This window comes from Falco biarmicus, chromosome 1 (genome assembly GCF_023638135.1).
Source record: "Falco biarmicus isolate bFalBia1 chromosome 1, bFalBia1.pri, whole genome shotgun sequence".
In the NCBI taxonomy this organism is placed as follows: Eukaryota; Metazoa; Chordata; class Aves; order Falconiformes; family Falconidae; genus Falco; species Falco biarmicus.
In genome coordinates this window covers 58,520,157-58,592,245 of record NC_079288.1, presented here as the reverse complement: position 1 = coordinate 58,592,245, position 72,089 = coordinate 58,520,157, and the positions used below count along the sequence as shown (strand labels likewise).

Below are 72,089 nucleotides of genomic sequence, written 5' to 3'. Positions count from 1 at the left end.
TCTTATCTACTCAAAATTCATTACGTGCAACAAGCAGCTGTGCCTTCATACAGTGTGTGTTGGAGCATATACTACAGTATATTTTGATATAAGATATGTCTGGAGTACGTTTCGATAGATGAGACGAATATTGTCTTCATGTGGTTTGAGCACTATTACTTTCCTTTAAAGAGTTAAAAAGTGTTCAGTAATTTTTATTATTATTTTCTCAATATTGGAAAGCCACTGAGGAATCCACAAAGTCAAAAGCCTGCTTGTAAAGGTCTCTAGTTCCTTTACCCATGTCTTTGTAACTCAGAAATCCTGTGCGTTTTTAGAACAACTGCTGTTCATGAGCAGGATTTTCCAATCAATTATGAACAGAATGTTGAAACATGAAAGATACACTGTAGTTGCATCAACTTTATTAATTCTTGTATTATTATTTTTTTTTATACTGCACTTTTCAAGTAGTTTTCTGTTTCTGTGTTTTCCAGGAAACAGATTACATTCTATGAAGAAAAGGCTGTTACTGCAGTCTAGAATAAACTTTTCTTACATGAAAAGGGAAAGAAGCCTGAGGTGTCTGATGTGGGAACCTCTAATACTCTTACCTGGAAATATAAATGGAAAGTCAGTGTGATCCAGCAGTTACTACCAAAGAAACTAGAGAGACAGGAAAGAAAGAATCCCTCTGACCACTGCCAGATGCAGTCTTGGGACCTAACATGTATTGCAGGAATTAAAAACATCCACAGGTGTTGTAGAAAATCCCCTCATTTGAGTTCAGATCCTATTTGTATGGTGTTCAATAGCAAGACTCCAACAGATTTTGAAGGTGCCATATCGGAGCCTTATTTCATAGCCTGTGGGGGTGAATCCTCTTCCTTAAACCAGTTTTTATGCATATCTGGGTATGACCTCAAACCTTCCCACACGACTTTATGGAACAGCAAAATCTTGCACAAATGGCAATGTAAAGCCACACACTGCAGTTTTATTTTGCTAGGATATGCAGTTCTGTTTGGTGTTAAAAGAGTCATACAACAATTCAGCAGATTTATGGCTTCACTGAAAACCGCGATGACATACCCTTGTACTGCATAGCTCTTGGTCCAACATCTGGGCCTGTGTCCAGTACTTGATAACCAAGTTATCTGCAAAATTATACAAACCTCATTTTGATTTAATGCAAGAGGACATTCTTCTGTCAATTAGTATAAGTTAAAGGTCCATAGGTGCCTGATCCAGCCAGACGCTTAGGCGTGCTTATATCTCTGGGCGTGCAGCCTGGGCAAGCCCCTTGCTTGCAGTCCCACTGACATCCATAGGACTCAGCACTGGTGCATATCTCCAGAGCTTATTGGTGCTTTCAGAAGGTGTAAATCAAAAACAGACATTCAGACAAACCATGCTCAATTCCAGTTTCATGAGCCACACCTTATCTTTATTCCTTGTTAATAGGTTTCTTCCTAGGTATTGGCTGTATCTCCTGATAGCAAAGGACCATATTTCACTTTGAGAGAGTTGGGACTGTAACTGCGTCTCTTGGCCATACTTTTTCCCCCGAATGCCACGCTAGGAATGTATTAATATCTCTTTGATAGTCCAGAGGAATGTGGAATGTGCATACTGACAGGGAGTTTAGAGCCTGGGGAGGGCAAGTGAGGAGAGAGGCTGGGCCGATGGAAATCCTCTTCCTCGCGGGAGGTAGGAGCGGTGGAATTTGCTGTGCCACGCTTTCATACCGAGACTCTTCTCCGTTTTGCTGGTGGCATCCCTACATAATGTTATATCATCTGTTCCCAACCCTTTGCCAACATCACCTTTTGTGTGACCTTGGGGCAATCCTGGGTGAAATGTAACTGGAACTGGGTGATACGGTTTCCTCCTGAGCTTGCAAGATATAAAACCAAGCTTAAAAACAAAGAAGCAAGAAAGAAAACACAGATATCTGTTTTATGCCCGTTTTCTTTATATAAATTTAGCTGTGATTTATACTTTTATGTTTGCGTTTCTCTAGTCCTGCTTGAAGAGCCATGGGTTGTTACACGTTCTCACTGATTTAAAATGTGATGTATTTTTCTGACAACTCTTTTTAGGCTCCTTACACTTTGTGGTCTAACTGTGGGTGGACTCTTATCAGCTGTATGTTCCTTCACGTGCCTTCTATTTCTGCTAAATGAAACAAAGGTATATTGATATGTATCTTGTACTCTTTAGTCACAACCCCACGTGGCTGTTGGTTTTTTTTTAAACATGGATTATTTCTCAATGTTATCAGTATTGTTATGAAAAATAATTGCTGTCTTCGTTGTCCTTGTAGCTCTTTTCCACTTAGAGCATTTATTCAATTCCATGGACAGTGTTACAATTCAAGCCATTATTAATACTGGAAACACCTAACTGAGGACAGGCTCCTTCAAAATGTCTGTATATATATACACATACATATATATGTATTTCCAATTAGTGAGCCATTAATAAGAACTCCTTGAATACGGTGTTTCATCTAGTCTGTGTCTCCCTTGGTGGCTTATGAAAATGTCAAGGGAGACAGTACTAAAAGGCTTGCTCTGCTCACACTGTACAACATTTATTACATCTCTACTATTCACTAGGCATGTATCTTGTTACAGGAGAGCAGTTTGGTTTGATGTGACTTGTACTTATCTTTTTGTCTAATTTAATTTATTTCTGTAAAATACCAACATTTCCATTTAGTATCATTGCATCCCTCCTTTCTCCAGTTCATGTTAAGCCTTCTACTTCAAACTCTCAAAATTTAAAGCTATACATGTGATATTTGATCATGCTGGAGAGTATCCCTGTTATTTTTCAAATGTCTTTATCAGTAATAATCAGCAGTAACTCAAAGCCTGAAGTCCTTGCTAACATAGACAGAATCTCACTAGTGTCCTTGGGTATTTTGTCTTCAAAAATGATCAAGCAATAAATGTCAGGATTTCTATCTTTAGACAGTAGTTGAATGAGTACTGGGGCAGAGTACTATTTAGGTTGTCAACTCTTAAGTTTCTCTCCCCGCCCAAGTCAGAGAACTGTTTGCAATTGCTGCTACATAAAGGGCTTGGCCAACTGTGGGATGCTGAACACTCAAAAATCCCATTAATTTGAGAGGGAATTGTCGCGCTCAGCCTTTCTCTGGACTAGGCTGTATATGTTTCTAGCTGGATTGCTCCAGAGACCTGGCAGAGTCTGGAGGGTATTTTCCTAGGCGGTTACACAACATTTTGCTCACAAATATGCAGAATATTCCCAAAGAACGAAATGTTGTTGGTAAGATGACACACCCTCCCACCCACCCCCAAAGAATAATTTCTATTAAACCCTTTTTAATTTGTTATGGTATTATAGATCCTGAACAGTGCATATTCACAAAACAGTTGTGAAGCCACTGTCCTATCCCATTCGTCCCTCAGAGGGCTTTGATGCTCTTGGTCCTATTCCGTGGCTCACTAGTGTTATTCAAGTCATTATTTAGGCTTTGCAAAACCTGCCCTCAGGCTCTCAACTTCTTTGAACATGCCTCAGCTTTTCCAGTCTCCAAGTCCTTTCTTCATACTCTGTACCATGGAAGACTGTTGTGAAACACATTTTCTGCATTCTTGCCCCTTCAAGGGCTTCCATATTGAAATGTTCTCCAAACTGCTTTATTTGAGTGTAAAGCTCAAAAGTTCTGAAAACTCTTCGAGGGGAAAACCAAGTAGGACCTTAAAGGGGATCATCCTTTGCAGAGTTTTTGAAACAGCAGGTTTTGGGGGTGGTTTAGTCAAAAAACAGGTTTTTCAGTTAAATGGCTGTTTTAAATGAAGTGGATAACTCTTGTGACATTTGCAATAATTCATTGAAAAATAGTATGTTTCTAGTGCCGTCTTATTTGGGGCTTTTAGACAAATACATGAAGATATTTTTCTGAACAACTGTCATTCAGCTTCTACATATTTGATCAGCCCTAGTATTGTTGTCTTGGCAAGAGTGAGAAAAGGAGAGTGGCATTTTAGAGAGGGAGGGAAAATTGAGTAGCTGAAACTATTTTTTTAGTGGAAAAGAAGGTGAGGCAATGGATGGTTAGAAGAAGAGTTGTTGAAATTGTCAAAACAATTTGACTTGTTTCAGCTACAGAAGGCTGAAAATTGAGGGAATCATCTTCAGCTGGAACAGCTGTTAAAAAGACTGGGGTTCAGAGTAATTGGAAGCAAGACTTGAGGACTACATTAGCTCTTCATTGGTGAAAATAAAGTACATTTAGTGTTTATCCTTAGTGTTTATTTTGTCCTCTGGATTTCCCTCCCTTCACACAACAAAGTTAAATACAGTAGATGGAAGCAGAATTTACCTTTAAAATCTGGTTTGATGGAAGGATCTTCTGACTGAAGAACGTTTAGGCTGTTGATCCCTTTCTCTGTACGTATTTAGTGGTACAGGATGCATAAGTATAAATGTTGGGCAGCTGGGAGCTGTTTGGTTTTGGAGAACTGGAAGCTCTTTGAAAACTGCAGAAGTAGATATGTTTCTGAAGTTTTATTTCATTGTTTGGCTTTCTGTCATCCAGAAGTGCAGTGTTTACTTAAATGTTATACAAGCTCAGTGTTGTAAATTAATAAGTACTGTTGTAAATTAGGAGTCTTGGCTTTAAGCTGTTGGACTAAATGTTATAATTGAAAACAGTTCTACAAATGTTCAGCTGTTGAGTCCTAACTTTATAGAAATACCTTGATTTCAGAATGTGACATTCCCAGGCAGTTCTAATTGTGTGTTAGGCTAAACCTGAGCTTTATATTTGAATTTTTGTGATCAAATGAAACCTGCCACATAAATCTGAGATATCCACACAATCCAGCAAAGTATGCCTTCCTTTTGGGGCATAGCTCCTGTGTAGCTGCTGTGTAAGATCTTGTTATTAAATGTGTGTACAGTCCCAAGAAATAGATTTTAATCTACATGGCATAATTAAGACTAGTTTTTCTTTCTGAAGGAAAATTTGTCACATTGACCTTTGAATTTCAGGTCATGTTTCTCTATCATGCCCCATGAAAACACAGTCACAGTAAAAGATGGAAGCTCAGAGCAAGAGAGAGGAAAATGTTGGGGGTAAGGTAGCTCTATGAGTGCCCTAAATGAGTTAAGTTCTCCCAAAGAAGTGTGATATGCAGTTGAGATGTGATGGAGTAGAAGGAACACGAACAAGTCAGTATACTAACACTGTTTCAAAGAGTACAGCTGCAGGCAGAATCAAATAGGTAAAAACTATAAATAAATAAATAAATAAAATCCAGGAAGATCTTAATAGGTAGGAAAGACATCAGTGTGCACTCTTCATACAATGATCTCTGTTCTCACTTCCCTTTAAAAAAGGATGTATACATTTTATCCATAGCTGATGGAGGTATTTATTCGAGAGGACAGCAGAGCATGAACAATGGTAGTGGAAATGATTGAGCAGTAATAAGACAGACATTTACCATATGGAGTATGGAGATCCTTACAGCAGAGGAGGCTACATGTTTTCTGTGAAGAAAGGAGATTTCAAATAAGGGGTGTAAATCAGAGGTTGCTTTAGATAATGTAGCCTTTGTGATGGTTTTCCATGCTGAACTCATCACCAAAGAAGCAGGAAAAAAACAAGTGAGTTAAAAAAGCAAACCCCCTCTCCTAAAAGGTCTCCAAGGTAGGCAGAAAGTGTTCATTGGTGGACCCTGCCAGAAAGAGAGAGCTCCTGTAGTCATCAGATTTGGTGAGGGATGGTAGTCAACAGTTAATAAGTTTTTAATTCATCACTTTAGTAAATGGAATTCAAATTTTGCCTTGTCAGTTCTCCAGTGTACAGCTGAGAGTAATACTCTCATCAGAGGCATTAAGTGTGAGGCATCACTTGATACCCAAGATGTTTCAAAAAGTAAACAAATGTGTTCCTTGTTTCTTTCCCCATTATGCTAGAGTGTTAGATTTTGAGGTTACTGAGTTTGGGAAGGGATGTTAGGAGGGGAACATGCCATGTGTTGCTTTGGTTAAAGAGAATGGCTCATGCATTTTACCTCCAATTCCTGAAGAGATGAGTTCCCACAGTTGCGTACATCCTGTAATAAGCTGGGGCTAAGCTCCAGGCAAAATTGCTGGTATTGCTAGTGTTGCAATTTCACAAATCATGAGACAAATATAATTCATTTTTGGGGTTTTATTCTGATATTTGAAATCACAGAGACAGTTTCTGTGCTGTTTTTCTGTTTGTACATTAAAAAACAACCAGTTTACACACATGCATGGTAGAACATGCAATGTGGTGTTACTTCTGGGTTTTTTCCTCCCTTGTAGGAAAGATGGTATGTTCCCCAGCTGGCTCCTGCTTTCCTCTCTACAGGAGCTCTCAGCTCCCATCCCTCCCATCCTATACCTTGGAGCAGGATGTGGCTGAGGCCAAAACCACCAAGGGTGATTTTGCAGCTTGGAATTTCCTCGTGGCTGTTGTGTCCATCTCCGAAGTATAGCAGGAAAAAAAGTGTTTGTCTCAGCAATTGCTTTTGTTAAGGGATGATTATAAATGGTGAACACTGCTGCTGTGGACTCAGCTTCATGACATTAAAATGATGCACCACGATTTGATTAATGAGCAACTGCTCACTTTGTTGGCTTATGCAGAGAATTTTTTGTGTCACATGTATCTTCAGGAGACAAAAACACTCTGTGTGAGCTGCCGTGCGCTATCCTTCAATTTTTCATAGCAAATAAAATGCTTGTTAAACCACAAGTACCTCTTACAATGAAGTTACATGTGGAGTTAAAGGGCAGTATTTACATGACTTCTTAATGTGAATGGATCTGTTGGTGACTTTATTCCAACACCAAATAGTCAAGTGTTAGTCTTCACATAGAAACAGGCCTTTTTACATTAGATTGTAGAAGCTTCAGTGTTGAATTCTTGCAAGTAAGGAGGCAAACACATTTTAAAGAAGGTTAGAAGAAATCTGCACTTTTTTAAAGCCTCTGTTTAAGTAGGCTTCTTACTAAGAGAAATTATGTAATTCTTGGCCTCATTAGAGGGAAGTCTAGTCAAGTAATTCTACTTTAGTAGCCAAGTAAAAAAAAAAAAAAAAGAAAAAAATATTTAAATAATGCGATTACTGTTGGTGAAGTTGTTCAGGTTCCAGAATTGTTCATAATGCCAGCCTGGCAAATGACAGCGCTCGGGTATGGTCAGTTCTGGTGCAAGTTTAATACACCTTAAGAAATGCATTTAAATATTTTTCCTGCCTCTATTTTTTTTTTTTCTGTAATAGACCATTGGTCTGCATGTGCAGCTATGACTGGGATCTGATATAGCAAAGCATGTGATAGGGTGTAATCAGAATTGCTATCAGGGTGAGGAACCATCACTGACCATCACCTCTTCAAATTAGAGCTCTGATTTTTCATCTTTCAAGGTGTCTTTTTTCCTGAGCAATGCTAAACATCAGATCTTCACAGCAGTCCCAGCTCTGCTTTCAGTGATGCTCATGGGACTTGATTTATCAATAGGGAAACTAGTGTTAACCTTCCCTGCCCCATCCGTGCCTTGTCCTGACTCCAGCAGTTTGTTCCAGTCCCATGCTGGCCCACAGTACTGCTGATGCTGCTGTCGTGTGGCATGGCAAATAAGACCATTGGCCAGCTCTGGGTTAAAATAACCTTTTTTTCTCTCATTTATGTAAAATTATTTTTGTAAACACTTGTGCATGTTTAAGTTTGTGTAAGATTAATTTCTTCTGCTCGTTTCCTATGTGGCCCTATGGACAGCTGAACCAGCTCAGCCGAGAGGTGGCATGGGCAAGCGGGAGCAAGAGGCAAGTTGCTTGAGCTGGCCCCAGTGCTAGCAGATGAAAGGTTGGAACTGGAGCTTCGGTGTGTAGGTCTATAGCATGTTGGCTTTAGTGACAAACTGATTTCCTTGTCCCTGCTTTGTCCCACCAGCGTTCAGTGACTTTCCTATCTCATATGCAATCTGAGCTTATTTCCTAGTGTTAGTAGTAACTTTGCTACTGTGCTTGTGGACTTTAAAGTAGAGCATATAAAACATCTAAAATTGGTCTACGTTCTTATAGCTTTTTATATGTGAATTCCCTGTGTCTAGCATTGGAATTCAAGGGGGAAAATACTAGAGCTTCCTGGGTATTATGTGTCTAACAGTCGTCTTTCCTGCTGTATTTATTTTACATATCAATGATTTTATGCAAGAAACTGGAAAACAAATGTATGCTTTGTCTGCACTAAGGAGAGGAGCAGGACGTACCTGAGCCATACATGAGAGCCTGGGGCACTGCAGGGGCTGACACACTGCACACTGCCCGGGGACATGTCCGCTCTCCTGCCTGCACCCCGTGCTCAGCTCATGCCGCAGGACTAAACGCTGACCGTATCCACTTCCACCCTTTGTCAGGCTTGCTTCATGGCTCAGAAGCAGCACGTGGAGGGTGGAGGGGCTTACATTTCTTCATGCTTGTATTAGCCATTGGCTCTGGATCAAGAAACATGTGAGCAACGTTTATTACATATGATCAACTGCAGACCTGTAGGGTCGTGTCACTTTCGCTAACATTTTTCCGTTTAAACTCTTAATTCTCCCTCCTGTGACCTCAAAATGGTAATTTATCACAATTTGCTAGCCTTTGAACTTTTCTGATGTTTTAGACGGAGATCTGTGAATGTTCCGGGCCCAGATGATCTCAAGCCAGGGCGGCAGATCCTGGTTTCCCAGATTCTTGAATGTGAACTTTAGGGATGAGTCTTACAAAAGGGACCATTCAGTTCAGTGGAAGCCAGCTCCATTTTCAGGGTCACGGGCTGGGGCCTGTGCCTGTACTGAGCTGTGTAGCAGGCGGAGGGGACACCCCCACCGAACGGGCCGGAGTGGGGGTTGAGGGAGGCCTCTGCTCCCGCACACGGGATACCAATCCCGCACCGGCCGTTCTCTCTCCTGTGCTTATTTTATAATAACCTCAACCATATTATACCTGGTGATTTGTTAAATATGCATTCACATTTGAGTCCAAAGCTGAAACTGTGGCCAGGCTAAAGTCATTTGGAGTTTTGCCTTTGCCTTCAAAGGGCCACACTTTTTATCCGGGTCTACAATTGCATGAGTGATTTGAAGGAGCACTTTTTCAGCTCCTTGGCAGAGACAGGTCTATTTGATGTACAGCTTTCTGCCACAGCAGCAGAATCTTTTCTCTAAGACGTTTCTGTGCTCCTCTCGCTTATTCCTTCTCCTGAAGTCATAAATCTCTGTTTAGGGCACCAAAACCCTTCTCCACAACAGCTGGTATTGATTTTAAAGATGCTCCAGGTAGAAAAAAAAGAAAAAGTCAGTGGAAGAAGTATAATTCCTGTTGGCAGGCATTTTCCACTAGATATTAAAAAAGAGAAATGGATCTTTTCTCTCTGTCATGCTCGCTTGTTAGAAGAAAAAGCATGCAAGAATTCTCACCCCCATCCCTCGAGCAGTGACCATCACTGCTCCATCCTGCAATGCAAAACCTTTCCGGGGGATGTAAGGGAGGTCAGAGGACTGAAGAAAAAGGTAGTGGGAGGGATGCTGGACTCCCCCAAGGAGAGATAGTGTAGATTCCTTTTAATGTAAATTTTAAAAGTCACTTACAATAACTTTTAGAACAATGTGGTCCCCCTGCAATCTCTGTGACTGGTATACCTAACTGCAAATAGGCAGGATACTCAACAACTTTCCTTCCTCCTTCCTCCACTTCCAAATTGTTCTGGAGGCCCTGGCTGTTCTCTTAGCTCAAATAATGTTTGACAGTTCAGTAATAAGACAAAAGACAACCTTCTTTTTTTGTCTTTTTAAATCCAGATAATTTAATACAATAAGCAGAGACATCAAAGCAAAGAAACTATATACATTGTACAAAGCATTGTGAATCTGTTCTCTTTTCAGAATTTTGACATGTGCTATGTAGTGTGGTTAAAGCTATTAAGAAAATACAGACATCTTTCCATGCAGTCTTCTTGCTATTTAAAACAATCATGTGAAATCTGTTTTGATGCTGCACAGAGACACACAGAGCTTTATTTCTGTCTTTCAGTGGAGGTGGGTAGAATATGTTGGCCTTGTACTTCATTAGAGCAAGAGCATGGCAGTTAATTCTGAATGAGATTAGATTAGATTTATGACACAGTACAAGTTTTGTGTATGTAGACTGCTTTCTTGTTCCATCTTCAGAGCTCTGCTTAACTTCTTTTGAAGCACATTTGATTATCGTTTATTGCCTGGGGAGGGTGTTTTCAGAGGCTTTCCTGTCCTACACCATAAGGCTTACGTAGGACCGCTATTAGACCCAATATGGAGATGCACAGGATCTGCCCTTATGATCTCTCTTATCTACAGGGCAGCATATGACCCTGTGCCAACATTGTCTCTGATCAGCACAACACTTTCTGAAAGAGTTGATGGAGAGGACAAAGGCTCTAACATTGCTTTTAATTTTAGAAAATATCTCTTTTATGGACTGGGTGATGGTCCATAAGACTCCCAAACCCCTGTCTGCCTTCAAGCAGTTAAAATATACACAGACTTGAACACAGCGGGTAATGTAATTTAGTCATCTCAGGAGGAGAGGTTGAGCTGTAAGTTATGTTCTCTACTGGGGCTCCAAATATAACCTTAAGCCAGGTATGCTATTATTATTGCTCTCCTCCAACATGTTTATGTCAGAGCTATGGAAAGACCTTCTTGAAGGCAGGGTGAGCTGCAGGAGCTCAGTAGCTTTGTAACCTACATGCACAATTCTTTAGGCTGGGGCATGGACAAACAAACAGAATGAGAAAATTGCCAAAATCATTCAGAGAAAGCTGGGTGGCTTGCTTTTTTTGAAAGTTGAGTTCAAGTTACTTTAGACCACTATGATTATGCTTACTGGGCTCAGGGTATTTTGATAATTATCACCCCTAAAACTGTTTTAGAACAGCGGGGAAGTGGTGCTAGCAAATTACTAAACAAATTAATGAAAAGGGCGGGAATACAAGGTTTTAGATAGGGGAGAGATGAATGGTAGTTGCTGTGCTGTTTTATTTAGCAGTTTATAAATTGATTATTTTGCCATATTATATTACCTGTTTGCAGGTTTAGGTGATGTTATTGTCCCAAATAAAGCCTGAAGAACATTGTCACACAGAGTTAATAAGGAGACACTGACAAATTCCAAAGCTCTGCTTCTCGCTTAAGTGAGAAGGTGAGACAGCAAGACTGATACTAAAAATAAATACGTATTTGTAAAAATGATGCGCACATACACCAGGTCAAGGTGCTTTTTGGCAAGATTTCCAAATGCACTGAGTTATCTTAGGATCCTGAACTTTCTAGTTTGGTAGAGATACCTGGTAGGTAGGGAAATTCAGCAGACTGTTGTCAATACAGAAGAGTCTTCCTTCTCGAATCTAAATGCGCTTTCCCCCTAACTTGTTCTGATTTCTGCTTCTGGGTGGAAGTTTGGGAAATAAACATTTATCCATTATGAAGGCTTCTAATGTGAATAGTAAAACTTTGTGGGGTTTTTCCTTTGGCTATGACCCGTGGTGGGCTACGCAAAGAAAGGAGACCATATTTGGTAAGAATTGGACTTGTTGCTAAGAAATACATTTTGTTCATATAAATAATGTATTTTATTGCTATAAAATATTGGTTAGAGAGCCAGGCTAGACGTTGGCTAAAGAGATAGGCATCCAACAACAACAAAACTGTGAAACAGACCAAGAGGATATAAGCAAAGGAATGGGGTTGTTTTCATCTTGAAACTTTAGATGGATTCCTGAGATTATTTAGTGCTTTTTTAGCCACTAAAGTTCCCACTGGGCTCTGATTTGTCTTGATCTGGTCCAGTCCAGACATTATGACTTGATCTTTTACATATTCTAAGATGTCACTTGTATTGCTAACCAGCCTCTTAATAGAGACAGCATAACTGCTGTCAGCCATTATTTCCCCTGGAATAACTACCTCACTGCATCCAGATAACCATGAAGACCATCGGTTGTTGCCCAACATGGAGAAGTTCCGACTACTACTCCAGTTGGGAGGACAAAGTTTTCAGACAGCAGTAGTAACTGCTACGTAAACTCCGCCATAGAGGAGATAGGCTTACATTAAAAACATATTTATCATCTGCAGCTATTCCCTGTGGAAAGGGGATTTTGGGACTGATGCATCTCTTTAGGTAGACGAGCCCATAAAATCAGGCTAAAATATGTTTGAGCCACCAGCTAAGTGCACAGCTGAACCTAGCATAGCTGAAGAAAGACTTCATGGAAGTGTATGGGTCAAGAGTTAATAGCTGGGAAATATGCCAAAGACTAACAATTGGAAAATACATTTGCTGTGCTGCTTTTTGGTATAAAGCTGGTAACATGTCAAAGTAGTGAGTGACAGTTACTTGTACTGCATAAACTGGATACAACAGTTCCTCATTTGTCACAAAAAAAAATCAATTAACATTTCAAAAGGCATTTTATACTTTTCAGATGAGACTGACATTCCAAACGTAATATTTAATCTGTATGTCAGCAGCTAATTTTCCTGATGTATTATGTCATTTTCTGAGCATATCTAGAGAAACAAGATTAATACTAAACTTCTATTTTTTTGTTGTTGCTTTCAGAATAATTATAGTGCAAATTTTATTAATTATGGAGAACGATAATCATTATCATAAAATAGGAATCACATGTTTCATGCATCTGTAATTCCTACAAAGTGAATAGGATGCTTCATTATTACCATTGGCAATAGCAGCAGCAATTCTTATTCTTTTCGTATGAATCAGGCTTTATTAGTATCAGGCCAAATATTATGTACTATGACAGAGTAAGACTCTCTAAGGATGTGGGTAATGATGCATTGCAGGGGCACGAATGAGCAAAAAGGAACTGTGGCAAGCTTTGGGTAATCCTGTGTTTCAGTCCAATCCTGTAAACTTTTAAGCACATGTTAAACTTTACTCATGTAAATGGTGAAGCTCTTGACTGAGGCCTGAATTATCTAGCTGGAAGGAGAGCATTGCTTTAAAGTGGGAGCTGCCAGCCTGTGGCATAGAAGGCACACGTGGCCTTTGAAAGATCTTGATGTATTTAACGAGAGCCCACTAAGAGGAAGGCTAAAGACCCACCAGCCGAGCATTAGCATGTTATAAACCTGCTGCAAGCACTGTTTCCCCAGCACTGGCAGGGCTCCATTTCCAAAAGGCTACTGCATAAAAGTGGACAGATGTTGCAGTCCAGAAGGGTATGATACAGAAGATCCTTCCTGAGGGCCTCATGCTAAGAGATGCTCAGAGACATGCCTCAGTCTGCTTCGCTCTGTGATGTGTAGGTGGGGAGAGCTTATTTCGAAAACACAGAAAAGCACATCCAAGCTATAACAGCACTGTGTGTATTAGTGCAATTATTACAGCTCCTGAATCAGTAACGTTCTGTCCATTTATTTCTTGGGTTAGGAATTTTTTTTTCCCCAAGTGGTATAAAAATTCTGATGAAAATGTTCTTGATGCACTGAGCCTTTATACTTAGTTGGAGCAATGGGACTTCTGTAGTTCCAAAGTCTAGCTTTGCTTTAAATTTTGCTCGCTGGACTAAGTATTTGTGATCCCTAATTCAGGACATTTAATTTCCTGCCCTCAAAACCGAGGCTTGTGGAAAACTACATGATTCTGAAGGCTTGCGCTCAAAGCGCGTTGAATACCTTTGGGAGAAAAATAGCACATGGCAGTGTAAAGAAGCATCTCATTTTAAAATGAGATGACAATTTAGCAAGGTGCAGCTGCTGTGTAGCTCACTAGAGGGCATGTGACCGTACTTTATACTCCCGAAGATACAGAAATTCTGAGTTAAGAGGGGTGGGGGGAAGAGAAAAAGGTATAAATCAGATATAGCTGCACTGCAAATAGAAAACGTTAGACTTGCAGCCCACTTATTTCAATTGCTCGTTCGAGTACGTTTTTTGGAAAGGAAGTTTAGATTAGCCTTGTAGTATACATACAGTGCCTTTTCTTTACTAGGGAACTGAGGCAGAGGTATGCTCTGCAATTTACTCTGAATTAATTTTATCCACTTCTTTGTTCTTACTATTTTTTCTTAATGTTTCTCCGGGGAAAAAAATGTAGATACCATACTGATCCTTTCTTATGGAAGCTGCCAGAATAAGCAACTCAGATATTCGCTATGAATATTTCGGAATATCTAGCATTTCTTATTTGTAACCACTTAATCTTGTACACATGTTAAAGGAAATAAATTTTTTAAAACAATTATTTTAGATTTAAGTTTTCTGTAGGCAATAGAACCTAGAGGACCTGGTTATTTTTAATATATAAACTATGCCCCTACCTTGGAGCTTTAAAATATAGAGGCATTTGGGTCAGTTGTTTTCATCTGCTGTATAAACAGCCCTTAAATCTTCTGAATTTCCTAAGTATTTCCAGTTGCTTTCAATTCTGGGGTTAAAAAAAGGCATAATCCAAATAAGTCTAGCAAAACAGGTTTCCCCCTCATTTTTCTGTTCTGTCTTGTATTATGCCTGAGTGCAAAGCCATTTATGTCATCTACAACTGCAGCAACTTTGTATTTGCTGAAGGTGAGAGGACACACGTATAGTACTGATTGGTTAAGAATAGATGATACAGCAGAAAAGCATTGCTTTTGGGAGTCCTGGTCCAAATTCTGGACTTCACTTAGGTTTTGTTTTAGTTCAGACTCTTACTGGTACAGACAGAATTTCATTGAGCAGTAGCCTGTGTTTTTCCAAAGCATTGTTCTTCATCACCTAGCTCCAAAAACTACATCTGAAAGAGAGCAAACAAACAAAAAAGTCCAGCAATTCTCTTGGACTTGGCAGTGAAGAGCCCTGCAGAGGGACTCTGTAACTTCATCATTTGCTGAGGTGGTTTGTTGCATCCCCCATCCATCTCGAAAGAGGCAAGAGGCAAAACGTTTGTGTGATCCATGAGTGGCCGCTGGAACCTGCCAGCTCCTCTCTGGCATGCAGTTCAGCTGAAACACATCTGCTAATTTTCCTCCCTGATCCATGTCACTGGTTGTGGCATTGCTCTTTCTGTTTTTCATTTGTGTGCTCCAGGTACCAGTGCCTAGTCAGCATCCAGCCCCACTTAAGTTTCCAAAGCTCTTCACTTTGCCTTCCACCCCTGACGTGGGGTGACATGTGTGCTCTTATTTTTCTGAGCTTGCTCCTCTGCTCAGCCACTGAATCACCCTGGATCTCCCTTCATACGGCTCACATGGCTTTTCTCTCCCTCACTGTTAGTGCTCCCTTTGTGAACTGATAACTGTATGTTTTATGGGGGAAAAAACACAGTGCATCTGTGCAGTGAATGTTAAAAACAGAGGGGAGATAAAAAGCTGCACTTTGGACATGTAATAACTAAAAATTAAATTAAGCTATCCTCCTTAATCATTCCTTGACGTTGTCTTTTGCAACAGTGCCTATAAAAAGCCTCTGCAAGATGATACGGTGGAGTCACAGAGGAGACTAGATAACACTATGTCTTTAATTACAGTGCAAAAAGATGTAAAACGTTAAGTATATGAAAACTAAACATCAGTAGCTATACACTCCCCCATACCCTTCATATGTCATTTTAAACAGTCTCCTATTTGGGCCAGAACCTCTGGTGGCACCTGCACTGCAGGCTGCAGCCCGGTGTGCAGCAGGGGCTTTGGGACGTTGTGTCAGCCTGCCTGGTGCTGGTAGCAATGCCGGTGGGGCAGCTGTCAGCCCAGAGCAGACCACAAAACCACTTGAATAACCAGGCCGGTTAACCTGCTGTCTTCTGCAGCCAGCACCTGGCCAACTCGGTTAAAAACAACTATTGTAGCTTGATACCACGCTACCCTGTGCTCGCCTAGTCACATCCACTGTCCAGTGAAGGGACGTGAGGCTGGCCGGTGCTGCCAGGTGGCACAGCAACAGCAACGTTCGATAAAAACCTGCTCTGGGAAGTGGGGCCAGTTGTTGCAGAGGCGCTGTGAAGCTCATTTGACATGTAACAAAAGTCCTCGGGTATGCTCTCCGTCTCATCTGCATTTAAGATGGAAAACAGCTGGGGTTAAGCTGGCACACTTCAAAATTTTAAGTCAAATAGTGACATTAATGAGGGACTTATACAAATCATCCCCCTACATTACCTTACATTCTGACTCAGTAAACACTAAAAAATCTACTGTTCAGCCATAATTAGATTTAAAAAAAAAAAAAGGGGGTGGGGGGGTGGGTGAGGAAAGCAGCAAGCTCTTTACTGAAGAAAACAAACTCAATGTATCAAACTGGCAAGAAAGTGGGTTGGGTTTTTTTCCCAATGTTGTTTCTCTTATTAAAGAAGAACCCCATTCTGCATCTGCCATGAAGATTTGGATGGTGGGTTGAGATCACACTGAAAGTCAGGGTGGCCTACATCAGAAAAGTTGCATTTCACAGAACATTTGCTATTGATATGTTGGGAAAGTGTCAGACTCGCGGGAGGACTGGAGAGTATTTGCATGATACATTAATAAGAAACAGTTTAGTATACTAGATTACTAAAGCATGGTTAATTTTGAAGCCAAAGCCCACACATTCTTAACTTTGTTTCCCAGCTAAGAGCCAGTATACTCATGTATTGTACAGGAACTGGAGCATTATTCTTTGAAAGCAAACCCAGTGTTTAGAAAATCCAAAATTGAGCTAACAGTGCAGCATATAGGCATCGCACAGGATGTTATTTTAAGCTGTAGTGCAGAAATGTCAGTACACTTGATATCTTTATTTGCAGCATGTGTATTTTGAGAAAGCAGGTTACATACTTCTTGCTTTACAGGTCCTGTGACACTGAGAGTTTCATTTGTCTTGGGAAGCTTGGCATCTGACAGACTGACAGAAGGTCTATTCAACAGTTCGGAGAGGTTTTAAGAGAGGCAGGGAGGTATGCTCCTCCAGTTTTGAGAGGGACCTGCTTTTTGAGACTCTTCTCCTCATCCCAGGATCACTTTGAAAAACAAGTTCATTTCTGAGCTTTGGAGTTTAACTGAACTTAACTCAGTTTAACTGAGTTTGCTGTACAACATCCCCAGCTACCACACTTGTCTTCTGGAAGCATTAACCCCCTTCCCCACCTTGAAAAGAACGATGGCCCTATAGGAATGTATGTCCTCTAGAGCTAATTTTAAACACAGTATCGAAAAAGTAGTCCTATTTCCTAAAATCATATGAAGAATTAGAACTAGAGTAGATTAAGTGTATTATTAGTTTAGTCAATGTAGTCAAAAAATAAACAACTTCCAGGACAAAATCAGTTCTTGCAGCCATGCTGCTGCAGAATGAAAAAGCTATCAAATGCTGCCATAATTGGCTGGTAATCTGTAAATTCACTGGTTAGGAACTGAGCAGTCATTTTTATAATTTAAAGTCAGAGCGAGAGAGAGAGAGTGTGTGTGAGAGCTCCTCATTTTCTTGATTTTTTTTTTTTTTTTCAGGAGGGAATTTCTGTCTTTGATAATGAATGCATGGTAACAGGCAGTGCCTTTCACTGAAGCAGCAGAGCTCTGCCTCCCAGCCACTTTGGGCTGGGTATTTGCCTTGCGGTTAATTTCACTGTTGCTCCAGTGAGAAACTCTTGAGTTGTAGATGGTGTCCTCTGAAAAGCGTTCCAGATTCTTGCTCCTTCTTTTAGTTGCTTGGGGTTGGTTGTTTTCTTTTCTTTTCCATTCCTGTGATAGTAACCATCTGGATTGCTTTGATGGCTTGCTACTGACAATGTGGGTTGTATGTGGTAGCAAATAAAGAGTATAGTCCCTTAGCCTTTAACAGGGTCACAAAGTAGTACCATGCAATTTGGGAGGGGGTTATTTCCACAAAGATACTCCTCACTCCTGCCCCAGTAATACTGAGTTGATGATCTGTAAACCAGTGGGGACAGAGATAACAAACAACATGTGTAGTTAGACAATACGTATGCTAAAAAAATTAAACCCCCAGATAATGTAACAGTAAACCCGTATTAATTTCCCTTTGATTACTTACAGAATCCCTGTGAAGAACCTTCTCTTACTCAGAGTTTTAAATGAAGTATTATGGTTTTATCACAATGGTATGTTTGTGATGCACAGAGACATGGATATAAAAGATTTTTTTCAGTAATTTTATACAGAATTTAAAAAGTAGTTACAGAATTGATGCTTTGCTTTAACAAGAAGCCTTACATAGAAGTTAGTACTTTACTTTTCTTTCTTGTTCATTCCCCCCTATTTCAATTTTGCAGACTATTTATTCTTATTTTGTGGAAATTTCCTCTCTGAGAAAAATTAAGATTTAGTATGTGTCAGTAACAACTTATTTTCATTTTGTATGTAGAATTAGGAAGATTGCATGGCCCAGACATGAAATATGGGGTAGAAGTGAGGCATTCTTTGCACCTTGGCAGAGCCAAGTCTAGGCAGGTACACAGAAGTAAAACACTTGAGATTTTAAAAGTGTAAATGACGTGTCCAAAATTAATCAGACTGCAAATGAAAACAGAGTCAATGTGTTAAGTTACAGGTTTGAAACCTTGGGTTAAAACCTATTAAAAAATAACCATAAAATGTTCCTGGATTATTAGCTGTTTTACTTCTTCCTGTTGACTCTCTTAGTACTTGTTCCCTTTCCCTGTTAGTTTTTGCTCTCTTCTTCATAATGTGAATTCCACTGTTTTAGTAATTTAATCATTTGTTCTCTCACTACCAGTACTTTATACAATTTTGATGTGGCTAGTAGCACCTTTTGTTGCAGTCAAGTACTCCTATGTGGATTCAAAATCTATCATTATTGACCTGGGCAATATGAGTGATTTCAGTACCTACTGTGTCAGGATACAAGTTAATATTTTGGACTATGAACTAACACTTCAAGACTCTAGGGAAGCCTAAAAGGTCTAGCCCGGGCTGAAAGAATCAGAATTATTAAATGAGAATCATTCTAAAACCTAACATTTCCATGTTTCCATTAATTATGTTTTGATTTGAAAAAAATGGAAAATCAAATTCAAAGATCAAAGTCCACATAGCTTTCTACACACAAACTAGCATTTCATCTAGATTATACATGTAAATAAAGTTGCAGCTTGCTCCTAAGACATAAAAAGCAAAGGTCAGATGATGGAAATAAAGGGAAAAACATGTAAGTCTGTTTGTTCTGCATTTCTTGGCAGCCAATACATTCAGTATTCTGGTACTTGTTATGCAGAAAAAAAAGGAGCTGCCTATTGTGGATAAAAGCAAAAAAGGCAAAGGACCAGTTCTGTTCCTCTTGTAACTCCATCAGTGTCAATGGACTTAAACCAGGAATTTATTTGGCAGGGGACTTTGAGTCACCACTTGAGGTTCCACTCCTAACTTCTTCTAAGACCCAGAAAAGTTATGCCTAGTAAGGCTTGCCGAAAGGTCTGATTAACTCTTTCAGCTGGAAAAATCTGGGACAGAGCAGACCCTGGAGCACAGTGCTAAGAAGAGCCAAGCTTTGGGAAAGAAGCTTGGGCTGAGGTTTACATAGTTATTGTCTTTGAATTATCAAAGGCCAGAGTGGGACTGAGTTACCAAATGCCAGAACGGGAGTAAATTTAGATGCTCCCTGGAGTATTTGTGTTCTGAGCCGTGAAGCAAGCTCCCTTCTCTATCGCACTGGGCTGCACACCAAAGAGCAGAGGCTCCCCTTCCTTCCCCTTCTGATCGTTTTTGTCGTTGTCTTACACTGGGAGAAAACTGGGGAAACAACTGTAATCAGGGAACGGAGTGTAAACATACAAGCACAAGAGGAAAATTGCAATACATTGTTCTCACCTGTAGCTATTGAGCTTCACAGTTGTTCTTAATCACCTGCACAACTAGCCAGGAATGCAGCCTGCCTAGTTCATTGAGTGGCTACACTAATTTTAGCCTCCTTGAAGATTTTAGGGGGAAAAAATGTCCCATAATTCTGGATTTTGCTGTAGCTTTACTGAGCAGCCATATAGGTAATGTCTTTAAAACAATACGGATTTAACTTTTCTTTTTCTGTCCACTTTCAGCAACAGATAGAGAAATGAGATGGAGTATATTCAGTGCTAGCTGGAGGTTCTTTTACTCTGCTGTGCAGGATACTAATTTGTTCTTTTCCCACTTCTATGAAAATTACATATGGAATGCTATTTTTCTTCTTTCACAACAAACATCATGCCCACTGAAAAAGACACCTTTGTAGGTGGTCAGAAAGCAGTCATTAAGTTGGCATTTCAATGAAAAAGCTGTCAATTGAAACAAATAAGATATTTAAAAGATTTCAGGAATGAAATCAATTTGAAAAACAAAATGTTCCGGTTTTTTTTCCAAATTACTTTTTATTTAGACATTTACTTTATATATCGCCAATTATTGCAAACATATTTTAATGAAAGGACTAAGTTGATCAGGAATGACATGTAAAACAATATTTCATTAAGAAGTGAGATGTACCTTTATTTGACAATTATTTATGAAGTCTACTTTTTTTTTTTTTTTTTCCAGAACACAGCCCACCTGGAGAGGCAGCTGGTAAGTGATCAATACCAGATTCTTATTTTATCAAATGCAGTTGTATTAGCCTGTTAGTAGGATGGATTTTGACTCTATTTAATGAACTAATCAGCATAAATTCTTATATTGCAGATAAGGAATTTTTGCCATGTCATATTATCTCCTGATTCTACAGCAACACACTTGTGCTAAAAAAAATGGCATGGGGGTTTATGTTCTAGAAGACCTATGTCTCTATCTTTTAATTGTTTTCTTAGGTAAAGATGAAGGGTAAAATTGAGCAATCACACAGAGAAAGAAACAACCTCCCTAACTCCCATTTTTTTTGCAAAGCAGAAGCTCTGTCCTTTCTCTCTTTCTCTGAGAGGTGGATATTTGTTACAGCCTGTAGATACACCATCCTAGGTCCAAAACCATTTGTTTAAGGTAGGTTTGCAAGACAAAGCAAATGATTGAAGATACTTTTACATTTGTCTTAACATACAGTCTTCAGATGTGACTGCATTTATTAGAAAACAGAAGATAAATGTAATAAACAGCAATCAGCTTTTTCAGTACTTATTATAGCTAAGGTTGCACAATGATTTCCATTCTGACTCCCTTTTCAGCCTCATAATTTTCTGCTGCTTTCATTCGTGAGAAGGGAATTTTCCTTACGGTTATTTTTCTTTGGAAAGTTTGAGTAACTGGCTTCAATATTGCCAAGAATATTGCAAAGAAAATGGGTGTATGTAGACTTGCTAATTATAAGAATTTTTATTGTTTTAACAACTCTTCAACATATGCAGCTGGGGGAGGGAGGCTGAAATTTCAGCTATTTTCATATCAAGTCGTCCGTCTTTCTGGGCTACCGCGAATTCATGTTTTGGTTTGTGTGTTGTGATCCTCTGGAAAACCACGTGCTGTGCATACACAGCGGAGCTTGCATATGTCTTCCTTACAGTGCTTGGTGCTGGGGACCATTCTGGTGGGGCCAGCAGCAATCCTGCACGCGGCACGGGAGGAGGGCGAGAAAATGCTGCCCGGCCATTGCTGCTCCTCTCCCTCTCGTGTGTGGCTTGCTCCTGGCTGCTCCCGGCAAGGAGAGGGAGACCAGAGGGTTTAACTTGTGGCCTTCCAGGCACACGGCCCGCACCTTCACTGCGTTTGGCTGAAACCTTTCCTTTCAGAAAGTACTTTCTCTGATAAATGCTGAAACATGTATTGCTTTGGGAGCATGGTCAGGCTGAGTTTAGTCCGGTGACACAGTGAAGGTGTTTTGGAGAAAATAGTGAAGGGGCTTTAAAATGTTTTGAATTGACTGGCTGTCATGTAGGCTTTTGACGCAGTGTTTATCGATGGTTATTAATTTTGCTGGGCGGGTGGTGTTTGCCTTTGCTCTTCTCCCAAGAAATCGGTGATTCCCACTCCGAAGGGTTAATGGTTGTCAGAGGGGTTGATTCAAACCCTGAACTGTGAGCAACTAAGCTACTGGAAGCACAGTCGTTAATTAACTGTGACACCATCCTGGACTGTTTTAATCGGGAAAAGGAGGTATTTATGAGGAATAACAGTGACATTCAGTACTCGCCTTTTCGAAACTGAAATCAGCAGGAGAAAAATCATAAATACAGATTTCCAAACAGTTTTATTGCATCATTTGCCTTCCTGCTCATGAGGAGCGTGGCATTAGGAATGAGACCGAAAAATACAGAAATCAAAGGAGGCGATGTTTCTTCGCCTGTTTCCGTGACCGGGGCCGCCCGCCGGGAGCCCGCCCGCCGCCCCGCTCCGGGCTGCGGCCGTGCCTGCCGGGGCCGCGCTCCGGGCTGCGGCCGTGCCTGCGCTCCCGCTGCCGCCGGGGCCGCCCGCCGCCGCTCTCCGGGCCGGGCGGCGTTTACCGCGGCGGCCGCGCTCGATGACAGTTTTGGGGGGAGGGGCGCCTTTGGGGACAGGCCATCCGTGGCCGGGCTGGGCAGGCGCGATGGCGGCCCGGCGGGTGTGCCAGCCGCCCCCAGCCGCCCCCCGCGCCCCCAGCCGCCCCCGGCGCCCCCAGCCGCCCCCGGCGCCCCCAGCCGCCCCCGGCGCCCCCAGCCGCCCCCGGCGCCCCCAGCCGCCCCCCGCGCCCCCAGCCGCCCCCCGCGCCCCCAGCCGCCGGCGCCCCTGCGCTGTGCGGGCAGCGCGTATCACAGCGCACAGCGGTCAGGGATGAAGGCGGAGGAAGAGCTGTACCCGCCTGGCAGCCTGTGCCGGCGGCTGCAGAAGGGGGTCACAGGGGTATGGCTGCGGCTTTCACCCGTCCTCTGGCGAGAGGGGAGGAGGAGGAGGAGCGGGCCAGCCTTCGGGGCAGAGGTCGCACCTACGGACTTCAATGGAAGCTCTGATGAGCCGCTCCCCTGACGCTAACAGAAATACTGGCTGTGGAGAAGAGCTTGGCGGTGGCTGTAGGCTGCATTAGCACGGGGTCCTGCAGCCGACGCCCACCTGTCACGCTTTTGGGTATCGCGCCCCAGCCCACCCTCTGGGCGCCTTGCAGGGGCCACGAGCACCCGGTGGAACAGGCGGGGTGAGGGGATCCCCGTGCCCTTTGCCCCCACCCCACAACGCATGCCTGCACTGTCTCGCCCTTGTACCGCAAGGGGAGGGTGGAAATTGGAGGGAGGTTTTGTTGTGAGCTGAATACTGAAAAAGGAAAGAAATGAACCCAAAATGCATCCCCATAGAGAGCTGAAGGACAGAGGGGAAGAAGGAGCTCCTTAAATATGCTTTTTAAAAAGAAAACGTTGCGTTGTTGAGCTGCAGCCTTAGCAAAACTAGGCATTGCTTGATAGCCCTGCTTATTTTTTTTTCTTTTTTTTTTTTCCCCCCCAGAAAATTAAGTAAAAGACAGAGTAGGCCCCAGGAACAATGCTAAGTGAGATTTGGCCATATCCAAGTTGTGAGAATTGCTGCAAGGGGCAATGGAAATTCTGTGCAGCTGGTGAACCTGAAAAATAATAACAGAAAACAGTACACCTCTGTGTTATATAATATCTTTCATACAACATGTATCCCAAAATGCTTAAGATAGAATTAAAAACAGATTTAATTTGAATAACAGGTAATTTTGTTTATTTAACAGAAAGAAAAGCATAGGACATTAGACTGAACTAAAGCTGGTGTAAATCAAATACGGTTCGATTGAAGTCAAGTGGCTTAAAATATAGATGCTGTAAAATACACAAGGATTGTAATCTGGCCTATAATATTTTACATTTACAGTGTGTAGTTTTGGCCCTTTGGAGGAGGTCTGGTAGAGGCTTTCCCAATTTTCATTCTATTTCCTTTTTGTCCTTATATTGAATATATTATTTTCTTGTGTTCCATTATTTTTTGGTTTTGTCTTGATTTCTGCTAGAATCTGCTTTTTCCAAAATTCCCTCTTTCAAAAAGTTTCAGAGGGAAAAGCAGGGGAAAAGGCAAAAGGAAAAAAGGTGCTCTTCTTTTCCATGTCTTTCTTGCCTCCCTAAAATCCTCCTCTCCCCCAAGAAAAATGAAAAAAGGTCTACAAGAAATTTAATCAAACTCCCTGGCAAATAATATAAGGGGGAAGTTCATATAGAAAAGCAGAAAGGTAGTAGAAAAGCAATTAAAATGTTGATATTTTTCAGTGCAAATACTAACGGGTTTTTTTCTTTCTTTTTTTATGTTTTTTTTAATCTTGGCAAGAATAAGTAGTGAAACTGGAAAAATTCTACAAAACCTTTGTTTAGGGCCACTCATTTTTTTTTCCATTAAATTTATAAATAAGTTTAATTAAAAGAAACACCAAAACATTTGTAAAACAGAAATATGCATTTGGAAGACTTAAAATTCAAACGTTTGTTCAGTGTGAATACCTGATTTAGAAATAGTACAAGCTTTACTCTGTGGTGTGTCTCCTCTCTATGGGTGCAAATAAGACAAAGAACCCCCCTACTTTTCTTACAGAAAGTACACCCATTTATCCTGAAAGAGATACAAATGTGTATTTCTGTATTGATATATATATATTTTTTTAACATTAAATGTGAACTGAGTACTTGCAGCTCACTCCTGTAGTTCTCTGTGCTTGCAGCTGGAGGTCTCACTGCTGTTTAACGTTTGCCCTTTTGCCTGTCAGGCTTCCGTGACTGGGTTGTAACCTCCAGTAATCCTTCTGCCTACTGGAAATCTGCAGGAAGAATTAGCAGTTAAAGCTGAGCATGGGGATATTCAGACAATCTGCCTCCTAATTTGGGGCGTAAGTGCCACCTCTGGAGGATCCTAGGAAGATTCACGGTTATGTACGCAGTGGTCAGGAGCAGTTTTGGTCTCTGCAGTATGGTACATGATGAGAGATTGCTAGTGACCATCCCATGGCATGTCCCACTGACTGGTTGTCGGGGTAATGCTTCTTTGTTCTGTATTGTTAGTTGCAAAATGTCGTTTGGGGCAAATGACTGCACTGCTATGAAATGTTTGACTAACCACAGGCACACACACACAAAGTGTGAGGGCCCTAGCTTCTCCAAACTAGGCATCCAAGCTTAGTGGTGAACTTTGTGGTAAACTCTTTGCCTGATCTTCAGCAATGTGACAGCCTGTGCTTAGTGCACTTCATGCACCACATGCAATTCATGCACCACAACTGCTGGGTTTTGTAGCTGGTTCCTCTGGTAGATCCCCCATGGCATTTAAATGTTTTAGATGCCCTCAATGTCTCTCAAAATCTAGGTTGTAGTGGCACAGCCATAACTCTGAAATGCAGAGATGCTTCTTGTATTTTTGCCTCCATACCATCTTATATGAGTAGATATTGTGAAGTAAATCTGTGTCTTTAAAGGACATAAAAGTTGCTGCAATGAGAAGCGTACAAAATACACACCTAGGTTTGGAAGTCTGTATTTGACCAGCTTGAAGAACCCAAGTCATGGTCTGAATGCTAGTTAAAAGTGGAATACACACCCACACACCCATCCACCCCCAATACTAAATAGCTTGTTTCTCTACAAGTATATCTATATATCATGTTTTCATTAAAAAAAACCAAACCACAACAACCAACCAACCAACTCCTTCCCAATGTAGATTTAGTGTTCTGCCCATCTATTTCTGATTTCTTCGGTCTTGAGCAGCATGTTGGTCTGGCAGCAGCTGCCCTGCAGTGAAGTGGGTTGTTGCTTCCTCTGGAGACAACCCTATCAGGGTAGCGAAGCAAAAACCTGTTTCCATTTCCTCAGAGATGCTGCAAAACTATCTTCCCTTCAGAGCAGTGAGGTACAAGGTAAGCCTTGCCCTGTTGGAAAGATACTCATTTCCATTCCTAGTAAATAACAATTAATGCCTGGAAACTTGGTTGAATCCAGCTGACTGATGACCTTCATACTTAGCTGAATCTGGACTGAGTTGAAAAAATGAGTTTGGATACCTCTTCTTAAAAATCAGAAATGCTTTGAGCATTCCTCCCTAGTTTTTTCCAAATTTCTAGTGGTTATGAATATATGGGGACTTGGTTATTTACATCTAAGGAGTTGGAATGTGGCTTGATTTTTATATGTATTAATACAAGTAATAATTTTAATAAGGTATTAATAGGTATATATTTAACTAATTTAGACAGAGCCTACTTACAGTCTGGTCCTTTAGGTGCTGTGTGCCTCTCTTTAATACCACACATGTCCATTTATTTCAAGAAGGGCTGAATGATAGTCACATGAGGTCATCATACTGTGTTTTTATTGTCATGGATTCTCTTTGCATGTCTCATCAGTTTATTTTGTCCTCTTTGTAATCTTCCCTTATTCAAGGCAACTCTGGTGGAGAATACTCCACCAATGAATTATTAATTTCTGTTCCTTCCTGGGTAAGAGAAACACAAGTGAGATAACATCCCAAAAATTTGTAATTTGAGGGGGGTTGCAATTGCTGTCACCAAAGTTAACAAATCAGTTAATAGATTCAGAGCCCAGTTAAATATATCATAATTTCTGAGTTGTATCAAGCATTTTGGAGAAGGGGGCTGTTTGAAGTGTGAATTAACACAACCTCCCATATATTTTGATCAATAGTACAGACCCACTTATAATTTTTTCAAATGTCTTAGGAATGAGAAAATGTCATTTTCTTGTCCGGTTTTTGTGGTCATCTTGCAAAGCCTGCTGACTTGATGTTTTTACAAATTTGGCACCATCCATGAAGCAGGACAGATCAGGGCTAAGGCTTTGTGGTGGCATATATGGAGAACACCAGGAAGAGAGATGTGAATTGTAACTTAAGTGCAGTTTATTTGTCCCCAGCAAGAAAACACAATGTGACTAGGGCAGTCCATTATCATAGGAAGAGGAAATGCAGTATTAACTTGTTAGAAATCAGAGAGCTGTCATCAGTTTGTGTTTCTCCACTTGATCCTACATGAATGGGTGGCTGGACATCAGCCCTCCCGTGTTTGTGTGCGAGGCTGCATATGCACGTGTGTATATACACCATGTATGTATGTCTGAGTGGATTGCTTGATTTTCTGTGGCTGTGATTACCCATTTTGTGTGTGTCTGGTGTTTATATGGCTCTCTGCCAACTTTCTATGAAATTATCTGTTAGACCTTTTCTTGTGGCCCTGACAGCTGTTTGCTTTTGGGTTTGGGAGGGGTGAAACACCAGGAGGGCTAGGTGACAAAAGTCAGGTCAAAAACAATCAAAAAGGATTGGCTTTTATCACTTTCTTGTGAAATTGAAAATTCCTTTCTGATCTTTTAGAAACATTTCCTTACAAATGTCTTCAGGAATTATCAGAGATGAAGACAGAAACATAATTTTATTTTATTTAAGGCTGCACAAAGATGGAAGAGAGGAAATGCTGTGAAGGAGGCAAACTTTTTTTTTCTTCCATTCCTTACTCCTTGCAAAGCTAAATCCAGGAATTTTGATTCTGAACCTAATTGTCTGAAATCAACTGTTAATAAAATTGCTTCCAGCTTCAAAGCCAGTAAATGTGAGCTCATTTGAAGCCCAAGCCAGAGCAAAGGTCATGTTCTGTAGAACAATTTAAAATCAAATCTGGTATTGGGGGCTGATATGTCATTTCATTTGTTATTTTAAAAAATAAAATAAAAATCAGTAGTAATTGCCTAAAGTAAGAGATCATTAGATAAAGATTTAAAAAAATAAATCTGCCCTGTGAGATGGGATTAAATCCTCCCAAAGAATTCTAAGGTTTGAGCTGTGGAAAAAGCTGTAAATTAATCTACTCTTTGCAAGATGCTCTGTTTAATACAATACAAGCCCTAACATGAGAACACGTTGCTAGCAGTCACATGTCGATAGACAACATTTTATAAAACTTACCCAAGGTGGTGTGGTTCATGGAGTACTCCCTGCAGAGAGCAACTAAGACCCCAGGACGGCTTCTGCTGACTGAGTGGGAGTAGAAACACTGGAGGCCAGGAGTGCCCAGCTTCTTGCCTTAGCAACTTCCTTTTCCGTGGCTGTTAATTCAGAAGAAATGAAATTTCAGGTGTGCATTTCTTCTTCACTCCTTCTGCCACGTAAAGAGGTAGCGTAACTGGAAAGGATAACTGGTGAGATGCTTAGAGGAGGGACCCCTTGGGAGAGGTGGTAAACGTGAAAATTCTCTGTACTGTTCCCAGCCAAGGTAACGTTCGTACATGAACCTGTGGGACAGCAAGAGGGCTGCTCCTCTCACCATCTTTTTTTCCCTCCACCCCACTTTCACATGTTCAGGGGAAAGACAAGGGCTTGTAGCTGCGCAGTACACAAGTGCCCCATAGTGATGTCCTCTGCACTAAATCTTTTGCAGGTAACAGGGAAAAGGAAAGAGCTGGGTTTACCCAGTTCTGCTAATTTTGTGCTCCGCGTGCCTGTTTTTTCTCCGTGTACCTTTCTTTTTCTGAAACACAGTGTTCTGGCGCTGCGGCAGGGAGCTGCAAGTGCCTTGGAGCGTGTGGGTGTAGTTATTAGCACCTGGATGTTTTTGAGCGATCAGATGCGTGTGCACGTCAAGGACACGGAGCAGGTGGCTGCACAGTAAGTCTCTGGGGTGGGCAGTGGCACTGCGGTACTAGAGGTGTTACGTTTAGGAGTAGCGCGGTGCGTTAGTGGCTGGACGTGCCCTTTAGCTGGGCAGCGGGCTGCAGGCGCGGCTGCCAGATTTGGCAGGTTTGCGCCAGCCCCTTACTCGTACCGCAGGCAGGAGTAACGCGCTCTGCGCCTCTGAGCATTTCGGGGAGCCGGAGCAACTCCACCCCCTGCTCCGGGGGGCAGCGCCGTGTGGGGAGCCGGCCGGCACCCCTACCTCGGGGCTGGATGCCGGCGCCGTGCGGCCCGGGCCGGAGGGACGGGGAACCCCCCAGACCGGGGGTGGGACTGGCGGGGGGACGCGACGGGAGGGGGCGAAAGTGGCTGCGCGGCGCGTCCCTCCGCTGGGCTGGGGCGAGGGGACACCCGCCGGCGGCTGTAATAATAAGGGGGGCAGCGAGAGCCTGCCGGGGACCCCCGAGTGCCCGCCGGGGGTCTGCCCCTCGGCCCCGGCGCCCCCGTGGCGGGTGGGGGCCAGCCCCGGGTCCCTGCTCTGCCCGCTCCGCCGGAGCCCCCGGCCCCGCACCGGGCGGGAGGAGGAGGAGGAGAGCGGGCGCTTTCACTCCTGCTGGCTGCAGAGGCTGAGGCAAAAGACAGAAAAAGAAGGAGGAGGGGAATAAAAAGTCAAGAGAGGGGGAGAGAGAGTGAGAGAAAACTAAGCCCAGCTTTTGCCGGTGCTGCTTGGATTGGATCTGGTTTGAGTTTCCTCTCTGCTGGCTTGTGCGGCGGGAGAGGAGGAGTGGGGGGAAGGAACTCCGCGCTCCCTCCCTCCCTCCCTCCCTCCCTCCCTCCCTCTTCCTCTGAAGCTCAAGCAAACGCGCTGGTGGGGAGCTGCCCTGGGTGCAGTTGCCTCGTAGCTTATTGCTCTCAGTTATTAAAGAACCGCCTGGACTTCTTGAGGACCTGGAGGAAAAAGCCATCGCTTCACAGACCCGATAGTTGCTCAGTGCCTATAGACTTGACACATCTTTTTCCTAGGAGATTCTTTTTTTAAATTATTTTTCTCCCGTGTCTCTCAGAACAGCAGTTCCTTGAGTGTGTGGCATTGAAATCCGTTGCTTCGTTAACAACTTTGGGAGATACTTTTCAAAACTTTTTTCCCCCCCTCTCTTTTGTTTTCTTTGCCTTAAAAAAAAAAAAAAAAAAAAAAGCTAATCCTATTGGGGGGAGGGGAGATGATCGTGCTGATGTGGAATAAGTGCTCCTGCTGTCTCCTCTTACTAGCCGCGGTCCTGATCGTGGAGAGCTCCCAGCTAGACAGCTCCAGCTCCAAGGTGAACTCCATCAAGTCCACCCTGATGGGGGAGGCTCCAACTCAGGCAACCAACAGATCTGCAGGCATCCACCAGGGACTGACGCTTTCTAGCAGTAAGAAGGGCAAAATGCTAGAGCAGATGGGAAAACCTCCCAAGCACTATCACCGGCAAGGAGAGGTAGGACATCGCTTCATTGCTCGAGTGTCTTGTCCGTCTGCGTGCTATATGCAAATAATTGCTAGTCTTGCCCTCACATTGTTTTCAGCACTTTATAGTGTTTAATTAATTAATTTACTTCATGGGGATTGTCTGGGACAATATCATCTCATAATTGGTGTTAAGAACTGTGCGAATGGGAGTTGGAAGGTTTTAAACCTTTCATTTTTCTCTGTCGGATGAATACCTGATGGAAGAAAGAGTAACCGAAAAAACTGTAATCTTCAGCATTTCTCTGACTCCTTCAAAGGGCTGCTAGAAGTAAAGGAAGACATTTCTTGTCATTCTTAGACACTAAGTGAACTGAATTTCAATAGGTGAGGAAAATTTGAGCATGAAGCGAAAACTGTGTTTGCGGCAGTGAAACAAGATTGGTTTTAAAAGTCACACCTAGAAAGTTGATCTCTGTTGTCTTTCTCCACGGTGAGAATAAAATACTGTCCCAGTGGTATAGTTTAAGGCACATTCATTTGCTTAATATGACAGAAAATAAGTTCCTTGTCCAGAATATGCTCCAGTGGTTGTGGAAGTTACGTTTGGTTATGTCTAGTTGAGATAAGCAGGGAGTAACAGCCCTGAATTTGAAGTTTGAATGTTAGGAAGAAAGAAAAGATTATAGAAACTTTATGAAAAAAAGACCCTGAGTTGTATATGCAGTCATCTTTCCTCTCTACTCTGCTTGGAATCTTGGAAGTCTGATAGAACATTATCTTTGTTCAACTATCTTTGCGGTAAACTCTAAAGCAGCATTTTAAGCCATCAGTTCTCTACTTCCTTATCAAGTCTCAACTTGGATGGTATGAATGTTGCACATTGTGGTGTTGAAGGTTGTAGTCTTCAGAAAGTACAGATTTTATACTACTGGGTATTATTAGTACCTCCAAATACAGCTGCTTTTCATAAACAAGAAACAGTGTAGCAGCAAGGGAGCTGCCAACAGCACTAAAAAGGCAAAACACTCAACGCCTGAAGTGTCTGTATCTTGCCTACATTTTCCTTAAGGCAGCAGAGAAGCTGCAAATGAGTGAAAGGTAATCCACTACATTTGCTAAAGTCTGTCACATCAGCTTCCTAATAATTGAATGTTATCATTTGGGTTTGTGTGCAGGCATAACAACAGTGGTGGTAGTTTTGGGTTTTGCGTGTGAGAAATTTGTTTTTAATCTGCTCCAAGCTTTCTTTCCCTAGCCACTCAATTGTTGTATAATTTACCCAGAATCTGGTTGCCTCTCCTTACCTCTGAGCAGTTTAGTAACAGATGCTGTGCTGAAGTTTCATATTACTGAAGCACTGTGCTCTTTTCTAGTGCACGTTGCAATAATTCCTATGTTAAATCACCTTGAGGAAATACAGGAGCATGGGACCATTTCTTATGTGTTCTCCCTGGGCTTTCTTTTGTTTTCTGTGTATTCACAAAAAACCAATATATAAGACCTATCTTCCTCCTGAGTGTTATCTCTGCCTCATGAGTTTCAGTGTGGGTTCTTGTGGGGCTGCGCTGTACAGCCCCAAACACAATATATAATTTTTGCCTCTTGGGGAAGTCTTGCTGCCTTTCCCTATGTGCAACATCTTTAGCACTTCAATGTGTATTCAGCACAATGTTGAGAATGATTGATTATAATTCACCCAGTTCCTGGAAAACAGGTTGCACTGCCCACCAGTCGTACTTGCAAGATTTGCCCCTTGCCAACCTGGATTGTTTGCTGGGGACTTCTAGTTACTGGCATGAACTCACAAGGTACACTGCAAGTCAGAGACAACACTGTAAGTATCTGTAATGGTAGAAGAGGTGGCATGCATGTTAAGATGTCCCGTTTGTAGCACAAGCAAAGACCCCTGGAGAATCAGCGACTTTGCCTCTCAGGGAGCAAAGCCTGACCTCCCGTCAAGGGCTGTCAGTGCTGGTTCCACCCTCCCTGGGACTCCATCCCTGGCTTCTGCACAGGCTCATGCAGATATAGTCCACGTAAATGTTTTCAGCCATCTGCCTGAAGCAACACAATTAACACAGAACTACAATAAAAAGAAGAAAAGAAAGGAAGAGAATAGAAAAACAAACAAAAAAAACCCTTTTGTGATAATTCTTTATCTTTAGTAATACTTCCAGTTGCGGGGTTGGTAAACTGCTGCATTTTTTAACAGCAGTGTCACACGTCTCAACGAATTAAGACATGAAATTTTCATAATTTTGTTTTAAAGTATCCTCATATTAAGTTAGTACATGATTTGTTTAGATTATGGGACTTTGTGCTGAAGTTTTGCATGCTGTTTGCTAAAAGAACAGGTTTATGCTTTTCTTCCTAAAACAATCTATTGCATTAGTTGAATTTATAATGTGTCAGAAGTGGGAGTACCTTTTATATCTTGGTAACATTAAATGGTGAGCTCAGCATCTTGTTTACAACTAGGAAATAGTCTTAGTAGGGACCAAGGATATGCAGCTTAAAAGAAAATTAATAGAATTTTGCTGTATCAGCTCTGAGCTGTGCGTTCAAGTCTCTGCAGATATATGTAGTGGAAATCAGAGGGCTCTCGCTAAAACTGATGAAAGACCATCAGCCAGCAACCTATTTGCTTATTCGGTATGGTAAACTAATGCACTTTCAGAACATTTCTCTAACATGTTAATGTAAGAGTTTCAATTATGTTAATTCTCAGGACTAGGAGCAACTTGGGGGTCTTTAATCAGCAATAAATCATAAGATACAATAGTTCATGGCTTATCTAGAGTGCTGATATATTTCAGCTGGTAGTGTCAGTGCTTCTGCCCAGAAAGAGAAGGTCCAGCACTCCTTCATCAGGCAAAGTTCCAGTTCAAATTAATGAAAATACTCACAGGAGCAAAGCAAGCTGATCCCGCTTGCTGGAGGGACTGGCAGAGAAAATGTGGATTTTAGTAAGACTTGCATTTTTATGTCTTTCTGAGGAATATTATATATTTTCTGTTCTTATTCCCTTTACTACCTTGGATCAGTAGAGAATAGAAGCACTGACAGGCTAAATCAGTGAGATTTCACTGTCTTCGCTTTCTTCACAGTCACTCCTGTTTTCTCCTTTCTGCAAACCGTTAATGTTCCCCCAATTTCACAGAGAATTGGAAAGTACCTACAGCATTTGCACACGGGAAAAATATGCTCTGAAATAGGAGTGTACAGTGCATGTTAGACTGGGTTACTTTTTTGGGGGGGCAGTACTATATAGTGTCTGCCATCAATTTCCTTTCAAAACTTGATTTAGAGAAATGGCTTCTAGGAACAGCTAACACTTCAGTACTGTAGCCACTCTGAGAAATTGTTCTGGATATATAATCTTTCTAGATAAATATGATACGGTAAATAGGATCATATATGAAAAAGGACAGATTAGCAATGATGGTGGCTTAGATTTTCTGCACATTGGCTACAGCTTCCATTGTGTTAGGGCAAGCTCTTCCGTGTGAGTGCTCTTGCTCAACTATAGAGATGCAATTTGAAATGGAAAATCCCACGTACCGTAGCTGTGAGTGAAAGGCATAGCCATTCCATAAATTCCTGAATGATGGCTCTGTAGCATCTTTAATTCACTTCACCATCTTTTTGACTGCTTGCCTCTGGATTATAGTCCCCTCTCCTCTCTGAGGCTTGTCTCCTCCATCAGTGCTAGGGTCTGCATTCCTTCACAGTCAACCACCTTTAATGATCTCGTAGGCTGAGACCTACCAAACGTTATTTCTAGCCGTTTTCATTCTTTAATCCATGGGCGATATTATCTTCTGCCCTTTCCAAGTCCTGGCCACAAGCCATTGTTTCAGCTCTTTCCCCAGCAAGATGTGTCTCTTGTTCCCTTTGCTGCTGCATAGCTAGTTGAGTTTGTGCTTCCCACTGGGACTGTCCCTCCCACTTCCCCCACATGCACGAAGGGCGCAGCAGCGATGAAGGGAAGAGCTGGGACAGCCAAGAGAGGGGACCGGCACAACTGTGGGGCTGAGTAAGAAATGAGGTCTGGAAAAGGGAGAGAGGAGTGAAAAGCTGGGACAAGTTTTAGCACTGCAGAGGCACAATAGACAGATCTCAGATAAATCTTTCTATTCCAAATGTACTCTGTTTAAAATGTACTTTTTTTTGTTTAAACTCTATCGCAGCTTGAGCTAAGAGGCTTGAGACCACAGAAGCCAAACTAAAAAGGCATTAATCCAAATGGCTAAGTTGACACTGATCTCATACCTATCATCGCATGGACATACATGTGTTTCTTGAACAGGACGTAGTTACCCACAAGGACTTGCTAGAAAATGCTTGGATGATGCTTTGTAGCAAGTAAAACAGCATGAGATGTAGTAATTGACTGCAGTGCCCTGAGAATGTTACAATAAAATGTACCAAAGACACCAAAAATGTAACCACAATATCTTAAATAGCTAGCAACCAAGACAGTATAAATTATTTCTCCATGGAATTAAAAATAAATTAATTACAATACCTAGACATTACATCCAGAAACAGCTTGCTTTTTTTTTTTTTTTAATACTACTAATAAAAAACCAACAGAATTGCTAAATCTGCAGAGGTCACCAGAGAATGTGTTCTTTGCTCTTGCTGTTTGCTGTTAGGAATCTGGGAGGCATACTGGTTTACTGGCAGCAGTCTTGCTAAATAGCCGAGTGGCTTGTCTCTTGATTGCAAAAATGGGATGCAGAGTATTATCTCCTTCCTGGGTCATGCTTCATGTCCCCTTCAATTTGTTGTTATTATTTGACTTCTTCATATAGAGCAAAACCTCCTATAAAGTGGCTTTACTACAACTATTTCCTATTAATGTTGCATCAATGCCTAGAAAAGTTCCAGGACCTTGATGTGCTATTGGGTGTGCAAATACTTAGGAAGAGTCAGTCTGGAGAGTCTGTCAGAGTCTAAGGACAACACAAAAGATGATGAAGAATGATTACATTTTGCCCTCAGAAAAATGAGTCTGATTAACTCATTATGTTTGATTAACTGATGTTTTGCAGATGCAAATACAGCACAAGTTTAATTTCGATTTTAATTATCTCAACACCGGATGTATCTTGCAAGCACTTCATATCTCATGGTTTGTCAGTTGAGCCTTTGGTCCTTTTACAGTTGTACTTACAAATGCCTCACCCTGGAAATGTCGTTTAGGAGGAATTTAACTCTGCAAAGGAGGAGTCTCATGAAGCTCACGCTTCTGTTTGTTTCTTGAGCATTGCTTTCCTCTTCGGGTTTTGCGTATCTGAGGTTTTTTAAAGTATATCCAAACAAGTTTTATATGTATGTAAAAGTGTTAATTTGGACAACACCTTCAAAGCAGAAACCTTCCCTTCCTGCCTCGGCTTGCCAAGCTCATGCTACCCCTACATTTACACACTGGTTGTGGCTGGCAAAAGTCAGGGTGTAGTGGGCTGGACTTGGAGGCAGCAGCCCCCACTTGGCTCCATCCTCGGCACATGGCTTGTCACCACGTCCTGCTCCTGGGGAGCTTCGTGTTGGTGTCAGCACTGCAGTTGTTAGACATTTGATTTGAGGAGCTGAAGTTTGTATGTCACTGCAGAAATGGGGAAGAAAACCAGAAGCTGCCTCTGCTTTTCCTGCATCAGTAAAACTAGGTGTATTTTAGATATTTTTAAAATATTTATTTTTTTTCTTTTAGAACTGAGGATAATTCTTTGGGTATCCTTGTTTTACAGTGTTATGTTCTAGGCCGTGTTTCTGGTACTTTTAGGTTGAAAACAGCTTCTATGAGCTTCATATTCATGGATGTGAAAGGCCCATACAAAAGCTAGGAAGATCAGAAGGTTTGTTTTGTTACTTTTTAAAAATTAATTTTGCCTGCAAAAGTTTTTATTTCTACTAGAGAACACGAATATTAATCTCTTCTTTTTTGATCAGTTATAGGATGCGCAATGACTGTATGTGTCCCCAAAGGTTGCTTTTCTTCACTATAATTTTCCCCTTTCTGATTGAAAGGCAATCAATGGAAAATTTCATGAACACAAAGCAATTTTCAAATCGCAATGAAATGCAAAAATAAGTGAATTTGTGATACTTCCAAGTTCATTGCAGAATCCTTTGTTCAAGAATGAGCTACAGAAAGTAGTGTTAGAGAGAGAGAGATGGCATAGAAGGATACATATGGTCATACTAAATGGCCAAAGCACAGCGATTTTCAAATAAAATAATGAGTTTTGTTCATCTCAGTTACAGTATTGATGGGATCAGCCCTAATCCCATCTATGATTTATACAGTTGTGTTCACACAAACAGAACTTGAGTTATGAAAATTAACGGATGTGAACACAGTGGGGATGGGGAGTTCACTCATTTAGCAGCTATTTTGTTCTTAGTAAAGGAAAGACCAGGGCAACGCTACAAAAAAGAAAATAAAGTTTAAGAGTTGTTGGATTTTTTCCCCCTCAAAGTGCATAAGCACACAGTTCAGCCTCTTGGGACTTTCTTAAAGCTAAGCTTTGATATGATTGAATTTTCATATGCACAGTAATGAATCTTGGAGACATGCATGTTGCACATATGTAGTGCAAATGGCACTGGTTTAGCATTTTTAGCAGTTAGCGAAGGTGGACTGTTCTGCACATGCTTGGGAATGAGGTGTTGCTTCACTCTGGAAGCCCTCTGCCTCATTCTCTGTGCATCATGTAAGTGTGAATCAGGCTGTGCATGCTTTTAAAAGTGTATTTATCGGTCCAGTGAATGAGCAGACAGGGTTCAGTTCTACACATTTTGGCAGCTTGCGTTGAGTAGAAGCAGTGACTTGCTGTCAGTGTGATCTCTTCCCTGCAAGTCTGAAATGCCTAAAGCGGAGATCTCTTAAAAGGAATTGCAAACGGAGTATGTTTATGTTGCAGCAGGAAACTTTTACTCTTGGAATCTCATTCTTAGCTAGAATGGCATCAGGGAAAGTAATGCATCTGATGGGGACGATGCTCCTTTATTTTTCCTTTTGCACAGAGCAGGGTAGTTTCCAGAATTTTTTCTTTTGCTATGTGTTCTTACAGGAAGTGGTGCACCTCTTCTTGACAGCCTGCAAAGGTCCTAAAGCTGGACATTTTGCTGTAAAACAAGGTCTCTGGAAGCCAAGGAGAGAACCGTATGTAAAACCACTGACAGAAATACAAAATGCTAGTTCTATCTAGTAACTGCTTTAGTTGGCATTAACTTAGTTAAATTAATTCTCAGAAGTATCAGAAAAATTTAGACTGTGTAAAAAAAAATAATAGAAAAAAGGTACTGACAGATATGCTACCATCTTGTATTTACCCTCTTTTGCTTCTGTATGACTTTCTCCCCTTCTTTTAGCATTTTTTTTTTTTACAGCAAAAATCTAGTGTTTCATGAAGTACAGCCACGGTACTCTAGATGGCCAGTCAAGTGTTCATGTCAGCTCAAAAGAAGCCATAGAAATCTAGGACCTGGGCTTGGGTCCCACCTCAAATAGCTTGTTTGCTGAAGTCACTACTGAAAATAGATTTTGGGCTTCCCAATGCTGCAAGTTCTAAGGAGGACTGCACCTGCACCCACTCTTACAGCTAGATTTGCTGGCGTGCCTGAGTGCTTTCCCTGATTTTCTTACCGTGGGTGTGTCCATATGGACCATAACACAGAGATGCTTTGGCTTATATGGTCTCTATTCAGGGTGAGTTTTTATAGAGCATGAGTTTAAAGGAGGAAAAACCTCTTTCCAATATGACATAGAGCTGCAAGCAAGAGATTGTGTTGGGGAGCCTTGGGCTTGGCAGAGAGTTTGCCTTCACAGTGTGTCTTCGGTAGCAGCTGAGTGAAAAACAGCCAAATGAAGCTTCTGTTGTTCTGACCTGGCAGGGCTAGCACAGGCTGCAGAACGTGCTGTATTTCTTTGTTCCTTTGCTTTCATCTTGAAAACGAGAGAGCAGAGCCTGCCTCCCATCCAGTTCATTGTGAATTTCCTGGGAGACTCAGGATCTTAAAAGAGAAAAGTTTTTGTTTCTATCTTGTGGAGCATTGGGTTGTCCAGGACACAGAGTCAGATCTGTGGATCTCCTACTTCTCCTCTGGTAGGAGGAGTACTGAGGTGGATACTTACTTTCTTTTTCAAACATAATCTCCCCTGTCATTCTTCAGGCAGGAGGGAAGAAGAGAGGAGATGTCAAATGACCATTTCCTCCTTCAGAGGTAGACAGGACAATGGCATTCCATACCAAAGAAGGAGTTACAAATTGTGATTAAATAGTTAATGTACAGCTTTCACATAGAGAGAGAGAGCATATGGTGGGTAACATGAAGGGATAATCATAATGGAAGAAGCAGAAGGGAAGAAAAAGCTGGCTACCATCCTGTGCTTGCGTCAGGGAATGGGGTGACCATTTGGCAGGCTAGAGCAGGTGGCATGGCTGGTATGTTCTCTGATGATAAATTCATGGGAGATAAACAGCGTGGTGTCATTAGTCTTCTCTTTGTGGGGGCATTATCTCATTAACTCCCTGGGGTGATGGGAGCCACCAAGTAGATGTGAAGACTGTTTCCTTTATTTAGCATAGCCTGAAAGTTTTACCAGACTTGTCATTCTTAAATTTCAGTTTGCCATCCACTCAGGTAGCAATAATTATACCATCTGACCCACGTAACCAACCACATGCCCTAATGTCTGAGCTGAACACTATGGGGTTGCCCAGCAAGACTGCAAGTTGTTCCTCCAGACTGACTCAGTTCCTATTACTCCCCCAAAAGCTACATTTGAAATGTATATAATTCATAACCACATAATTCAACCAACTTGTGTGGTGGGGAGAGAAAGTGGATGTGGGTCAGAACTGAAGAATGGAAATCCTGGGAGCTGTGGAAGGACTGGGAAACCAGGGGGTTGCCACACCTTTGCCAGGGTGGAGCCAAGTTTTGATGCTGTCTTGTGTGTCATAGTTAGGGTTAATGAGGAAAACTGCCTATCAAAACTTAGGCTTAAAAGTCTACTTTATATTTTGATGGAGGGGCTAAACTGCTTAGCTGCATAAATTGTCTGAATTGTAATTGTTTGAATAAATAGAGGGTTTTTGAAATGCTGTTCAGGAATGCTTGCAATCTTCTGTGCTTGGTTTTGTCGCTGTTGCTATCTTACAGACATCCCACTCCTCGCCAAGGAAATGGCTTTTTAACAAGAAGAATCCTCTGGAAATTACTTTCTGAGGGGGTCCTTGCCACAGCAGCTGCAACAAATTGAAACTGAAATTCAGTTCCAATTGTTTTTTATTACTAAAAGGATAAGTGACCAAGTGAATACTTGTATTATAGCTTCACGACAATTTATTAAGTATCAAATTGTAGTGTGTGGTGGTGTCTAACCAGAAGATTAAGGTTTTCTCCATGGAGGGAAATTTCTCTCAGACTTTGTACCAGTGCTTACGCTGAAAGAGGCTGCGGAGGTCTTGCCGATCCCAAACTGTCCTGTGGTTAGGCCAGATTAAAGGTTTCCTTCCACGGAACCTTCCATTGAGCCAGTGATGTCAGTGCAAGCAGTGTACAACCAGCACGAGGCAGCCCAAAAGAGAAGTCATGGCACTGCAGTCCAGTGTGTGCTGATCCACTCCCCACTGCGTAAACAAGTCCCTGGGGGACATTTTCTGAGCAAGCTGGTTTTAAGTAGCAGCATAGCTTTAGCATAGTTCAGATTATGTTAATTGGGAAGCATTACTGCGTGATTTTCCACATAAGCAACATGGAGTCCAGGGAGGTCAAGGAAGGATGGAGTAAAAACTTTGGATGGTACAGACTGCTTCCTTGTGTCTTTGAGCAGGGTTTGCTAGCTGGAAACGAGTCACAGGTCCACTTGCCTTCCCCTCAGCCTCCCTGCTCCAACTTCAGGGTCATAAAGGTAGATGAAGGACTCTAGAGAAGCGACTAGCAGGGGAAAGAAGATGCATCTTTTATTACATGGGAATAGGAGGTTCCACATTTTGGTATTGCACAGATATATAAAATGTATTAGTGCAAAATTTTCTAAGGACTTCAGAGGTAGGAACTCAGACTTTCTTAGCCCGTATTTATATGCATAAGAAAATCTTGGTTTAAGTATTATCTAAACAACAGTGATAGAGATAAATCATAAATCAAAATGCATTAATATTATTTTTGAAAATGCAAGAGCTTTTTTTATCTTTGCATTTCAATAGAAGTATAGAAGAAACAGCTGGCTAGAGCACTGACATGGGACAGTTATCAGGTGGTTGGAAGAATGAGTTTGAAAGTCAAAGTTTCATGTTTAACTTTTCCCTGCTTGCTTTCCTGGTTTGCCAAACAGGGAAAGACATATTTGGCCCTGTGCTTGACAGGAATTTTGGATGGCTTTATTAAAAAACATTTGTAAAATGTTTAAAGACCTTCATGCATGGAGAAGCCTGATAGGCAGAATATGTTAATTTGAAATGTAATGTCAGTTACTGGTGCACTTCAATGGATTCAGGTTATGCAGGGTTTAAATACGAGACAGCAAAACTAGAGGCACTCTTTAGTCCCTGGGAAAGCAGATTTTCTGATGAGCTTCACGGGTCAGGTTCCCTCCTTCCCCAGGCACGCTGGCCTTACTGTCACTGCTGTAGGTTTGGGATTTTGGTTTTGTTTTGTTCATTACAGTTGCAAGGATGGTGCCTTTTCTTAAACACTGTCCTCTTAAGTTATCAGTGAAAGATAGATAAGAGAATCTTTATTACAGGCACACATGTGCACCGCAGGTGTGAAGGGAGCTCTTAAACTGTTTATGAGTGCACAAAGCCCCACGAACAAAGCAGCAGAAAAGAACGTTGTCATTTTAAGGAAAAATATGTTTTAAGGCCCTGTTAAAAATAAAGCCAAAAAGGAATAGCGAATGGGCTGCAGATTGCGTAACAAGGATTAGCACTGTGAAAATCTTTATATTTTCTGAACAGGTATGTATCACAGACAGGGCCAGCGAGCCCAGATGCCACTTGACACTTGCAGAGCTATCCACTTTCAGGCTTTTGTCTCAGTGAGTTACCCACGACGCCCCCACCCCCGCAATAGGAACAAATGGACAAAGAGTAGGACAGCACTGTCTTGGCTCTGTTCTAAAGGTTTTAGATGAATAGAAGTCAATGCATACGTTGTATGAACAGGTATGATAGTGAGGTGCGAGTTCTAGGTCTGGGGTGCAGTTGTCACTCTTGAACGTGGTGGGGCTAAAGTCTATTTTACAGCTAAAAGGTCAGAACAGAAGGGTCAAGGATGGGAAAATGGGAGAAAACCCGTTATCTTCTATAGCAGCCATATGATGATATCTTCACTTGTTCAGGAACAGCTTTCAGGTCCACTGAGGGGAACGTCCCTAATGGTGGTGACAATTCAGTACTGAAAGAAGTGATGTAACTCAACTCCCCTCCAGCACTGTTTCCCAGCAGATGCACCAAAAAAATGTGGCCACAGATGCAAGCTCATGCTGGCCAGAAATGCCACACTTTGGCTCCTTACTCTGCAAAATGTGCTGTCTCATTGCCCGTCTTATCCTAGAAAAGCCACATGCTTCTGCGCAGAAAGCCATCTCAAAGGTTGGGCCCTGTTTATAGATAGGATGAATCTGAAGGACATTTATGTACCAAACTCCCTGAATGTTTTCAGTGGGAATTAGGTTCTGCATGCCTTTAGGGAGTGGGATCATGGCATTTTCCACACAGGAGAGGAATTCTGCTCAGAGGAAATCATCCGGTTGAGACTCCCTTACTGGAAAGCAAGCTTGAGGACAAGGAGCTCTCGCATCTTTCATCGCCTATGTAAGACAGTCTGCATTTGGTCATCAGAATAATTTATTGTAATTATTATCACAGAAGAAGTTAAATCAGAATAATTTACGCTCTTCCCTCAAGATGAAATAATGATATGAAAGATCAGTGATATATCTAGGTCTAAGGTACCAGGCACAGTTCTTCTGGCCTCTCTGTATGGGTTTCGATCTCCATCCAGAGTAACCCTTTTCTTAAAGCAGCGCTTTTTTTTTTTCAGTGTAAAACTGGACAAGGATGCAGAGATGTTGCAAGCAGAGCTGTAGCGTTTCTCTTTAATGAGCCTCTTCCTGACCCACCCTATGTAAAGCAGTTGACACATCATGTGTTGTGCAGCTGGGACGGCTACCCTGGCACATGTATCTCACACATGAACGTATTCAATGTGGCCTTTTGGAAGCATCGGACCCATGCTGTTCTCCAGAGATGTATCTAAGTCATTTCCCAGATACTGTGGATATAGCAGCGGTAGGAGCAAAAGCTGAAGTAGAATTTACTAACTCAGATTTAGCTGATTCTGTGAAAACAGATTGCACAACAGGGACTGACACTCAGTTTCTGGATTTGATTTCCTATCTTTCCCTGATTTAACCTCCAGTGCTCCTTCTGGCTGTTGGTCAGGATTCATGTCTCAGGTTGTAGATTTTGTGCGTGTGTGGGTTTTTTTGGGGGGGGGGGTTGGGGAGGTTGTTGTTTTGGAGGGATTTTTTGGTTGCTTTCTGTAATGCAAGACTTTTGCGAGGCAACACTTTAAATTTGAATTTTACCCCTTGACTGAAGGGCAGACCAGTTTCTATGAGATGCCAGCTGGAGGGCTGTTTAGGTGGCACAGGGTGGAATTTCAGCCAGAATGATCCACACTGCTGAAACAGCATGAGCAGATAACACCAGCCATGAACACGGTTTGTACACTGTCAGTGGTACCACACATGTCTGTGTTACTGCAGGACAGGGAGCTCGGCTGCTCCTGGTGCCGTTGCGTTCACTGGAAGTCTTTGTGCTCGTATGCTTTGACCACTTGTTAGTAAAATATCACACTGCTTTTACTTTTGATCCCCTTCTGTCCTAAATGACCCTATTGGCAGGAAATTAATTTAAACAGTAGCTACTAAAAGACATTTTGTGAACATTTGCTTCTTCTAAAGTTTATTTTCACAGTGTGTTTCACCTGAATATTTTCCAGAACAAAAAACCTCAAACACTCTGCTGTCCTGGTAACATGTGCGAGGGTGAGGCTTCCCTCTTCATTCCAGCCTAAATCACAAAACACTCTCTTAATACACATCCTTAATCATATTTGTAAAGATAACATTAAGGTTAATGTTTCAAAACAGCACTCTCTTAACAGCCTAATGACAAATCAAAATCAAACGACACCATTTCTGGCAAGTAATTTACCAGTGCTCTTCAAATACTTGTGTGAATGGAGCTATAGCTCAAGTACAAAGAAACTGAGATGCCAAGGGATAAACCATTTCATAACTGATTAGAATAACTAGTGCCTGAGCAGTAGACAGGAAAAAATAAGCAGGACTAAACAGTCAGCTCTCAGAATGCAGCGTGTCCATAAGCAAAGTTGCACACAAATCTTTTAGAGACTGATGCTGTTCAACTTACTGGTAGATTGTCTGGAAAATGGGGGATTAGTGAGGCACAGAAGTTTTTAATGAAACTTATTCAGAACAGTACGAACTTAAACGGACTACAAAGAGTGAATTGCTGGGAATGTCAGTGTACTGAGCATCTTAGAAATAAAACCCAGAGCTAAAATTCCATTTCTATAGGTATAAAGCAATGTACATGGCATAATGTGACGGCAGTTAGGCACATACAGTGGTAACTGCTAAATTAGAGTCACTTCAGCTATCAGTTCATGGTGATGCAGCAGCAGAGAGAGGCAAATTTTTTGTATTTTTTTCAAAGTGCTAAGCAGGGTATCAGGCACTGGAAACAAAACAGAAGGCATTTTTGCACTACTACTAAGTTCATGGTGCTGAGTAACTGTTAAAAGGATGCAGAAGCAGTCAGGGTTAGATGGGGGACGAGGACAGCAGGGGTGATCAGAGCAACAGGAGAAATTAAATAGGATACAATGTTCCTGTTTGAAACATAGATGCCCATGGGAGAACAGGACAGAGATATAAAATAATAAAGAGTGAGGAAAAGGTGAGTGGGGAGCGATCAGTCAGGATTTGTCCTAGAAGAAGAGCAGAATGTGAAATTATCAGACAGCCAGGAGCTACTTTTTCATATTGTATAGCTCATTGCTGCATGATGCTGTGGGAGCCATATGGAACTACTCAAATGGAGATGAGACAGATGCAGAGACAAGAGATTGCACTGGTAGGTACTAAACACAGTGGTAATACTTCCAGCTTCAGATGTGTCTAAGCTGTTATTGGCTGAAGCTGGGAGAAATCCTTCTGTACTTGCCTGTGTTCTTACTCCTCGGAGTATTTGCAACTAGCAGGACACTGGCCTGACCACTTTGCTCTGACACATTATGGCAACTTTTATGTACTTATGTATTTTATCAATAATTTATTATGTTTATCAACATAATAGGTCAATATCAATTTTATTTTATCGATACCATAAATAATCCAGCTTGTTACCTCCATTTATCAGGAAACTTAGGCATATGTGTGTGGTTCAATGTAAGTGTTTGTGTTGTCTTGTTTACCTCAGTTAGGATGTGCATATATCAATATTAGGTAAGTACTTAACTACTTTGGTGGACTTGATCTTTGGGTCTAAGACAGTGGGCACTGATTTTCATATCCTCTGTAATGCCCATGGACATCAGTGTGAATACTCCCACAAACAGCTGTGTGGTTTGTTATCCAGAGAGACTTCTAGGCAAAATGTTAAATATTCCAAAGAGATTGCTGCAGTGAATGGAAAACATGACCATAATGAAATGGAAAAAAGAGGCTTAGGACAGATTTACAAAGTATGTAGCACGCACAAGTCGGGGGAGACATTTTCAAAGAATTTTCCTACCATTTAGTCAGCTACAGAAGTAAGTACTTTCAGAAAAGGGTCAGATTTTCAGATCATTCATCACTCAGGATGAAGGGTTTTGGTTTTGGGGGGTCTTTTTGCTTTCCTTTGTTACTTTCTTAAGCATTTTTTTACTCATGATTGAAATCTTCCCTCCCAATTTATCATTATACATAGGGCTGAGTATCTTCATACTTTACAGAAACTTCACAAATACATCCTGTAATTCTGTAGTTAGCTTCTATGGTAAACTCTGTATAACTCAGTGAATTGACTTAAATTTACCTTCAGAATCCACCTTCTTTTTCTTCTGCTCAGACTCTCAGCTGTTCTGCATGCACAGTTATCTTTGAAGGCAGAGTTTGCCATAGGCAAGGTCAGTAAACTTGGACCTGACAGCGGAGTGTCACTTCCTTGCTAGCTCATGCCCGAAGCAGCCAATACTTCCTCCTGCCTTTGGTGAAGTATATTCTAAGATGATGAAAATACACAACTCTGGAAGCAAAAATGAGATTTTCCTCTTTTAAATATACTCTTCATTTCAGTACTGCATTAATAGAACACTTTGCTAGTGCAAATTATATTTATCACTTCTGACGTTAGAACAGCCTTACAGCTTTTTAAAAAGTCTAACATATCGAAAGTTGCTACAGTTTTGATGGAAATTACTCTCGTGCCAGGGAAGTACAGGGTTGGTAGGCTCCATGTGCAAGTAGATGGAGACAGCTGAGGACAAAGAGCCCAAGCATCTCCTCCTTTATCTTTCAAATCTATTTGACCAGAGATTTTAAGGAGCCTAAATAAAAGTCACAGCGTTATAAGTGCTGGCAGGGTGTGCGTCTTTCTCTGCTTTCACTGGATCTCCCTCTGCATCAGGCAGAAGTGGGGATCTGCAGTCTGACAAATCCTGTGTTCCCTTGGCTGCTCCCTCTAGCTGCAGTCTCCAATAACCAACTCTGACTTAATGAATATCAATAATACTAAAAAAACCCAACATTTAAAAACTTAAAAAATCCTCTTCCACCTGCAAACTCCAAACCAGTTAAGAGCCATGGTTAACAAACACGTTTAAAATACTTTAGCATTCAAACCTGGATTCCAACCACCCAAGTTCAAAAAAGAGCTTGGCAGAGCCAGTGCCTCTCCCTGGCACTTGACAGCAAGATGTGATGTCTTGTGAGTAGTTGATTGATGTGATCAATCTTGTCACATTTATGGGTAATGCAGTACATATTTTTTGAAAGAAGTGACAAGTCCAGTCTGCTCACTTCTTTAAAGCAGAACGGGAAAGGATTTTGCTATCCTAAACTTGACTGCTTGTTAAAATCTCTGATTTTGACACAGTTTTTGCTGGGAAAAAAAATCCCAACTAATGGTCTGTATTTGTTAATTCTGCTGGTTTTGTGCATATAGCATATATGCATTATCTGAGCACACTGTTTTTAATGGGCACGTGATGTAGTGTTTACACGGGCCACAGATGACTGGTTGGTTTGTTGGTTTTGTTTTTTTTAGACTGATGTGGGGCTGTCAGGTCCCTTTTACATTTTTAGGTACGTAGTCTGATTTTTCAAGTTGAGATTCTGACAATACTTCTAGGTTGTAACTGGAAGGCACTGGGTGCTTAGTCACTTTTGAAAATCAGCCCACTTCTCTAGATGTGTGGAGAAAGCCTGAGTCACAGCTCCACTCCGTTATCTGTGTCAGTTCTTATTTTGGCAATTTAAAAAATCTATCAAAAACTCCAAATTCTTCCCTTGTGTCCTCTCAAGACAGTGGTATTATGCCTTTGCAAGACAGTATACTTAAAAAAAATTGAAAAAAGTTGTTAAATAATTACAAAATTAAAGTGCATGAACCAACACTGCACAAACACGTTCAAGAAACAAAGAGAGTTGGTATTAGACCTCTAAAAAACCCAAACTTATCTCCTCTATGTTGATGGACTCAGGAATGGAGAAGTTCCCAAGCCCTTTCTAGCCTGCGTGCAGTCAGCCACTGAAGCCAGTACAGGTCTGCATGATGTGGTAACAAAAACATTGGTTCGCTGCTTGCACCTTGACACCGCAGCATTGCTGTTGCTAATAGAAATACATCAGTGAGACCAAGAGAGATTTTGGGTTTTGGAGATTGTTTTTGGTTTTGCAATGACATTTCTTTGCTTAAAAAAAGATAATTTAGAAATTGTTTTTATGACACAGAATTTGAACTAAGAAGTAGGCACTAATTCCCCAGATTTGGAGCAGAAATCCACCTCTCTTTTTCCTAAAGATATCTACCCAGGCTTTTCCAAGTCTCTTCTTGTGATTCAGCAAGACTTCCTACATAGGCAAAAAGAAAGATTTTAACTTCAGTGTTGTATTACCTTCAAAGCATTGTATTATTAGTATTAAAGGGTGCAGGAGCAGAAGTTAAACTGAAATAGAAGAACCGAGTCCTTTAAACAGTCTGAGTGCACAAAGTATTGCAGAAAGAGTGGAATTACCTTCACAAGACAGGCCACTGCTATGTGAGTATAAATTAAACTAAACGCAGTGAAATTTGCTCTAAAAGCTGTATTCAGTAGATGACCATCCCATTCAAAAGTGTAAAGGGACCACTTGATTCACCCATGAGTGGAAGCCTGTCATATTAAGCATAGTATTTGTTTGGCTCGGTTATGCTAAACTTTTATGGCATTGATTCCAAAATCTTGCCATTGTATGCCCTCTGAATTTCCTCATTATATTAAAACACGCTTCTCCGAGACAAATATATGATATTTTAAAGAACTCAAAACATTTGGAAAATGATAACATAGATGACCAATCCACACATTTACACAATGGGAAGTGGAGTATTTTCTGAGAACAAAACCAGAGGTGAATTTAATAAAGAATTGTGTTGTGTCATAAAGTTTAATAGGAAGTACACAGGTTGAAAATGATACTGTTTAAATCAATATTCCTTTAAACAGTAGCTTTTCTAAACTTGCCTTGGATATATTTGTTTTTAAAAGATGCATACCTAACATATTTTCTACTTTTGAAACTCCATTTTTTGACAAAATGTTCTGGTTCCAGAATTCCAGAAACATCAGAACATAGTGCTTTTAGTGCTTCAGAGGAAGCAGAAAAAAAAATAATGGAAAATATAAGACTTCACTGGGACTGCTCCCTTTTCCAATAAAAATTCTTGGGATAAAAAGCTGCTTTTTTCTTTTTAATCCAATGAAAAAAACGTGCTGTATTAACAATTTTTACAGATTATAAGCAGAAGAATATCACAACTTATTGCAGATAGGAAAAGTATTTGCTTTGGGAACCTGCAGTTGCTTTTGAATAAGCAGGTTACTGCTGCATTCATTTTCCATCCTTCTCGGCTTTCATGCCCACTCATCCTTCTTTTTGCAATGTTAAATTGTTTAGTTTAGGAAACTCTCGAGTGTATGGAAGTCTAAGTTCCCAGGACTCTGAAGTAGACTGGAACTCAATTCATCTGACAGACTTTTGAAACTGGGGCTGTAATTCCCAGTTCATTTAGATACTTAACAATCATTTAACCTCCTGCCTTCTTTATACTTGCTGAGTTGCTTTTTAGGCTGTAGAAGTCAGCCAGTCTTCAGATTAGAAGCATGTGGTGCCCTTCCAGCAGACAAACATTTTCATCAACATTTTGCAGAGATTAAAAATCTAAATAAGTAACCCCCAAGGCTGAAAAGAGCCTGTCCACCAAACATTGGTAAAATAATTCCACAGGAAAAAAAAATGTCCAGCAAAATGATCTTTCGTTTGAAATTTGGATCCAGATTTTATAAACTGAGTGGGGTGAACAATTGTGTCAGATTCAGGGCGATGCGGTTTGTCTGCAAAGTGTGCTGCCACAAAGTGGTAATGTTCTGCTTATGGAGAAATGCAATCTGGACAAAAAGTAAACTGTTCCTCAGCGGACTGTTGAAACCATGATGCTGTGAATGCTATCCCTCATGAACTATACGCAATTCATGTACATGTGCTATCTACCAGCTAGTTCAGAATAATACAATTCAGGACAGATTAATCTGGCAATATATCATTTTGAAAATGAAGATTTCTATTCTTTGAAGGAAGATGGTAAAATCATCATGTCTAGAAGGCAACAAAAATAGAGCACAATGAGACTTTTGGGAAAATCAAACATTCAGATCCCTGTTTATCTTTTGTTCTAATGTCGTTCCTTGTTTAAATTCATCATTATTGCCTCTATATTCTCCTTTCATGAGGAAATGAATTCACTTCTATAGTGGAGCTAAATTTAGTAGTAGCATCTTATCAAGGATGGAGGAAAGTAGTGCAGGGACTTAATGGCCAGTTATTCTATTAAAATGCAGCATTATGACTCTGCTGCCTCTTAAAGCAGCCATGTGAATTTGAAATCCAAGGTTCTTTTGTGAAAAAACTTGGAAAACCTCATTCAGCCTGAATTGCATTGATCTGGTTCCACCTCTGCAGGTCCTCTGAATTGAAAGGAAATTTCAGCAATACAATACTTGTGAGTCTGTGATATTTAAAAGGGCTAAATCCAGTAGCTTTGTGCTCCAGGCTAAGGTGAATTTGTGCTGCAGTTGACTTAGGAAGTGATTGGTCAGGCTGTGGAACAATATTTTCGGAAGGTAACTAAAGCATTTCTATCTTTTGGAATATTCCTTTCAGAATTTTAGCCACTTAATTTTAGGAGTGGTATAGTAAGGAGAATGTCTCTGGCTTTTCCACTGTAATAGTGTATTCTGATTTGGACTTGTATATTATTTTTAGATTATATCTGGCTTATATATCTCCTCACCTATGCATATATATACTAAAAGTGTTTATGGTATATGGATTAAGCAGGAAGGTTATGATGTATTTTCTGTTTTTTAGCAATACTCTGATATTACTAGAACTGATTTTGAAATCTCTAGTACCAGGAAATGGAAAAATGCCATAAAAGAACATTTGTTTGAGAAGTTTTGATAAAGACACAAAACCTTCAGTCCTTGTTAGGGGAAAAAATATCTAGAAATTAGGTCTCTTCAAAACTATCTTATTCATAATTCTAGATTTCATTGTTCGGTCTTATTCACTACTCAAATGATAGCACATTTTCTTTTTCTAAGTAGCTTTTGGGGATAAGTTTGAAGTTTGGAATTAAAGTAAAATTATTGTGAAAGAAATTTCTTTAAAAATGGCATGATGTGCTTTTATATGGATTGTTTTCCAGCATTTCAATTTAGTCAGTTTACAAACAGGATGAGGATGACTGTTGGAGATTAAACCTTTCCTGGGATCTGGCTGTGCACATTTTCTGGTTCGCTCATCACCAGTAATAATAATTCTGTGATTGTTAAGAATTTTGCCAGTCATGCACATGCTAGAAGAGATTTCAGTTATTTAGCTGGATCCATGTAAACAAGAGCAATAAATGGGGGGAAATATTTACTGTATTAATAAAATTCAGAAACCAGCTGATTCTAGATGGATCTGATGGGAAAATTTAATAATCCCTTACTTCAGCACCCTGATTTAATGTGGAAAGACTAATTAAGAGTTTTGAACTGCAAAACTAGTGTTTCTTTGGTAAAAAAAATCCCTGTGACAACAGTTGTGTTTTTCATTTTGGAAAACAAAGTTTAGAGAAAAACTTTGTTGTTAGCACAGTGCCAAGAAAAAAAAAAAGTATTTGCCATCCTCTTTTCCCTAGTACTTTTGTCATTTACCACCTTGCTCAGTTTTGTGGGCTGGGCTTTTCTTGCTTCTGTAAGGTGGAGTTTCTTCTGTAATATCTTCAAAGCAATGGGCAACTTTTATTTTTCTTCTGTCATAGCCACAGGGCTTCAAGTGGAGAGACACTTACATGGGACTCATTGGAGGACAGGGCATTTTCTCTGCATTAAGACTTTGAGGAAAACCAGAAGTAGTGAAAGAATTTCCTGAGTGCTGTTGAATCAGAATATAATTTCTATAGAATTGCAGCTCATCATACTGCCTCCTGTTTTAGAGGAAAGCTAACACAGGTGAGACTGAAGATGGCTAAAATACATATACTCTTCTCCAAAGCCTAGTGTTAACTGATTCCAACTTGCAAGCAATGCTTTGACTTTGACTAAGGTCCCCCAAAAGAACAAACCACAGTAATAATAAGTGTAGTTGATCTTGTATAGCTATGCAAGAAATCTGGAATGTGAAGTACAATTTAACTACTTGGTGCAACTTCACATATTCCTGTGGAAATTGGTGGGAGACTGCTGATTCCCACCAACAGAGAATCTAGCACTGCAAATAAATTTATCTTCTTTTAATTCCTATCGCTCCCCAACTACAATGCCACAAAACAAACCTGCATTAACTGTTCCCTCATGTAAGTGTGTATCTTGGCATATCTGACACAGAACAGTAGTTAGGGATATCAGCTGGCCTTCCATGTCTGGTTTTGTAAAATTGGATGTCAGTTGAAATTGGCATGCAAGTACATGTTGTCTTTGTCCTACTCCTCTGCTTCAAAGTCAAATTTTAAACCACGGCTATAATACTTGTTTGCTGGTAAGGATCTGTTAGCTGGCGTTGCTTCTGTCTCATGCTTCATCATGAGAATGCATTGGGAAACACAGTTGTTGGTTACACAGAATTATTTCTAAACAACTTCCTACTTGGTAAGGTAAGGATGGGATTGATAAAACAAAGAAATGTCTGTTTGGCATGTGGTGCTGTGACTTTCTGGGTAAAACTATTTGTGCAGTGTGGCATCAGTAGGTTTTTGAACTACATCAAGGAGATATTTATCAGCACTGCTGTTTTTGTGGCACTGAGAAAGGAATAAAGAAGTATAAAGGAACAGCTTTTTAAAGTTCTTCTAGGAGAATTTAAAGCCCATATTTTCCAACAATGTGAATGCGGCTGCATTTGAACACTGAACCAGAAAGGTTTATAGTGCATATGGTACCTATTTGAATTTTTTAAATGTCTAATTTCTGCTGTGGAAATGGAGGCCAGCTTGAGTTATTTATTGTGGGATGCAGAAGGAAATCATGACCCTTTGCAGGGACACGTTAGAATCCCTGCACCATTCAGCCAGTTTTCTCCTGTCACACCTACTTAAATTTTCAAAAAGACACTTTAATGTATTGAGTGTGCTCTGGATCATACTAGTTCCTGAGCACTTATGACAGCTTTCAGGGATTGCTGGTGGCTCCCAGTAGATTGTAATTCTAGAAACAGGAGCCTGATGCTAAGCATCACCACCTGTTCTCTATTATTTTCCTTCAGAAGAAAACAATGCAAGTATAAGATTACATACTAATGGAACCCATTTTCACTAAATAGGTACATTTGGTCACATGTAATTTGGTGGCCCATAAAAGAAAAAAAGAAAATAGTAAGCTGTTTTCAAAAGAGAGAAGCAAATAAAACTTAAATGAAGAGTTTCCTAACTACGTTAACTAAACCCAATTCTTACATGGCAGGTATACCAATATGCAGTATGTAAGTACATACAGATCCCTTGTTGGAATAGCTGTGTTTTCAATTTGATTTGTTGACATATCCTAAAAGACTCTGGACCTCATTCAGCTCTTTGTAAATCCACTACAGAGCTAGATTTGAACCCTTCTGGCATTTACACTGGAATTCCTAGTTCTACTTTGCTTAGAACAATGCAGGTTTTGTCTCTAACTGAGGTTCCTTTGCTTCCTCTCAGTAGAAAAAAAAAAGTTTATAATATTGTTATGATGATACTTGCAAATTACGCAGTAGTTTGCTATATTCTGTTATTTGCCATACATCAGTATGATCCCATGTTATCTCTCTGCCATATGTTCATGTGACATATATTTGGATAAGTGAAGGAATATTAAAAATGAAATCATCAGTGCATTTCTGTATAGGTTTTAGCATGTGGCATAGGTAGGTAGTACATTTTTCAAGCCTGGAAGTCTATGTATGTCTTCCTCCCCTGATAATCCTGAACATGGTAGCATTCATTTAGAACCTGTGACAGCCTGGCTCATGGTAGTTACCAGTCCTGGTTATGGATGCAGAGCAGTCTTTAAACAGTATCTATATCGACTTCTTAAAGTTTTTTTTTTTTTGCTAATTTTCCTTTGGCCAATATGTTATTCCTAAGGTTGTTATAAAAAAACAGTTGTTTGGTTTTTGTTTTTTTTTTTTAATAACAAAATTCCTGCTTGTGCTGCTTGGCGATTCTGCTTGGAAAGTCCACATCCGACTGTTGGTAGCCTTTCTTGGTAGCAAGAAGTACTGCTTCTTGCAAACTCTTCAGTAAAAGGTGATGGGTTTTTTTGAAAGAATGTTGGTTTTCTGAAGTGTATTAGTTACTGAATTTTGAAAATGAGATTTAGCAGTTAATTGAAAGGCAGCAAATGAAAGGTCATGGTGCTTTGCCCACAGCTTTGCACTTTTGGGAAGATGTGTTACCAGCAGCGTTTGTTTGCTGTGTGGTGCTCAGGAGGTGCCGCCTGCCTGTGCAAGCCCCATGCCTGCAGCTTGGTGCCCTGGCACCCTGCTCGGGGCAGCTCCAGAGCTCCCCTGGCAACAGGCAGCTGCTGGGGACAAGCACAGTTTTAACTCCTTGCAAACAACAGTAAAAGTTTGCCAGTCACTTTAGGCCCCTCTTTTTTGGACAAAACTTAGAATCTGGAGAACTAAAAGGTTTGTAGTGCAGACTTTCCATGTGATCCGTGGGAAGGCATCCAGCAGAGACCTGTGAAGGAGTAATGCTGTGCACTGAAGTTAGAGCTGACAGTAGACGGTAGAGATCCAGCCCCCTTCACAGCCGGGGCTTGATTACAGACCTACAGTTTTTTTCCTGATATTTAAAGTACAGAGCTCCTGTATCCCCTCATTTAGGGCAAAACCTTCAATCAGTCAGCCCATCAGAATCGATGGGGCTATGCGTGTACTTGGCACTTTGTAGGTGCTTTTTCTGGAGTAGGTTTGGTGGCTCTACAGAGCAGCTTAGATGTAAGTGCTGTCTTAGCCATAATTACCGATGGAGAAAGGTTTAGGATTAAAAAGTAATCTGGTTTATGCTCTCAGATGTATTTGTTCTATAGTATCGAACTGAAGTCTTAACTCTGAAATTGGAACAGATTTTGCTCAGAGGAAGCAGAAAAAATAGATTTATGGAGTGCTCTACAGCTGATTTTTCTAAATGCAGTAATGTTTTTTAAAGTATTTTTAGATTTGAAAATGTGCCTAATGACTTAATTATTTATAATATATATATATATATTATAAATATATATAAATATATAAATATTTATAGACTTGGTTTGTCTACAAAAGCAGATTATTAAACACTTTGAAAGCATTTAATTTCAGATGTACAAAATGGATTTTTGAAGATACTGTTAGACCACGACATTACTCTGTGCACAGATGAGTAGACGTGGTGTTTCAGAAACATTGACGCAGTCTTGGCTTTTCTGTGAGCAAACCAGACCGTTCATATGTCTCTTTTCAAAAGTTTGTCCAAACTGCTCTAACATAACTTAAAGTGAATGCTTCCCACTAACACATAATTTACATTTCATAATATTTTTATGCTGTCATGTATTGATGACCTGCTCTTCAAATTTTTAATCATGTGCTAAGTCTTTAATAAGTAAATCTGTTGTGAAGCCCAGTGAAACTATGGGATTTTGCGAGGACTGTTTGCATTAGGGAGAGACTACACGATCATGCCTTTCTAGCCTTTTGATTTCCTAAATAAATTAAAACCCTTGTTCTGAATTTGGCTGGAAAGCCCCTTTGTTGGCCAGCCACAAAATTTCCATTTGTTTGCATCAGATTTTTTTTCTCACAGAGCAGATAACAGCAGTGCTGGATTGAACATCTAAAAGGCAGCACTCTGGCAGAGTGGGAGCCTGCACCCCAGCAATGAGCACTGTACAAATAGCTTTGGTGTTATTCATGTAGCTTGCTAATGAAAACAATGATCCGGCAGAGTCATGAACAGAGTTCTGCCTAATGGAGTCTCATTAAAACAGCAGTTTGCTGCTTTTCTTTTGAACTTTTCAAAAGCCTTTCTTGAGTTACACCCGATAGGAATGATAAGGGTACTACTGCACGTTCCTCGGCAAATCTGTAACACGCAGGCGTTTTTCCATTTGGGGGTGTGTGTGTGTGTGTGTATTTACATGAAAGACAGGCCTTAGACAGACTCTCATTTCCAAACCAGATGTACTTTGACTTTAAGACTTCAAGATGATGAACTTGAGTTTTTTGGTATACAATAAGCAACAGTGGCTTAGCCATGAGTAAAAAGAAGCTGACACTGAGAAGAAATGAGGAAAGCAGGTTGGCAAAGGTTTGTATAAATGACGGGAAGAGGTGCTGAGGAGGATCCAGGTATTTGTGTTTTGCTCCTAGCATGCAGTCCCTACTGGCCGTCACTCTACAAACAGCTGGGTTTTCTGGGTGTCACAGACTGTTTCACTGCTGCTGATGCCCATATTTGTCAGTGCCTTCAATTTCCCTTCACTGAGTTTCATAACGAGGACTTAAAAAATACAGGAGAGAAATAGTGAGGTCAACGATTGCAAAGAGGGGTGTGTGTAGACCAGCTTTGTCCTCTGTTTAAGAAAAATGGTCTAACTGCATTAGCATGTGCTTCTTCCTTTTTTTTCCAATCTCATGATCAAGCAGGGTAAATCTTGTTACTACAAGATGAGGAAAAATCAGAAAAGTTTTGGAGAGGGTTGTTTTGGAGCAGAGCGATTTTATTCTCTCAGGATGTTCTAGAAAAAAATGTCAAAATAGCAATGTGATTGTATTTGCACATTCAGATAATATTCTAAAGTATACAGAGGCCTAGCTGATGAGCAGTACTTGTATGATACGGCTTACTGAGGGGCTTTTCTCACTATCTACACTGGTATCAATGATCCCGATGCTCTTTTACACATTCAGCCTGTAGGCTTCCACATGATTACATTGATTTAATTGAGAAAAAGAATCTCTACTACTGAATAAACCTGGATAAAAGTACTTAAACTAGATGAAGTCTGTGCTATCTAAAACTTAAGCTAAGTATCAAGTTATTCATACGCCCTATTTTTGCAGCTCAAGATAGCCTGACAAGCTCAAATGAAGAATTTTGACTGTTTTAATTATACTGATGAAAATGTATGTTTTCCCTTTAGTGACAAAGCTTACCTCTCTACAGTATATCTCCTAATTGTTAACCCTTTAAGGCAGAGCACTGTCTTGCCTTTGGGCCAAGTCCTGAAGTGTCATGTTTAAATGAGGTTCTGTTGATTAAAATGAGAACAGAGCACCAAAGGGACCAAGTATAGGTTTTCATTAATAAAACTAGTGTTTGCTATGCAACATACCTATATAAGTAAAACAAAATAAATAAATTTGTAACAGCAGTGCTCTAGCATGGCCTCAGAGAGTCCAGGCTTTGGAGGAGGCTTTACAGGACTATTCAGAGCAGCAGCTTTCCATAGTGGGAACTGGGACTCTCTAGGAGCTCTTCCCTCCCCTGCAGGGCACTGAGGGTGGAGGGATTCATTCCTCCTTCCTTTAGCCTTTGCATTCACAACGCAGCACATGTAGCACTGGTACCTGTAAAGCAGACTGCAATAGAAGCTGATAGCTTCTGGGCCACTGATGCCAGGGAGAGCAAATTGCAATGAAAATGGCATTTCAGCATTTCCCCGGAGCAGCTTTTCTACTCATACTCATCTGGACAGGGGTCAAAATGCAAAGTTGTAGCAGCAAAGTACCACAGAGGTCTTGTACTCTCTCCTCTCCTCCCTTCCTATGCATGTAGGAAGGCCGGCAAAAGAGTGGTTTAGGTAATGATGGCAAAACCTGATGTTTGCCCTCTCTCCACTATATTCTGGTGACCATTTTGCGTCACTCGGAGGAAGCTGAATTCCTGAGTTAATGAAGCAGTAAGTGGCTGCAAGGCTGTGTCCCAGCGCCTCTGTTTTGAGAGATCCTCTTAGTAGGATAAGTGCTGTTCATCTGTTGAATTGGTTTCAAGGAAAATGCACCTGGTTTAGGAGGCACTAAAATTTTAATGCTGATACTTTGTTATTTTATGGACATTTTCCTAGTTGGGAGAAACTTCTGAAGCCAGGAGGAATTCTGCCTTTTTTTTTGGTCTGAGTGGTCTGTCGGAAAGGGCCTATTTTCTGCTTTTTTTTTCCTGCATGTTTTCACAAAACATGCAAACACTTGGGTGATCTTAGACACTTGGATACGCAAAGAGCTGCCTAGTGGTTTTTGCAGCTCTTTCAGCAGAGCAGGTGTGTAACCATCACTGACATACCTGTTGGTTCAGTGCAGGTGGAGAGATCCTCAAGCCTGAGTGCTCGTCAGAGCATGGTGCAAAGGGCACCTTGCCAGGGAAATATGCTGTCTCACTTGTTTTGAATGCAAAGTATTCTGTGCAGTCCTGTCTCCTGGAGAATTAGATGAGCAGGAAAACATAAGGAATGAAAAAAACCCAAACAAAACTAACAACTAAACCCCTTAAAATCTTTTCTGCCATTGTTTGGTCCTGCTTATGTAGACTATCTAAAGAACTGACCATGTAGAATTATAAGAAAGCACAGCAGCTAGACATTGCCTCTGGGTGTGGTTATAACAAATAATACCAACAAGGAGTTCAGATATGAGTTGACTCTGTGTTTGTAATCTGGGGCATCTAAATCTGAAAAATCCTTGCTCACAAAGCATGCAGTACCCTGGAGAATCCAGCTCATGTAGAATAAAAATTGTCAAGAAGGTGGTGCAGTATTACCATGGTTCCTGTTTCTTTGGCTTTCCTATAAAGTATCAAATATACATGGAAGTTTTCATTACAATAAAGTTGCGTGAACTAAGAAGTAGTATCAGGTTGCTGCATCTGGCTTAACTTTAGAAGTGGAAATACAGTAATGGGATAAATGAAAGGGCCACCCACTATAAAGTGTGGGTGACCAGTATTAAGAAAAAAAAATAATTAATGGATATATATTCCAAAGGCTGTTACAAAGAAACTGCTCTCAGACTGATGTAGTGCCAAGCATAGAGGATTAAACTTTTTAATGACTTTTTGTTGATCAACATCCAAGACATCTAGGAACAAAGAAGAGCTTCCGTAACTCCACAAAAAAAATATTATTTTCAGGCAAGAAGACAGTGCTTGAAGACTTAAGTTCAGAAGATACAGTAAAATGTAGTAGGGAAGAGGGTAAATACAAGTCTCAGCTGCAGAACAGCTAATTTTGAGGGTGGAGAACAGATTTATAGTTAATTTGGTGTTAAATGCCAGAATCCTAGGTAATTGCATGCTGACAACAGCTAGAATAGGACAATGTCTATTTTGGCTTGATTCAGATATTGCACAGGATTATTCCTGTTTCTCTGCACTTTTGGTTTGGGGGGGGGGGGGGTTGGGTGGGACTTTTTTTGGTACCTTTTATCAAGAAATGACTGTCCTTTGTATCGAGCGGACCTGAGTCTGGATTTTTCCCCCCTCTCCTTTTTTCTCTCATTTCTATGACATTACTTGTTTTTTCTATGAAATATGTATTTTTTGAAATCCTGTTGTCCTGTGTCTCTTCTGCGTTATGGTCCCTAGCGCTGAAGGAAGTCTTGCCTGAAAATGGAAAGGGGCCCATAAGATCAAGAAGAGGGTGTAGTCAGAGTACAATGTCTGGAATGAAAGATGGTCCCTCAGTGGCTATTGCAGACTGAAACTAAGAGCAGTCTCTACGAACGCAGGGGCTGCAGACATAGATGTAGTCTGAAGCCACCCTGTTCTTGCCTCCTGGACTGCATGTGCTCAGTTCCCTCTTCTGAGAATTGGGGCCTGGGTTTGTTTGATTTAATAGTGAAGTCATTACACTATGTAAATATGTTAGTGTTCATCTGGTTTTACTCACAAGTTATTCTTGCCTTGCTGTGTTATTCCTGTTTTCTTGTTTGTGCAAAATTATCCGGGAGCATTTTAAAAGAAAAGGGGAAAAAGGGTAAATAGTGTTGAAACCTTGATTGCTGTGTTATTTACCACAGGCTGAAATTGGGTAGGCAGCTCTAACTTAATCATATAATAAGAGTACAATGATTTTTTTTTTTTTTTTTTAATGATGCTGTTAGGGGTCCTTTCCTTTTCTGCCATCTTTGGCCTCCTGTGAGTAAAGTGTGATAATTTGCCTTAATAGCCTAGTATTATATTTTTTTCCTTTTACCCTTACTGTGGAGCCAGCTGAACAGTAATATGAGTCTAACTACTTCACAGAGGTTGCCTGTGCCCTCGGGGGGCTGTGACCCAGCACTTTCCCAGGACAGCTGCTCTTTTGCAGGTAGCCCCACTGCATGAGCACTGCTGGCTCCTTGTACAACTGTAACTGCTCCTAGAATGAGTCAGGATGAGGAGCTGTGTTCTCATATTGTAATTCTTCCTGCTGTTATAAAGGGGGAAGCCCCAAGTTGCATTACTGACTCGTCCTGCTTCTCAGTCTCACTTATGCAGACCAAATGTAAATACTAAAGTAGTACCCCCCCTTTTATTTTTCCTTTCTTTTTTTTTTTTTTCTTCTTTACATGTCCTTAAAACACATGAATTTCTGTGCCCATGTCTCTGAGTTCTCTGTGGTGGATGAGACTGGAGAGAGGGAGCTGGTGCAGGTGCCCTGGTGTTGTTTGTTTGTTCTGATATTAAAGCTGGGCTGACTGATTTTTGATGTCTGATTTCAATTCTCTGTAGAAGCTTTGGACTTCAAAGGACTTGGTCCCTCTCAGTTCCCCTTGCAATAGAGCAGTCACAGCCACCATGCTGCAGAGGGGCTTGTGTTGAGCAGGAAAATAGGGATGGTGTTTTGAATATCAGATGGCAATGATGTTTTCTGATGCATAGGGAAAGAACTGGGGATTCAGAGAGGTGTATGAGCCAGGTGCTCTCACATAAACGACCATCAGGGAGACAAACAATAATGCTGACATTCAGTAACAATGTTAGATTGCAGTCAGCAGTCTGCTGAGGTGGACACTCTTTGTTCATCCTTCTCAGACATACAGCATCTGGCTGTCTCTCCAGCTGACACAAACTGACGTTTTCAGGGCTGTCCTTTTAAATGCGAGGGCCAGAGAAACTGCATTTGGTGTCTTAAATGCTTTGTATTCTGCAAGAAACACCTAAGAGTCATTTCCAGGTTGAGGTGCAGATGCTGTGCAAATGTTTATAACCTGGAAGTGTTCTCTTTCCAGGCACTGTAGCAGACAAAGGGAGTTTTTGTGCCGTCTTCAGTAATACAGGGTTTCCCCCTTGCTTTTTCTAGATTGTGTAAATGTTTAAAAGCAAAGGAAGTTTACTTCCTTAATAGCAATACTACAGAAGGTAAAGCTGTCATCTCATTTTTCTTGCTGTGAGCGCATGCTTGTGAAGATAGCTCTCAAAAAAAGCTCCGCCTTGAAAGTCCATCATCATTTGGAGATGTTCAGACCCAGGTGTTCAACAGTAACTTACCGTCAGTTCCCAGCAGCGTTATTCTACTCCCAACCACCATATCTGAGTATCTACCTGTGGTTTAATGCTTGTTGCTTTGTGAGCCATAGGATCTGCTAGTATTCTTAGATTAATAGAAAACTCCATACTTCTAGAGTTAATAGACCCAGAAAGAAAACTGGTTTTGGCAACCTATTGTTCATCTAATGCAGTAAACGTGTCGATCAAAAAACCAGCAGAATTTCATTCTGGAACAGATAACAACTAGCCAATTAGAGACAAAACTAAAAAGCAAAACCATCAGAAAAGGGGTGGGGAAAAGGCAAAAATGAAAGGGCAAGCATAGTCTGCTGAAAAGGCTGGACATAGAACAAAGTGTGCATTAACAAACCTTTATTCTTTGAGCGGTAGGTGATGGATTTTAAAATGACACAAAATCAAGACCTAGAGGCTTCCTGTCACATCTGCTGCTACATTGTTGATTTCAGAGATTACCTAATATCACTTGGATGATCTCTGTTGTAATGCTGCTGCTGGTAGTTCACCAGACAATAAGAATCGTACACATTGAGAAAAAGTCCATAAAAACTGGGGGTCACACTGACTGTTCACCAAAATTCTGAACCTTCTTTAATCTTGCTTTCTGTATCCCATAGTCACAATACGAGGTAGGGAGCAAAAGGTTGAGCACCTGTGTATGCACACTGTGTGTGGGGCAGGAAACGTTGCACGCTTCGTCTGAAATAGCAGAAAATTCAGCAGAGTGACACCAATACGGAACCAAGGTTGATAATTTACATTAAAGGTGTGGTAGAACAGGAAGACCCATGGCTGTGCTGCCTTGGGAACTACAATGTATATGCTGTGTCCTGGTGATAGCTTTATGCTATTCTGTTGTATAAACCACATACATCTGGGCATAGTATGCTGCCCTTTAAGTCATTTGGAAAGGTAATTCATTTCAGGTTTTACCTAGATGAGGAATTGAAGGTGAATCAAATTGAATAAACTTGTAAGGTGGGTTACTTTAAATGCCTTATTAAATCTTTGAGTTTATACTTTCATAATACATGTAAAATGCACTAAATTACGGTCACTTTAATTCAGATTATAGTATCTACCCAGGAATTTAAATGATCCGCTTGCAGTCTTTCAGATTATCTTCCCTGTATCTCCTCATGAAGCCACGGCCAGCATTAAACAGACACTCCCTCCTCCCAGCAGGATGCAAAATGCAGGCAGTTCTGTAAGAAAAGGTGGTGAACTGTAAGCCGTGGAACAAGAGGTTCTGCTGTAGAACAAAAATGCTCGTTGAAATTCACCATGTGGACCAGGAGATCACGGAGGGTCAGTCACAGTGTGAGTGTGATTTCCTATAGGAAAAGTCTTTGGAGGATTTCTGTCTGCACTGAAGGAGGCACCGCTTGCACTGGATACCTCTGCTTGCAACGGGGCAACACAGCTCCTGTGGTTATTTTAAGGTATTTGACTGCCTTTCCACCACATGCAGCTGCACATTCCCCCTAAGCACAGCTCCCTGCACAACTGCCTTCCACTTGCGGAACAGAGAGTTGTTTTCCATGACATTTTTGTTGGGACAAGGAAAGCCTGTGTCAGAAACCACCTCAGTCCTGAAGCCTTGTCAGTTCAGAGGGACCTCAGTGAGGTTTGTTTTTTTGATTGTTAAGATCTGAGTTTTCTTTGGCTCTAACAAATCGTGAGAGCTGGACTACTCCACGTTTTAGAAATGTTCTTCCCCTGGTGGTCTATCAGTGGATTGAGTATTACTTTGAAACATGAATATTTATTGTCTTAATAATGCAGGCTTCTGGGCTATTAGCCACACAGTCTGAAGGAATGATCTTTGGAGGCTGTGGTGTATGTATCCATGATGTAGCACTCTGTGAATCAGACCTCGTGAATGAACAGCTTTGTTTTAAGTAAATTGAAAAGTTAAAAATAAGTTATTGCTAGAAGAAAGTGCCTGTGCTTAATCTAGAGGTGGAAGATGGTGCTCTTCTCTCTGGGTCTGGCAGAGAAGTGGGTCAGAGATGTATTATTTTAACAAGAAGGAGGTTTGGTGAGAAAAATTGGATTGTTAAACTTGTCATGGCAGCTGAATGGAGTAAATCTGTTCCATTGCAGCTACTGTGAATTTTGCTTTCAGAAATGGTCTGTGCCACAGCAGTCACTGAGAGTTGCGAGTTTCTGGTGAGATCAGTCTGAGACAGGATCCATTTCTGGAGCTGTCTGAGAGCACAGCATGATTTCCTCCATGGGATAAATTAACCATGGCTTTCTGCTTGTGCACAGTGAGATCCCTTGCTATCATCTATGCTTGTTTTGAGCTAAGAATAGAAAAAAGCAACATCAGCAGTGCTGTGGGAAAATTGCACTACTCCAGATGGCTGCTGATAAACTCTTTTCTCATTTGGGATTAAAAACAAAATAGTAGTAAATGACGGTCATTTCCCCATCCATATCTTAATGTACATGTTTGCTTAGCAGCCTGGAGAAAGCTAGGCTGATTTTTTTTTAATTAGACATGAATTTGTCTGAATACACTTGAGAAGCTATCAGAAACTAGTTTAATTGCCTTGCAGGGAAAAAAAAACCCAGCCCATGAAGAGTTGGGAAGTTGGTTGGTTTGTTAAAAAACTTTGACTTTCCCCCTCTCCATTTTGCTTTATCACATTTATGTGGTTCTGAATGAAGAGCTGTTATTTCCATTGTCACAAAGGTTTGTATCCTGTGATTGTGTTAGGTCTTCTCGTTGACTTTCATAGAGAGGATCTTCATTCTATCTCCAAACAGGCAAGTGGGACAAATCCCACGTGTGATGTATTCATCTAGCTCTACAGGTGATATGTTGCCTGCAACTGTCCCATCAATGTTAATCTGTTAAAAGCCCAAACAGATTTGAGATTCCAACTCAGAATCAGGCCCAACCAAGGAGCCAAACAATTACTTGCATTCTTTGTAATTAGTCTTGACAGCTAGCTATTTGGTTAAAGCATACGTTTGCATTTCCTCATTTATTGTCATGCTTTTACTTTGGATTAACTAATTCTTCAGAGAGAGAAAAGCAAAAGTTGACCTGGCACCCCTGTGGCTACTCCATACGTTTGCTCTATGAGGACCAAGTCCTTGCTCAGAAAGATAGTTCTGTCCTGTCCAAAGCAGGATGGGAAGGAGAGGCTTTCACCGTGGTTGAGCCAGTTGGTTGCTTCATCATGCCTGATGGCTGTGGAATATTAAGCAATATGCACATTCCCAAGACTAAAGGTCAAACAAGCTCTAACTTTCAGCTCTTATGTGGAGGGTGGAAACTCTGCCCTCTTGCCTATAGTTCAAGCCAGTTTTGATCATCTAGTTAGCACACTGGCTGTAGATAGATCAGCTTCCACCTCCTTTACAGTCATTATTTTAAAATTTATAAAGGTGTGATGAATTGAAGTAGAGCAAACAACCTTTTTTCCTGATGTAACAAATGAGTAAGAGACTGAGTTGCAGTATAAATTCATTTGTGGTAAGCTGTCTCACAGACATGGTATGAATATACCAGGTTATGTGGATGTGATATAAAAGATGAGTCTTTTAATAGCAGAAAAAGACATTTCTGCTGGATGTGATAGAATAACCCAGTGGCACAGGTATTTGCATAGGGTATTAATAACTAGGGATTCTGTATGTACAAGACTGTGACTAGTAGCCTAAATTTGATTTCTAACACACTGGTACCTAGAAAACAAGATTATTCCTGGGGCAATGTATGTGTCCTTTTTCTTCAGCCATTTGTCTCACCTTTGCAATAGCTACCGCCTCTTCACCAGGTGAGACAGAGTGATGAAGGATTGACCAGATAGCTCTACAGTGCTCTTACTTTCTGGCTGTACAGCTAGCTGTGGCTTTTGTCCTGTTCTTCAGCTCAGTCCCCAGTACCATTACAGGACAGTTGTGTGAGACAGAAGCTGGCCAAGCGTCCAGTACAGTAACTGGAGTGATATTGTCATTTATGTGGTACCTGACACTTTAGCTCTCCCCTAGAGTGCTGCTCAGCATCCAAGTGAAAGGGTAATGAATAACCTCCATGCTGTTTCTTCTGCTGGGAGTGGTAGTAGCCATGATCTCCTGCCAGGACTGACTCTGCACTTGGACTTTATGATGTGTTTAAAAAGAAAAAGTTAACTGCTTCTGGAGGAGTCACTACTGATATCTTTTCCACGAAATCACTTATTTAGGCACAGCTCCTCTCAGCATTGAAGGTGGGTCTGAAGCCAGCAGTGTCTAGGACTGCTTCTGCTGGATACATGATGACACAGCCTAGGTAAAAATGCCAGTGGGTCTTCCTGCCTTTCTCCGACGGACTTAGGTAGTACGGCATGGAGTCACTTCAGCATAAAAACAAATAAGACATCATAACACGAGCAAATGAGAGCCTGGTGACTAAGATGCTGGCTGGGAATATTCTCTTCAAATATTTGCTGGAGGCCATGCTGAAATTCAAGCCCTTATCTCCCAAAGCTCAATTAAGTGTGTCTGCCATCAGCCTGCTGACTCACCCTTCAGCACATTACAGCAGCTGTGTTACTCTCCCTCTGAAGTGCTTCTCCATTATGTTTTATAGTGCCAGACAGAGAGACTCAGACTGACTGACTCCATAGCACAACAGCCCCACCACTTAGTATGGCCCCAGCTTGCGGTGACACTCTGTGGTGCAGGATGACCATATAAAATGGATGGCAAACGACTCCAGCAAAAATACCAATAAAACTTCATTGCATCAAGAAAAAGTGTGAAGTTCAAACTCCTCTGCCAAAAGGGGAAGAAAAATGTAGAAATAAACCCCACTCCTGCGCTTTCTTCAAATCAAGGGAATGGCGTTAGCCACTTAGTCGCAATTGTCAGTCCTTTCCTCAGCATCACTGGGAAGTTCATACAAAAGGAAAAGCCTCAGCAGCCTCGTAGCAGGACTTGCTCAACTATAAAATTCCCCAGCTTTTCTCCTCTATCATCTGCATAATTTTACTTGAGTATTTCTATCTTGTACTCTTGGCATTTTGAATAGAAATTCAAGAATAACAGGAATGGATATTCATATTCTCTCTCCCAAAAAGAAATGTTTAACATGTGTTGCAAAGGTTAGTCTTGGTGGACTGATGTGGTGGACATCTTGGCACAGTACGAGTGGCACTTGTTTAAATATCTAGCCTGAATCCTCCAACAGGGCAAAAAATCCAGTACATCTTTGCTGTACATTTTTGGACGTGCATTCAACAGTATCTTTTATACAAGGATACAAAAGTAAGTGGAATGACTGAGGAGAAAACTCAGCAAGCAATGCTCTTAATCAGAGAACACATTCTGAAAATGCAGCTCATTATCGCAGGCAAATCTAGTTTATGTCATGCTACGGGTGACTTGATCGCCTGTAATCTGGGCTAAAAAATTAAATAAGATTGTTTAAATGCAGCTTCAGGGAGCGCTACATATTTTATCTTGGTTTCATCTGTTTTCCCATGATATCAAAGCTGTGTTTAGTGGATAGAGATTTACAACCAGAAAATGATATGTATAGCTGAAGAATGTGAAGGATGATGTGCCTTGTAGAATTAGTTATCGTTGCTGGGGAAGTAGAGCTGGTTTACAGATTGCTTTTTCCCTCTCCATCTGGGACTGATCTGCGTCTTCACGTTGTATATAGGAAATGTTCTCTGCAATTCTCTAAGCATAAAAACTGTATTTCAGGCACTGTGGTGTAGGAGATTTTGAAAACCTTGACTCATGTATACACAATTGTTAGCATGTACATTTTTACAAGTATTTTTTCTTCATCCCATATATTTTTTCTAAAACTATACATATTTATACCTAGATTGGCTCAGCTACTGCCAACAATGGGGCAATTCTGAACACTTTTCCCCTTGTGTTAGCCAAGGCCGTGTACACACTATTCTGTTTTGGTTTTGTATTTTAATACTGAATGCTATGCAGTGACAGAACTTACTTTGCTGGGAGCAGTTGTTCCAATGAATGTCTAGAGACTAGGAGATAGACACAAGACTACGTAGGCATTTTTGTTCCTAGCTCCTTGTGATTGATAGCTAGGATATCAAATGAATGGTGGTTTTGGAAGAAAGATCAAGGCAACTGATGGCATGAGGCATTTGCAATAGGATTTTTCATATAGCTGGCTGGCAGCTGGTCTTTTGGGGCTTTGAATGGACTTGCCAGTTGTCTGAGCTACATGTAACACAATTATTTTTTGATGTGCTGCAGTCATCTGCCTTAGGTAGGTCAATGTTTTGGCTTATTTTTTTCATTTTAGAAGTGTCATCTTTATTCAGGATGGGGCTCTAGAGTGGGACTAAAGGCTAAGTTTATGTCACTTTCCTTGGCAGTTTTTAATGTTGAAATTCTCTTTTGTTACTTTTACCATTCTTAAAGACAGAGCTGAGAGTTGGCAATTAGATGCGTATCTTAAGCTAGCCTTTACATGTCACTCAGCCTAAAAGCCAAAAGTAAAACTGGCACTAGATATGGTATGTGAGAGCATTCATTAGCACCATTGAGGATCAGGGAACCCTTTTTTTAAAAGCTGTTTGAGGAACCAAAGGAAAACTGCAAGTAGGCTTCTTGCTGACAAGTTGCAGGTGTATACCACATGCCCATATTGGAAAAAAGATGCAGTTATGAAGGTCTTGATGACAGACAAGGGTCTAAAATGCCTTCATCTTCAGGTTTTAGCTAGTCCATCTGTTTTTTATTTGCATTTCCCCCCGCTAACAGTATTAGTATTTTCCAAACTCGGTATAACCATTCACAGGTCTATGTAAAATCGCTTTTCTGTATTGTAAGATCCTTAGTTTAGAAAGGTCTCATTTAAGTCAGGGAAGTCTTACTTTTATGGTAACTGTATCATAAGTTGTAAGTCAATATTAATGATTTATTTCTGGAGCAATGAAGGAAAGGAATGATGAGGTTGTGGGGAGAGCACTTCAGATCTGCTTTGCTAGAACAGGTAGAATCCACTTATGCCTTAAAACTACTGACCAGGTGAGTGCTACTGTCTTTTATTGCTACTCCTAGTTAAAAGATCTGGCCTTCTTTGATGTTCATCCTCTCGATGAACTCAAGGATGGACTCAAGCGGAAATGTTTATTCTTCAGGGAGAAAGACATACACATACGTCAGGTTACTCCAAACAGCTGCACTCCGGAATCATTCTTCAAAGGCACATATTCAGAGGGCAGAAGTAATGGGGCAGCAGTACTTGGGAAATATCCAGCCAGCACTTTTTGTACTGTAAAGTATATTTTGACAAAGAAAACAACTAATGAAATCACGTGGGAAATGGCATGGTTCTCCCTTCCACTGATGGCACTGGAGAAACTTGCTTGGTTTTATTATCAGACCTCTTGTTTTTTCTGCAATTCTCAACAGAATGGCACAAAACAAGAGAAATAAGTTCTCTGTCTAAAAGAACAATTTTCAAAGCAAATTCTCAACAGCCTCAGAGTTTTTCTTTTCTGAGAACAATATAATTCAGAGGCCTGAACCCACAAAAGCATGAGTTCTTTTGTGTCAACATATGTTTGAGGCAAGAAAAGGTGAAATCATGAGGAAGCTGGTTGTATCTCACCGGCTTTTTAAGCAGATACATCTTCACCAGCAGCATGAACCCAAGGATTGTTATATGGCTGCAGTGAAGCATCCCTACCTGCATCTCCTGGCCCCAGTGAGTGGCATATCAACTGCTGGTTTCTTTGTGTGTTTGGGAGTTTCAGTGGTGGTATTTCGTGTTTGTTTTTTTTCAAATGGGTGGCGTACATGTCTTCTATGAAAGAGTGCTTCACTGTGAACCTTTCTTTAACCCACCAGGCTTATCCTTGTACCAACGATAAGGAATGTGAAGTTGGGCGATACTGTCACAGTCCTCATCAAGCAACGTCTGCATGCATGATGTGCCGGAGGAAGAAGAAGCGTTGCCACAGAGATGGCATGTGTTGCCCTGGGAACCGCTGCAATAATGGTATATCAATAATTTCTTGGTTTTCCTCCATAAAATCAACATTTTGATAGCATCTATTTCTCTGAGTGTTCCCAGGAACAGTATTTTTTTCTGGGTGACTGTGCTTCTGTTTCTAAACCAAGAAAATTTTCATTTTCTACTTCATTCCACTCCATTTTTTTTAATAGCATTTCTATGTTTAAGGCTTGTGTACTCCTAGACTTTTTCCCATTTTGGAGTGGGGAAACCCAAAAATGGTGCTGCCGCTGACTGAAATCACAGCACTATATTCAATGTGGTTTGGTACAGAGCTGTACAGAACCCATATTTTTGAGGAAGCAAAAGAGACTTAATGAATCCTTGATCTACACTCCCGGGGTGGGGGGTTATAACCATCCTGTTTGCATTCCCATACTCTCCTCCAGAGACTGGAGAGAGATGTCTACAAGGCAATCTCCAGGTACTCGGACCATAAAGCCAGAGAGAGTGACAGCAAGACAGCCGGGCAGTGAGCGAGGCAGAGCTGTAGTGCTGTTAGGTGCCAGGGATCAGGGACAGAGGTTGATTAGAGCTGAGCATCACCAAGGCCAAGCCCCAGCACTTTCATAGTCCTGGTTCTGATCCTGGTCTGTGTACATCTCTCAATTGCTTTTCCTCTTGTTCAGATCTTTGACTGGCTGTTTTTTCCTCACAGGTATTTGCATACCAGTAACTGAAAGCATCCTTACACCTCACATCCCTGCTCTAGAAGGGCCACGCAACAAGAAGAACAGTCATTATGCTAGCAAGGATTTGGGATGGCAAAACTTAGGGAGGCCGCGCTCCAAGCTGTCACACATAAAGGGTAAGATCACGTTTGCACTACACTGCTTTGTTCCTTCAGGTTATGAATCATGTTAAGATAGAGCTGTTAAGATACAGCAATGCAATCCAGAAATAAGCAGTAATTTCACAGGGAGTGAATGTCTATCGTGAGAATTCACAGCATGACTCAAAAAGTAATATAACATCAATCAACAGTTCCTGTGATTGAAACAGCCTCTGCTTTCCTCTCTGTATCAGGGGTGGACTGACAGTCCATTTTTCAGCTGTGCAAGATTGCACACATCCTCCTCTTATAATAGTCATGTAATTAAGCACTCTTAATTCTGCTTACAATCTCGTAGCTGAATTTCTCCTTACTAAATCTTATGGCAGGTCTCATTAATTATTTCCTTGAACCTTCCTAATTCATCTCTTCCCTTGTGTTTACATCCTTTAAATAGCCACAGATGGAAACACAATCACTCCTTTTGCTGAGCTTCATTTGCTTGTCAGTCTGCACTGAATTTGCACTTTCACATTTTCCCATGAGGTAAAATAGTTTGGTTGCTCTTTTTAGGACATGAAGGCGATCCCTGCCTGCGGTCATCAGACTGTATTGAGGGACACTGCTGTGCTCGCCATTTCTGGACCAAAATCTGCAAGCCTGTGTTGCATCAGGGGGAGGTGTGCACCAAACAGCGCAAGAAAGGGTCTCATGGACTGGAGATTTTCCAACGGTGTGACTGTGCCAAGGGGCTGTCTTGCAAAGTATGGAAAGATGCGACCTCCTCTTCTAAATCAAGACTTCACGTATGCCAGAAAATCTGAATGAGGATTGGGAAGATAGTATTAAGTGACTGTGGATTTATGTATTTAATGCATTATGGCATGGTGAGAAATAAGGACTGCAAATAAAAGCAGAATGGCTAAAGTAAAAGTTAGGGTAGGAGTAGAAGTCACACCAAATGCATTTCTTTTTGAGCTGGTGGTAAACACAAGCGCAGCTGGAGTTCTCCGACTGTGCAGCTCTTCTGTAAATAACTTCTACGGTTTGTGGGAAATGCTAGTATGCAAACAAGAACAGTGGAAATTAATGTCACTTACCTTGCTGTGTTGTCCCGTGATGTTTCAGGGGTTCAGTGTTAGGGCTGCAGTGGGTTTCCAGTGTGGTAATGACTGCTAAGTAAATTGTATACATTGTACTCCTATAGGAAGCAACGCATGCCAGGAAGGCTCATCTGTCAACGCATTATTTGCCACATTGCAGGTGTGAGAAATGGAAATATAAAGTTACTGTGAATGTCCACACACCCTTGTCATTCAGGGCTCACACCAGCAAAGAAAGCACTCCTGCAGGACAAGAGTGCTGTTTCACAGCCCTCGTGAAAGAGGTGAAAACTTGCCATCTCACAATTTCAAGAAAGCAGCAGTTTCTCTAACAGGAGGCATTTAAACAGGGTTTTGTTTCCTATACATAGGTAAATTGAAATGCTTTATGTAGTTCAATGTCATAGTACGGCACTTAATCGCTTTTATTTGCCTCAGTTTACTGCTAGTATACGGGGGGTTGAACAGGTGAAGCAAATACGTGCATGCTGAATCCAGAATTATATACAGGCAGTCGCTCATTATTCCTAAATATACTTTCCTTGCCTAAGCATACTTGTATTATAGACATTTCAAGAAGAAGTAGCAGAGTGTTGAAGTGCCTAACACGAAGAGCTATGAAGTTGTTTCACTGTTGCTGTTATAACAGATGATGTAGACATTTGTTGAGGTATTTAGAGCATACTGTTACAAACTCAAATTTTTACATTTTATTAGTAGCAACAGGCTGCTGCTGGCGCTCTGCAGAAGTATAATGGATCTGTTTCTTAGAGGCAGCAAAGAAAAAGGAGCTGCTGGCTCTTGTGAGCACCTTCTCTCCTGCAGAAAAGGATGCAAGAAGATGGTACGACTGCAAATGCCTTGTTAAACATCATGTGGTGTCACACCTTACCAGCCTCTAGCATGTATTCAGCCTGAACTTGATGCCCTCTCCGTCTGGACTGTTCTGCCAGGAATGATGGAAGTACAGGGACTGTGGAAACAACTGACAACTCTACGTTGTTTGTGTACTGGTTACAAAAAAGGACAGTCTCTATCCCTTGACTTGTCTCCCAGATCTTTTCAAACTTTTTTCATTTTACTTATTTGCAAGTATTCCTTTGTTGGTAAAGAGACTGATATTTCTTTAAAGAGGTATGATTCTATAACTGAGCTACTGCTAAGTTGTAATTACCCATTTTCATGTTTTGTAATACAAGGGACTTTTCCGTTCAATCTGAACAATGTTCAGATTCTATTCTGAACAATGCAGGTAGACCAGTTTGTAGTTTAATGTTGAAGACCATGTTACCCATACCTGACACCTTCTTCCACCAGTGGATGTTTTAAAGCTATAGCTTGGCTACACCACCTATTCAAACTTCCTTAATTAGACCTCAGCTACATTGCCTTTATCTTTCGTAAGAGTCTAAATAAGAAGAGTATTTCACATGCCTCTTTTCCCTACTGGGGTTAAGTTTTTTATTGACCTAGAAGCACCGCTCAGAGACAGAGTCTTCTTCGTTTTTATTAGTCTCAGTCAGAGTTTTATCTTGCAGTCCTATCCTTGCAGCTCTGCTTATTTCAGCGTAACTGAAACTTAGAAATAGCATAATTTCAGGATATTAAACAAGTACAGGTACCAATTTTGCAAGTGTTATTTACAATGGCATAGCACATACTCAGCAGAAGAGCTCTATTACTCTCGTTGTGACTACGTAAAAAAGAAAATGATACCCAGCATGAGCGGGTGTGTGTGTGCAAAAATTGGCTTTCAGCAATTTTAAGCTTTTCTTATCATTGGCCTATCCCCCTTTTCCTCTTGTAAGACATAGTTATTTGGGATAATTTATTTACAGGA

The 72,089-nt window shown here is 40.9% G+C and overlaps 1 protein-coding gene across 1 annotated transcript; it reads left to right on the top strand.

Annotated features, from left to right (window-relative positions):
• Nucleotides 1–29,430: 29,430 nt before the first annotated feature.
• On the top strand, nt 29,431–71,423 carry DKK2 (dickkopf WNT signaling pathway inhibitor 2). Its single transcript, XM_056326515.1, has 4 exons — nt 29,431–30,053; nt 68,209–68,359; nt 69,033–69,182; nt 69,720–71,423. Exons 1-4 carry the CDS (start codon nt 29,796–29,798, stop codon nt 69,968–69,970), a joined length of 810 nt encoding a protein of 269 aa, XP_056182490.1. The 5' UTR covers nt 29,431–29,795; the 3' UTR covers nt 69,971–71,423.
• Nucleotides 71,424–72,089: the final 666 nt, after the last annotated feature.

Bases quoted from the DNA above. Each gene is read 5' to 3' on its own strand.
- DKK2 (XM_056326515.1), top strand. From the start codon at position 29,796: ATGATCGTGCTGATGTGGAATAAGTGCTCCTGCTGTCTCCTCTTACTA. The intron at 30,054-68,208 runs GTAGGACATCGC...TTAACCCACCAG, and splicing joins ACTATCACCGGCAAGGAGAG to GCTTATCCTTGTACCAACGA. The intron at 68,360-69,032 runs GTATATCAATAA...TTTTCCTCACAG, and splicing joins TGGGAACCGCTGCAATAATG to GTATTTGCATACCAGTAACT.